This window comes from Lolium perenne, chromosome 7 (genome assembly GCF_019359855.2).
Source record: "Lolium perenne isolate Kyuss_39 chromosome 7, Kyuss_2.0, whole genome shotgun sequence".
Classification (NCBI taxonomy): Eukaryota; Viridiplantae; Streptophyta; class Magnoliopsida; order Poales; family Poaceae; genus Lolium; species Lolium perenne.
The window spans coordinates 125,095,456-125,167,544 of record NC_067250.2 but is presented as its reverse complement, the minus strand read 5'-3'; the positions used below and the strand labels follow the sequence as shown (position 1 = coordinate 125,167,544).

The 72,089-nt window shown below is 43.5% G+C and overlaps 1 protein-coding gene and 1 long non-coding RNA gene across 2 annotated transcripts; both read left to right on the top strand.

Moving 5' to 3' along the window:
• Positions 1-40,952: 40,952 nt before the first annotated feature.
• On the top strand, positions 40,953-49,348 carry LOC139833379 (uncharacterized). Its single transcript, XR_011749038.1, has 4 exons — positions 40,953-42,009; positions 42,193-42,233; positions 48,510-48,591; positions 49,024-49,348. It is a non-coding gene; the product is annotated as an uncharacterized lncRNA (long non-coding RNA).
• Positions 49,349-49,722: 374 nt separating this feature from the next.
• Positions 49,723-51,418, top strand: LOC127318411 (cytochrome P450 76M5). The gene has a single exon (XM_051348893.2). The coding sequence runs from the start codon at positions 49,724-49,726 to the stop codon at positions 51,206-51,208; it is 1,485 nt and encodes a 494-aa protein (XP_051204853.1). The 5' UTR covers position 49,723; the 3' UTR covers positions 51,209-51,418.
• The last annotated feature ends 20,671 nt before the right edge of the window (positions 51,419-72,089 follow it).

Here is a 72,089-nt window from a genome sequence, read left to right as displayed (position 1 = left end):
CTGCATCAGTTGCGCACCCGCAGACCAATGGTCAAGTCGAGAAAGCCAATGGTATCATCTGCAATGGTATCAAAAAGCGCCTACTAGCACCATTGGAAAAAGCACGACATACTTGGCCAGAGGAGTTGCCCAGTGTGTTATGGAGTATTCGAACAACACAAAATACAGCGACACGGGAAACTCCGTTTTTCCTGGTCCATGGAGCTGAGGCAGTACTGCCGATAGAAATAGAGCATGATTCTCCGAGAGTAACAGAATATGACGAAGAAGCTTCAAGAAAAGCATTGGAGGATGATGTCAATGCACTCGACGAAGCTCGAGACGAAGTGTTATCACGGGTCAGCAAGTACCAGCAAGACCTGAAAAACTACCACAGTCGACGTTTGCGACCAAGATCCTTTCAGGTAGGCGACTTAGTTCTTCGGCTCAGACAAAAAAGCCATGAAAAACTCGAGCCGCCGTGGCTTGGCCCTTACATCATCACAGAAGTAATCGAAGGAGGAGCATACAGGATAAAGGACAAGAAGACAGAGGTTGCCGAGACAAATCCTTGGAATGTGGCGCAGCTCAGGCGTTTTTTACGCTTGAAGTCGAAATATAGTCCTCTTTGTAAACACACAATGTACTAAAACGCCCGCGAGTTTTCAGACGCACTCTTTTCCTTTCAGGGCACGGAGTGGGGCTGAAAGGTTTTTAATGAGGCGGGCTCGCGGTGCTGCAATATAGTAAAAGATATTGGTGATATACATCTTTTTCGTCGACAGGCTCGGGGGCTCATAACCCGCGGCAACAAAATATATATGAACTCCCGCAAAATAGTAAATTCACCATGGCGTAAAAATAGCTCGAGCACCGGCCAACAAAAGGCTCGGGGGCTTTGCAATATAGATTATATTTACAATACACATAACCTCATCATCAAGAGAAATTCGACAAAGAAAAATAAACTTTCAGTTGCTACCTAGTATATCATCTATGTTTACACTTTCGTTGTGTGCAGCACCAGTTCTATGTTCAGAATAGCTACCTTTCACTAAGAATTCAGCATCCATCCGAAGCAGTTCGTCCATCATCTCTTCTGCTATTGGGGTCACAGTGTCGTTGATTTTATCAATGTTCCTTTTCCTCTTCGACTGCGCCTGGCCAGACACTTGGTGACAATTTGAGTCAGGTCTAACTTTGGGTAGCAGATTTGTATCATAATCATGGCAAATCTCGCCCCAGCAGATAGTTGAGCTTGAACAAATTCATGAATTCGAGGGGCATCTCCGAATTTCTCCATCAAAGCAGGAAGAGTTTCTGGTGTTTTGTTGCGTGGGAACATGGTGCTATAAACTAAGGATAATGTCCTTGTGCAGAAGTCGAGAAAATCGCGGACCTGACTCGCGCGATCTTGAAATCTGACGATTTGGCGGGTACGCTCAGGTGTAACCCAGAAATTGGAACCATGCTCCAGGGAAAGCTTGAGAAGCACATTGGTTCGGGCTTCAACACGCTGATCTTCGGCAGCGGTATCCAAAAAAGAGCCTGTTTCATCGGAAGCATCAGCAAGGAAGAAAAAAACCAGTAAGAATTAAATAAAGTATGATCAAATCTACGAAGCATACTGATACGTCTCAAACGTATCTATAATTTCATATGTTCCATGCTACTTTATTGATGATATTCACATGTTGTATACACACTTTATGTCATTATTATGCATTTTCCGGCACTAACCTATTGACAAGATGCCGAAGAGCCAGTTGCTGTTTTCTGCTGTTTTTGGTTTCAGAAATCCTACAAAGGAAATATTGAATCGGACGAAATCAACGAAGCTTCCAGAAGACCGGAGGAGATACGAAGTGGGGCCACGAGGTGGCGACACAGCAGGGCCGCGCGGCCAGGGCTGGGGCCGCGCCGCCCTGGTGTGTGGGCCCCTCGTGACGCCCCCTGACCTACCCTTCCGCCTATAAGAAGCCTTCGTCGAGAAAACCCCAGTACCGAGAGCCACGATATGGAAAACCTTCCAGAGACGCCGCCGCCAATCCCATCTTGGGGGATTCAGGAGATCGCCTCCGGCACCCTGCCGGAGAGGGGAATCATCTCCCGGAGGACTCTTCATCGCCATGATCGCCTCCGGATTGATGTGTGAGTAGTTCACCCCTGGACTATGGGTCCATAGCAGTAGATAGATGGTCATCTTCTCCTCATTGTGCTATCATTGTTGGATCTTGTGAGCTGCCTAACATGATCAAGATCATCTATTTGTAATGGTACATGTTGCGTTTCTTGGGATCCGATGAATATGGAATACTATGTTATGTTGATTATCAATCTATCATATATGTGTTGTTTAAGATCTTGCATGCTCTCTGTTGCTAGTAGAGGCTCTGGCCAAGTTGATACTTGTAACTCCAAGAGGGAGTATTTATGCTCGATAGTGGGTTCATGCCTCCATTAAATCTGGGATAGTGACAGAAGGTTCTAAGGTTGTGGATGTGCTGTTGCTACTAGGGATAAACCATCAATGCTTTGTCTAAGGATATTTGTATTGATTACATTACGCACCATACTTAATGCAATTGTCTGTTGTTTGCAACTTAATACTGGAAAGGGTGCGGATGCTAACCTGAAGGTGGACTTTTTAGGCATAGATGCATGCTGGATAGCGGTCTATGTACTTTGTCGTAATGCCCAATTGAATTTCACACTACTCATCATGATATGTATGTGCATGGTCATGCCCTCCTTATTTGTCAATTGCCCAACTGTAATTTGTTCACCCAACATGCTATTTCTTATCGGAGAGACACCACTAGTGAACTGTGGACCCCGGTCCATTCTTTTACATCGAATACAATCTACTGCAATACTTGTTCTTACTGTTCTTTGCAAACATCATCTTCCACACTATACATCTAATCCTTTGTTACAGCAAGCCGGTGAGATTGACAACCTCACTGTTAAGTTGGGGCAAAGTACTTGGATTGTGTTGTGCAGGTTCCACGTTGCCGCCGGAATCCCTGGTGTTGCACCGCACTACACTCCGCCACCAACAACCTTCAACGTGCTTCTTGACTCCTACTGGATTCGATAACTGATACGTCTCCAACGTATCGATAATTTCTTATGTTCCATGACACTTTATTGATGATACCTACATGTTTTATGCATACTTTGTGTCATATTTATGCATTTTCCGGCACTAACCTATTAACGAGATGCCGAAGAGCCAGTTGCTGTTTTCTGCTGTTTTTGGTTTCAGAAATCCTAGTAAGGAATATTCTCGGAATTGGACGAAATCAACGCCCAGGATCTTATTTTTCCACGAAGCTACCAGAAGATCGGGGAGGAAACGAAGTGGGGCGACGAGGCGCCCACACGCTAGGGTGGCGCGACCCAAGCCCTGGCCGCGCCGGCCTGTTGTGTGGGGCCCTCGTGGCGCCCCCTGACCTATCTCCTCCACCTACTTAAGCCTTCGTCGATAATAACTCCAGTACCGAGAGCCACGATACGGAAAACCTTCCAGAGACGTCGCCGCCGCCAATCCCATCTCGGGGGATTCAGGAGATTGCCTCCGGCACCCTGCCGGAGAGGGGAATCATCTCCCGGAGGACTCTTCACCGCCATGGTCGCCTCCGGAGTGATGTGTGAGTAGTTCACCCCTGGACTATGGGTCCATAGCAGTAGCTAGATGGTCGTCTTCTCCTAATTGTGCTTCATTGTTGGATCTTGTGAGCTGCCTAACATGATCAAGATCATCTATCTGTAATGCTATATGCTGTGTTTGTTGGGATCCGATGAATATGGAATACTATGCTATGTTGATTATCAATCTATTATCTATGTGTTGTTTATGATCTTGCATGCTCTCCGTTACTAGTAGAGGCTCTGGCCAAGTTTTTGCTTGTAACTCCAAGAGGGAGTATTTATGCTCGATAGTGAGTTCATGCCTCCATTAAATCTGGGACAGTGACAGAAAGTTCTAAGGTTGTGGATGTGCTGTTGCCACTAGGGATAAAACATCGATGCTATGTCTAAGGATGTAGTTGTTGATTACATTACGCACCATACTTAATGCAATTGTCTATTGTTTGCAACTTAATACTGGAAGGGGTTCGGATGATAACCTGAAGGTGGACTTTTTAGGCATAGATGCATGCTGGATAGCGGTCTATGTACTTTGTCGTAATACCCAATTAAATCTCACACTACTCATCATATCATGTATGTGCATGGTCATGCCCTCTTTATTTGTCAATTGCCCAACTGTAATTTGTTCACCCAACATGCTATTTATCTTATGGGAGAGACACCACTAGTGAACTGTGGACCCCGGTCCATTCTTTTAATCGAATACAATCTACTGCAATACTTGTTCTACTGTTTTCTGCAAACAATCATCATCCACACTATACATCTAATCCTTTGTTACAGCAAGCCGGTGAGATTGACAATCTCACTATCACGTTGGGGCAAAGTAATTTGGTTGTGTTGTGCAGGTTCCACGTTGGCGCCGGAATCCCTGGTGTTGCGCCGCACTACACTCCGCCACCATCAACCTTCAACGTGCTTCTTGGCTCCTACTGGTTCGATAAACCTTGGTTTCTTACTGAGGGAAAACTTGCCACTGTACGCATCACACCTTCCTCTTGGGGTTCCCAACGGACGCGTGCTGTACGCGTATCAAGCTCTTTTTCTGGCGCCGTTGCCGGGGAGATCAAGACACACTGCAAGGGGAGTCTCCACCTCCAATCTCTTTACTTTGTTTTTGTCTTGCTTTATTTTATTTACTACTTTGTTTGCTGCACTAAATCAAAATAAAAAAAAATTAGTTGCTAGCTTTACTTTATTTGCTATCTTGTTTGCTATATCAAAAACACAAAAAAATTAGTTACTTGCATTTACTTTATCTAGTTTGTTTTATTTACTATTGCTAAAATGGGTACTCCTGAAAATACTAAGTTGTGTGACTTCACAACCACAAATAATAATGATTTCTTATGCACACCTATTGCTCCACCAGTTACTACAGCGGAATTCTTTGAAATTAAACCTGCTTTACTGAATCTTGTTATGAGAGAGCAATTTTCTGGTGTTAGTTCTGATGATGCTGCTGCCCATCTTAATAATTTTGTTGAATTATGTGAAATGCAAAAGTATAAGGATGTAGATGGTGACATTATAAAATTAAAATTGTTTCCTTTCTCATTAAGAGGAAGAGCTAAAGATTGGTTGCTATCTCTGCCTAATAATAGTATTGATTCATGGACTAAATGAAAGGATGATTTTATTGGTAGATATTATCCTCCTGCTAAAATTATATCTTTGAGAAGTAGCATAATGAATTTTAAACAATTGGATAATGAGCATGTTGCACAAGCTTGGGAAAGAATGAAATCTTTGGTTAAAAACTGCCCAACCCATGGACTGACTACTTGGATGATCATCCAAACCTTTTATGCAGGACTGAATTTTTTTTTTCGCGGAACCTATTGGATTCACTCTAGGCGACGCAACAAAGCTTCTTGATAATATGATGATTAATTACTCTGAATGGCACACGGAAAGAGCTCCACAAGGTAAGAAGGTAAATTCTGTCGAAGAAACCTCTTCCTTGAGTGATAAGATTGATGCTATTATGTCTATGCTTGTGAATGGTACAAAAAATGTTGATCCTAATAAGGTTCCGTTAGCTTCATTGGTTGCTCAAGAAGAACATGTTTATGTGAACTTCGTTAAAAATAATAATTTCAACAACAATGCTTACCGGAACAATTCTAGTAACAACTATAGGCCATATCCTTATAATAATGGCAACGGCTATGGTAATTCTTATGGGAATTCTTACAACAATAATAGGAATACATCCCCTGGACTTGAAGCTATGCTAAAAGAATTTATTAGTACACAAACTGCTTTTAACAAATCTGTTGAAGAAAAGCTTGGGAAAATTGATATACTTGCTTCTAAAGTCGATAGTCTTGCTGCTGATGTTGATCTTTTGAAATCGAAAGTTATGCCTAATGAAAATAATAATAATAAAATTGTTACTACAACAAATGCCATCCAAGTTAGAATTAATGAGAATATAAGATTGATGGCCGAATTGCGTGCTAGGTGGGAAAGAGAAGAAAATGCTAAAGAAGATAATATAGCTAAAGTTTGGACTATTACCACCACTAGTAACGCTAATGCTCCACATGTTGCTGCACCTCCTACTATTAATGGTAAAAGAATTGGTGTTGGCAATGTTTCCACTTCTAATGCAAAGCGTGAAAAACTGCCTGAAACTGCTAAAACTGCTGAAACTGCCTGTGATAAAACTGCTGAAATTTTTTCCAACATTGGGGACAATGATCCCATTGCTTTAGATTATAATGGTTTGGATTTTGATGATTGCCACATCTCTGAAGTTATAAAGTTCTTACAAAAACTTGCTAAGAGTCCTAATGCTAGTGCTATAAATTTGGCTTTCACGAAACATATTACAAATGCTCTCATAAAAGCTAGAGAAGAGAAACTAGAACGCGAAGCTTCTATTCCTAGGAAGCTAGAGGATGGTTGGGAGCCCATAATTAAGATGAAGGTCAATGACTTTGATTGTAATGCTTTATGTGATCTTGGTGCAAGTATTTCCGTTATGCCTAGAAAGATCTATAATATGCTTGACTTGCCACCATTGAAAAATTGTTATTTGGATGTTAATCTTGCTGATAATTCTACAAAGAAAACTTTGGGGAGAGTTGATAATGTTCGCATTACCGTTAACAATAACCTTGTCCCCGTTGATTTTGTTGTCTTGGATATTGAATGCAATGCATCTTGTCCCATTATATTGGGAAAACCTTTTCTTCGAACTGTTGGTGCTATCATTGATATGAAGGAAGGTAATATTAAATATCAATTTCCTCTCAAGAAAGGTATGGAACACTTCCCTAGAAAGAGAATGAAGTTACCTTTTGATTCTATCATTAGAACAAATTATGATGTTGATGCTTCGTCTCTTGATAATACTTGATATACACTTTCTGCGCCTAGCTGAAAGACGTTAAAGAAAAGCGCTTATGGGAGACAACCCATGATTTTACTACTGCACTTTTGTTTTATATTTGAGTCTTGGAAGTTGTTACTACTGTCGCAACCTTTCCTTATCTTAGTTTTGTTGCATTGTTGTGCCAAGTAAAGTCTTTGATAGTAAGGTTCATACTAGATCTGGATTACTGCGCAGAAACAGATTTCTTTGCTGTCACGAATCTGGGACTAATTCTCTTTAGGTAACTCAGAAAATTATGCCAATTTACGTGAGTGATCCTCAGATATGTATGCAACTTTCATTCAATTTGGGAATTTTCATTTGAGCAAGTCTGGTGCCTCTTAGAAATTCGTCTTTACAGACTGTTCTGTTTTTGACAGATTCTGCCTTTTATTTCGCATTGCCTGTTTTGCTATGCTTGATGGATTTTTCTATTCCATTAACTTTCAGTAGCTTTGTGCAATGTCCAGAAGTGTTAAGAATGATTATGTCACCTCTGAACATGTGAATATTGATTGTGCACTAACCCTCTAATGAGTTGTTTTGAGTTTGGTGTGGAGGAAGTTTTCAAGGATCAAGAGAGGGAGATGATACAATATGATCAAGGAGAGTGAAAGCTCTAAGCTTGGGGATGCCCCGGTGGTTCACCCCTTCATATTTCAAGAAGACTCAAGCGTCTAAGCTTGGGGATGCCCAAAGCATCCCCTTCTTCATCGACAACATTATCAGGTTCCTCTAGTGAAACTATATTTTTATTCCGTCACATCTTATGCACTTTGCTTGGAGCGTCAGTTTGTTTTTGTTTTTGTTTTGTTTGAATAAAATGGATCCTAGCATTCATTGTGTGGGAGAGAGACACGCTCCGCTGTTGCATATGGACAAATATGTCCTTAGGCTTTACTCATAGTGTTCATGGCGAAGGTTGAATCTTCTTCGTTAATTTGTTATATGGTTGGAAACGGGAAATGCTACATGTAGTAATTGGTAAAATGTCTTGAATAATGTGATACTTGGCAATTGTTGTGCTCATATTTAAGCTCTTGCATCATATACTTTGCACCTATTAATGAAGAAATACATAGAGCTTGCTAAAATTTGGTTTACATAATTGGTCTCTCTAAGGTCTAGATAATTTCTAGTAAGGGTCGAACAACAAGGAAGACGGTATAGAGTCTTATAATGTTTACAATATGTATTTTATGTGAGTTTTGTTGTACCGCTTCATACTTGTGTTTGTTTCAAATAACCTTGCTAGCCTAAACCTTGTATCGAGAGGGAATACTTCTCATGCATCCAAAATCCTTGAGCCAACCACTATGCCATTTGTGTCCACCATACTTACCTACTACATGGTATTTCTCCGCCATTCCAAAGTAAATTGCTTGAGTGCTACCTTTAAATTTCTATCCTCTACCTTTGCAATATATAGCTCATGGGACAAATAGCCTAAAAACTATTGTGGTATTGAATATGTACTTATGCACTTTATCTCTTATTAAGTTGCTTGTTGTGCGATAACCATGTTCCTGGGGACGCCATCAACTACTCTTTGTTGAATATCATGTGAGTTGCTATGCATGTCCGTCTTGTCTGAAGTAAGGGCGATTTACCATGAGTTGAATGGTTTGAGCATGCATACTGTTAGAGAAGAACATTGGGCCGCTAACTAAAGCCATGATCCATGGTGGAAGTTTCAGTTTTGGACAAATGTCCTCAATCTCATATGAGAAAATTAATTGTTGTCAAATGCTTAAGCATTAAAGAGGAGTCCATTATCTGTTGTCTATGTTGTCCCGGTATGGATGTCTAAGTTGAGAATAATCAAAAGCGGGAAATCCAATGCGAGCTTTCTCCTTAGACCTTTGTACAGGCGGCATAGAGGTACCCCTTTGTGACACTTGGTTAAAACATATGTATTGCGGTGATAATCCAGGTAATCCGAGCTAATTAGGACAAGGTGCATGCACTATTAGTATACTATGCATTAGGCTTGCAACTTGTAGGATATAATTTACATGATACATATGCTTTATTACTACCGTTGACAAAATTGTTTCTTGTTTTCAAAACCAAAGCTCTCGCACAAATATAGCAATCGATGCTTCCCTCGTCGAAGGGCCTTTCTTTTACTTTCATGTTGAGTCAGTTCACCTATTTCTCTCCATCTCAAGAAGCAAACACTTGTGTGAACTGTGCATTGATTCCTACATACTTGCATATTGCACTTGTTATATTACTTTATGTTGACAATATCCATGAGATATACATGTTACAAGTTGAAAGCAACCGCTGAAACTTAATCTTCCTTTGTGTTGCTTCAATGCCTTTACTTTGAATTATTGCTTTATGAGTTAACTCTTATGCAAGACTTATTGATGCTTGTCTTGAAAGTACTATTCATGAAAAGTCTTTGCTATATGATTCAATTGTTTACTCATTGCATTTACCATTGCTTTGATCGCTGCATTCATTACATGTGCTTACAAATAGTATGATCGAGATTATGATGGCATGTCACTCCAGAAATTATCTTTGTTATCGTTTACCTACTCGGGACGAGCATGAACTAAGCTTGGGGATGCTTATACGTCTCCAACGTATCGATAATTTCTTATGTTCCATGCCACTTTATTGATGATACCTACATGTTTTATGCATACTTTATGTCATATTTATGCATTTTCCGGCACTAACCTATTAACGAGATGCCGAAGAGCCAGTTGTTGTTTTCTGCTGTTTTTGGTTTCAGAAATCCTAGTAAGGAAATATTCTCGGAATTGGACGAAATCAACGCCCAGGATCTTATTCTTCCACGAAGCTTCCAGAAGACCGGGGAGGAAACGAAGTGGGGCGACGAGGCGCCCACATGCTAGGGCGGCGCGGCCCAAGCCCTGGCCGCGCCGGCCTGTTGTGTGGGGCCCTCGTGGCGCCCCCTGACCTATCTCCTCCGCCTACTTAAGCCTTCGTCAATAATAACTCCAGTACCGAGAGCCACGATAGGGAAAACCTTCCAGAGACGCTGCCGCCGCCAATCCCATCTCGGGGGATTCAGGAGATCGCCTCCGGCACCCTGCCGGAGAGGGGAATCATCTCCCGGAGGACTCTTCACCGCCATGGTCGCCTCCGGAGTGATGTGTGAGTAGTTCACCCCTGGACTATGGGTCCATAGCAGTAGCTAGATGGTCGTCTTCTCCTAATTGTGCTTCATTGTTGGATCTTGTGAGCTGCCTAACATGATCAAGATCATCTATCTGTAATGCTATATGTTGTGTTTGTTGGGATCCGATGAATATGGAATACTATGCTATGTTGATTATCAATCTATTATCTATGTGTTGTTTATGATCTTGCATGCTCTCCGTTACTAGTAGAGGCTCTGGCCAAGTTTTTGCTTGTAACTCCAAGAGGGAGTATTTATGCTCGATAGTGGGTTCATGCCTCCATTAAATCTGGGACAGTGACAGAAAGTTCTAAGGTTGTGGATGTGCTGTTGCCACTAGGGATAAAACATCGATGCTATGTCTAAGGATGTAGTTGTTGATTACATTACGCACCATACTTAATGCAATTGTCTGTTGTTTGCAACTTAATACTGGAAGGGGTTCGGATGATAACCTGAAGGTGGACTTTTTAGGCATAGATGCATGTTGGATAGCGGTCTATGTACTTTGTCGTAATGCCCAATTAAATCTCACACTACTCATCATATCATGTATGTGCATGGTCATGCCCTCTTTATTTGTCAATTGCCCAACTGTAATTTGTTCACCCAACATGCTATTTATCTTATGGGAGAGACACCACTAGTAAACTGTGGACCCCGGTCCATTCTTTTCATCGAATACAATCTACTGCAATACTTGTTCTACTGTTTTCTGCAAACAATCATCATCCACACTATACATCTAATCCTTTGTTACAGCAAGCCGGTGAGATTGACAACCTCACTGTCACGTTGGGGCAAAGTAATTTGGTTGTGTTGTGCAGGTTCCACGTTGGCGCCGGAATCCCTGGTGTTGCGCCGCACTACACTCAGCCACCATCAACCTTCAACATGCTTCTTGGCTCCTACTGGTTCGATAAACCTTGGTTTCTTACTGAGGGAAAACTTGCCGCTGTACGCATCACACCTTCCTCTTGGGGTTCCCAACGGACGCGTGCTGTACGCGTATCAATAACCTTGGTTTCTTACTGAGGGAAAACTCGCCGCTGTACGCATCACACCTTCCTCTTGGGGTTCCCAACGGACGTGTGCAGTACCATCACAAGCAACGTTTTTTCTGGCGCCGTTGCCGGGGAGATCAAGACACGCTGCAAGGGAAGTCTCCTACTTCCAATCTCTTACTTTGTTTTTGTATTTCTTCACTTTATTTTATTTAATGCTTTGTTTGCTTTCTTATATCAAAATACAAAAAAATTAGTTACTTGTTTTACTTTATTTACTATCTTGTTTGCGTTCTCCATATTAAAAACACACAAAAATTAGTTACTTGCATTTACTTTATCTAGTTTGCTTTATTTACTATTGCTAAAATGGGTACTCCTGAAAATACTAAGTTGTGTGACTTCACTAGCACAAATAATAATGATCTCTTATGCACACCTATTGCTCCACCTGCTACTACAGCAGAATTTTTTGAAATTAAACCTGCTTTACTGAATCTTGTCATGAGAGAGCAATTTTCTGGTGTTAGTTCTGATGATGCTGCTGCCCATCTTAATAATTTTGTTGAACTATGTGAAATGCAAAAGTATAAGGATGTAGATGGTGACATTATAAAATTAAAATTGTTTCCTTTCTCCTTAAGAGGAAGAGCTAAAGATTGGTTGCTGTCTTTGCCTAAGAATAGTATTGATTCATGGACTAAATGTAAGGATGCTTTCATTGGTAGATATTATCCTCCTGCTAAAATTATATCTTTGAGAAGTAGCATAATGAATTTTAAGCAATTGGATAATGAGCATGTTGCCCAAGCATGGGAAAGAATGAAATCTTTGGTTAAAAATTGCCCTACCCATGGACTGACTACTTGGATGATCATCCAAACCTTTTATGCAGGATTGAATTTTTCTTTGCGGAACTTATTGGATTCAGCTGCTGGAGGTACTTTTATGTCCATCACTCTAGGCGCCGCAACAAAGCTTCTTGATGATATGATGATTAATTACTCTGAATGGCACACGGAAAGAGCTCCACAAGGTAAGAAGGTAAATTCTGTCGAAGAAACCTCCTCCTTGAGTGATAAGATTGATGCTATTATGTCTATGCTTGTGAATGGTAGATCTAATGTTGATCCTAGTAATGTTCCGTTAGCTTCATTGGTTGCTCAAGAAGAACATGTTGATGTGAACTACATTAAAAATAATAATTTCAACAATAATGCTTATCGGAACAATTCTAGTAACAACTATAGGCCATATCCTTCTCATAATAGTAATGGTTATGGTAATTCTTATGGGAATTCTTACAACAATAATAGAAATGTACCCTCTGGTCTTGAAGCCATGCTTAAAGAATTTATTAGTACACAAACTGCTTTCAATAAATCTGTTGAAGAAAAGCTTGGTAAAATTGATATTCTTGCTTCTAAGGTTGATAGTCTTGCTGCTGATGTTGATCTTTTGAAATCGAAAGTTGTGCCTAATGAAAATAAAGATATTAAGTCATTTGCTACAGCAAACGCCATCCAAGTTCGAATTAATGAGAATATTAGATTGATGGCTGAATTGCGTGCTAGGTGGGAAAGAGAAGAAAATGCTAAAGAGAATAATGTAGCTAAAGTTTGGACTATTACCACCTCTAGTAATGATAATGCTTCACATGTTGCTACACCTCCTACTATCAATGGTAAAATAATTGGTGTTGGCAATGTTTCTACTCCTAATGCAAAGCGAGAAAAACTGCCCGAAACTGTTAAAACTGCTGAAATTACTTGTGATAAAACTGCTGAAATTTTTCAAGACATTGGGGACAATGATCCCATTGCTTTAGATCATAATGGTTTAGATTTTTATGATTGTCACATCTCTGAAGTTATAAAGTTCTTACAAAAACTTGCTAGAAGTCCCAATGCTAGTGCTATAAATTTGGCCTTTATAAAACATATTACAAATGCTCTCATAAAAGCTAGAGAAGAGAAATTAAATCGCGAGACTTCTATTCCTAGGAAGTTAGAAGATGGTTGGGAACCCATCATTAAGATGAAGTTCAATGATTTTGATTGTAATGCTTTATGTGATCTTGGTGCAAGTATTTCTGTTATGCCTAAGAAAATCTATAATATGCTTGACTTGCCACCATTGAAAAATTGTTATTTGGATGTTAATCTTGCTGATAATTCTACAAAGAAACCTTTGGGGAGGATTGATAATGTTCGCATTACGGTTAACAATAACCTTGTCCCCGTTGATTTTGTTGTCTTGGATATTGAATGCAATGCATCTTGTCCCATTATTTTGGGAAGACCTTTTCTTCGAACTGTTGGTGCTATTATTGATATGAAGGAAGGTAATATTAAATATCAATTTCCTCTCAAGAAAGGTATGGAACACTTCCCTAGAAAGAGAATGAAGTTACCTTTTGATTCTATCATTAGAACAAATTATGATGTTGATGCTTCATCTCTTGATAATACTTGATACACACTTTCTGCGCCTAGCTGAAAGGCGTTAAAGAAAAGCGCTTATGGGAGACAACCCATCATTTTACTTCTGCACTTTTGTTTTATATTTGAGTCTTGGAAGTTGTTAATACTGTAGCAACCTCTCCTTATCTTTATTTTGTTGCATTGTTGTGCCAAGTAAAGTCTTTGATAGTAAGGTTCATACTAGCTTTGGATTACTGTGCAGAAACAGATTTCTTGCTGTCACGAATTTGAGTAGTGTTCTCTGTAGGTAACTCAGAAAAATCTGCCAATTTACGTGAGTGATCCTCAGATATGTACGCAATTTTCATTAAATTTGAGCATTTTCATCTGAGCAAGTTAAGTGCCCCAGAAAAATTCGTCTTTACAGACTGTTCTGTTTTGACAGATTCTGCCTTTTATTTTCGCATTGCCTGTTTTGCTATGTTTGATGGATTTCTTTATTCCATTAACTTTCAGTAGCTTTGTGCAATATCCAGAAGTGTTAAGAATGATTATGTCACCTCTGAACATATGAATTTTTGATTATGCACTAACCCTCTAATGAGTTTGTTTTGAGTTTGGTGTGGAGGAAGTTTTCAAGGATCAAGAGAGGAGGATGATACAATATGATCAAGGAGAGTGAAAGCTCTAAGCTTGGGGATGCCCCCGTGTTTCATCCCTGCATATTTCAAGAAGACTCAAGCATCTAAGCTTGGGGATTCCCAAGGCATCCCCTTCTTCATCGACAAATTATCAGGTCACCTCTAGTGAAACTATATTTTTATTCCGTCACATCGCATGTGCTTTACTTGGAGCGTCTTTATGTTCTTGTTTTTGTTTTGTTTGAATAAATTGGATCCTAGCATTCATTGTGTGGGAGAGAGACACGCTCCGCTGTTGCATATGAACACATATGTTCTTAGCTTTATTCTTAATGTTCATGGCGAAGGTTGAAACTTCTTTGTTAATTGTTATATGGTTGGAAACAGAAAATGCTACATGTGGTAATTGGTATAATGTCTTGAATAATTTGATACTTGGAAATTGTTGTGCTCATGTTTAAGCTCTTGCATCATATACTTTGCACCTATTAGTGAAGAAATACTGTAGAGCTTGTTGACATTCGGTTTGCATGATTGGTCTCTCTAAAGTCTAGATATTTTCTGGTGAGTGTTTGAACAACAAGGAAGACAGTGTAGAGTCTTATAATGCTTGCAATATGTTCTTATGTAAGTTTTGCTGTACCGGTTCATACTTGTGTTTGCTTCAAATAACCTTGCTAGCCTAAGCCTTGTATTGAGAGGGATTACTTCTCGTGCATCCAAATCCTTGAGCCAAAAACTATGCCATTTGTGTCCACCATACCTACCTACTACATAGTATTTCTCTGCCATTCCAAAGTAAATTGCTTGAGTGCTACCTTTAAAATTCCATTCTTTGTCTTTGCAATATATAGCTCATGGGAAAAATAGCTTAAAAACTATTGTGGTATTGAATATGTACTTATGTATCTTATTTCTTAATAAGTTGCTTGTTGAGCGATAACCATGTTCCTGGGGACGCCATCAACTATACCTTTGTTGAATATCATGTGAGCTGCTATGCATGTTCGTCTTGTCTGAAGTAAGGGTGATTTATCATGAGTTGAATGGTTTGAGCATGCATATTGTTAGAGAAGAACATTGGGCCGCTAACTAAAGCCATGATCCATGGTGGAAGTTTCAGTTTGGACAATAATCCTCAATCTCTTATGAGAATATTATCTGTTGTTGAATGCTTATGCATTAAAGAGGAGTCCATTATCTGTTGTCTATGTTGTCCCGGTATGGATGTCTAAGTTGAGAATAATCAAAAGCGAGAAATCCAATGCGAGCTTTCTCCTTAGACCTTTGTACAGGCGGCATAGAGGTACCCCTTTGTGACACTTGGTTAAAACATATGTTATGCAATGATAATCCATGTAAATCCAAGCTAATTAGGACAAGGTGCGGGCACTATTGGTATACTATGCATGAGGCTTGCAACTTATAAGATATTTTATACATAACATATGCTTTATTACTACCATTGTCAAAATTGTTTCTTGTTTTCAAAATAAAAGCTCTAGCACAAATATAGCAATCCATGCTTCCCTCTTCGAAGGGCCAATCTTTTACTTTTATGTTGAGTCAGTTTACCCATTTCCTTCCACCTTAGAAGCAAACACTTGTGTTAACTGTGCATTGATTCTTACACGTTTGCATATTTGCATTCATCATATTACTTTATATTGACAATTATCCATGAGATATACATGTTACAAGTTGAAAGCAACCGCTGAAACTTAAATCTTCCTTTGTGTTGCTTCAATACCTTTTACTTTGAACCTATTGCTTTATGAGTTAACTCTTATGCAAGTCTTATTGATGCTTGTCTTGAAAGTACTATTCATGAAAAGTCTTTGCTATATGATTCAATTGTTTAATCATTGTCTTTACCATTGCTTCGAATCACTTCATTCATTACATATGCTTACAATAGTATTGATAAAGATTATGATAGCATGTCACTTAAGAAATTATCTTTGTTATCGTTTACCTACTCGAGGACGAGCAGGAACTAAGATTGGGGATGCTTGATACGTCTCAAACGTATCTATAATTTCTTATGTTCCATGCTACTTTATTGATGATACTCACATGTTTTATACACACTTTATGTCATTATTATTCATTTTCCAGCACTAACCTATTGACAGGATGCCGAAGAGCCAGTTGCTGTTTTCTGCTGTTTTTGGTTTCAGAAATCCTACAAAGGAAATATTCTCGGAATTGGACGAAATCAACGCCCAGAGTCTTATTTTTCCACGAAGCTTCCAGGAGACCGGAGGAGATACGAAGTGGGGCCACGAGGTGGCGACACAGCAGGGCCGCGCGGCCAGGGCTGGGGCCGCGCCGCCCTGGTGTGTGGGCCCCTCGTGACGCCCTCTGACCTACCCTTCCGCCTATAAGAAGCCTTCGTCGAGAAAACCCCAGTACCGAGAGCCACGATACGGAAAACCTTCCAGAGATGCCGCTGCCGCCAATCCCATCTCGGGGGATTCAGGAGATCGCCTCCAGCACCCTGCCGGAGAGGGGAATCATCTCCCGAAGGACTCTTCATCGCCATGATTGCCTCCGGATTGATGTGTGAGTAGTTCACCCTTGGACTATGGGTCCATAGCAGTAGCTAGATGGTCGTCTTCTCCTCATTGTGCTATCATTGTTGGATCTTGTGAGCTTCCTAACATGATCAAGATCATCTATTTGTAATGCTACATGTTGCGTTTGTTGGGATCCGATGAATATGGAATACTATGTTATGTTGATTATCAATCTATCATATATGTGTTGTTTAAGATCTTGCATGCTCTCCGTTGCTAGTAGAGGCTCTAGCCAAGTTGACACTTGTAACTCCAAGAGGGAGTATTTATGCTCGATAGTGGGTTCATGCCTCCATTAAATCTGGGACAGTGACAGAAGGTTCTAAGGTTGTGGATGTGCTGTTGCTACTAGGGATAAAACATCAATGCTTTGTCTAAGGATATTTGTGTTGATTACATTACGCACCATACTTAATGCAATTGTCTGTTGTTTGCAACTTAATACTGGAAGGGGTGCGGATGCTAACCTGAAGGTGGACTTTTTAGGCATAGATGCATGCTGGATAGCGGTCTATGTACTTTGTCGTAATGCCCAATTGAATTTCACACTACTCATCATGATATGTATGTGCATGGTCATGCCCTCCTTATTTGTCAATTGCCCAACTGTAATTTGTTCACCCAACATGCTATTTCTTATCGGAGAGACACCACTAGTGAACTGTGGACCCCGGTCCATTCTTTTACATCAAATACAATCTACTGCAATACTTGTTCTTACTGTTCTTTGCAAACATCATCTTCCACACCATACATCTAATCCTTTGTTACAGCAAGCCGGTGAGATTGACAACCTCACTGTTAAGTTGGGGCAAAGTACTTGGATTGTGTTGTGCAGGTTCCACGTTGGCGCCGGAATCCCTGGTGTTGCGCCGCACTATACTCTGCCACCAACAACCTTCAACGTGCTTCTTGACTCCTACTGGATTCGATAACCTTGATTTCTTACTGAGGGAAAACTCGCCGTTGTACGCATCACACCTTCCTCTTGGGGTTCCCAACGGACGCCTGCTGTACCGTCACAAGCACATACCCGTCATATCTAAGCTGGAGTCGTTCATCAGTTGAAGCATAAAATTTTCTCGGGAAGCAGCTTCAGTAGGCTCAGCAACCGCAGTCTCCTTCAACGCTACGGCTTCTCGAGCTTGTTGAATAGCAAGCTTTTCCCTGTCTGATGATCTTAGAGATTGTTCCATCATCACGAGAGCTTCTTTTTTCATCAACTGCAGTTGTTGATGGAGCTCGTCCAAGTCATCATTCTGTGCAGCACTCGAAGAACCTCCAATAAACTCGACAGCGGAGGACCTTTTTGAGCAAGACGTAGCGGGCAAAGCATCCGAGGAATGAGGCACCACGGTATATTTGTCAAAAATCAACAGGAGAGAAATATTTCGATATCAATAAATTGGCAACATAGATTTTCATTAATGAGGTCAGATATTTACATTGCTATTACAAAGGAGGGTTCCTAATGAACTAATGGGGCAGTTGTTGCCAAAGCTACTATGGCGACATCATCTAAAGAGAAACAAAACAAAAGAAGAGACAGGGTGGTCTACTTGACCTCCGGCTTCGATGAACTAGGAGCGGGAGTTGGTTTGCATCCGAGGAAGGCGAGGATTTTCTTTGAGTTGGGCTTAGCAGCCTTAATCAAAGACTACCACCTCTTCGTCTCCATCTTCTTCACATCACTAACTTTCACCCAGTCAATATCTTGTTGGCTGTCAGCAACCAAGGCAATGGTGCCTTCAACACCAATCTTCAAGCCTTCTTGTCGAAGACCGAGCCCAAGATCTTCTTGGGAATTGAAGCACCTGGCTAGAGCAGTAAAAGTCTCGGGTTCTTTCTTCGCGAAGAAGTAGGGAAAAAGCCGCGACAGACCTGCTCTAGCGTCAGCAAGGCCTTGGCGTGCCTCATCTCCATGAATCTCAAGGAGGGATAGCGCGTCGAGAAGGCGATCACCTTCAGGATTTTCTAGATCATAATCTTGTTGCCTTTTCCCTAAATGAGCAAAAGGAAGCTTGTCAAAAAAGCGCGCCAGGTAAAATATGATGACCCGAAGAAATTGCAATGATCTGAGTACTTACTAACAAAACGTCGACTCTGCGACTCCAAGCGAGTGAGGATTTCTTTTTCACGATCAGACCGCTGAGCTATGTTTTCTCTTAAAGAAGTTTCCGCGTCGTGAAGTATTTTTCGAAGATCTTCGACAGCGGCAGCATCTGATTCAGCTTTCTTGCGAGCTTTTTCGCTTTGCTCCAACTTAAGAGCAAGAGCATCAACACGTTTGTTAGCTTCCGCAAGAGTGTCTGGCAAAATAAACGACAGTAAAATTTCATGACGAAATAATGAAGGAGAGTCTATTCAGCAGAAGAGGCAGGAAAATAGTACCTTCAAGCTTCTTAGCATGGTCATGGTACCCTATGAATTGGGTACCGAGACGGATAAGTTCCTTCATCAAAGGCTGAAAAGAAAACCAAAGAAATAGAAATCAATATAGGAAGCGAAAGTTCGACAGCAACAAGTAAAAACCAAAGGGGAGTCGAAAGCTCTGAAATGTTCGGAACATAAAAGAAGAGGGAAAAACTTACATCATCCATTGAAGGAGTCGTCGAACCACCAATTAATAGGGTAGGCTCCTTGACTGGCTCGACCCTAGCTCTCTTTGGTGAAGAGGCACGGGGGCTCGCAACTGGAGTTGGGTGCTCTATACCTTGCTGAGGAGGCGAGGTTTCATCCCCATCAGGTTGAGCTTCGAAGACAACTAAAGTACGAGACGTACTCGTTCGAGCAGTCGCGTCAATAGGTGGGTTTTCATCCTCGTCACCACTACAACAAATAAGGCGACAATATAAGAAACAACATAGACAAAATATCGAGAGCAAGCAACAAAAAGCAACAAGAACTTACGAGCTGACAAGGGCATCTTCATAAGGGTTGAAAGTTGTCCATTCTTCATCGGGAACAACTTCTTCGGCAGGAGGTGCGCCGGATTTGGAGGTGCCGGAATCGGCAACTTCGTCCCTTTTTCTCTTGTTCCTCGGAGAAATAGCTGAGGGGAGGGAGTGTGTCGATGCGGTAGCCTCGGATTCAACTTCTTTTTCAGAGGAGGCCGCGGATTTTTGAGAACCCGCGATTTCACTCTCAGGGCGAGAAGTACCTTGGTTGACGTCGGTGACAACAGCCCGTTCTTCGACTTCTCCACCTTCAGGAAGAGGAGGAAGAGAAGCTAAAACTGGATGATTCTACAAGGACAAGGTATGTCGACAAGAAGTTACGCAAGGGATGTCAGCAAAATAGTAGTCGACAAATATTAAAAAAGTCGAGAGGACAAAATAATAGTCGAAACAATTACCTCGGGGAGGGCGTTGGTGCCACTATATGGCTCGACGCGGCAAGAGGATGGAATAGCATCTTTCTTGCTGAGCGACGAAATTCTTCGGATAAGCTTCTCCAAGTCCTTTACAGAAAGGTCTTTGGAGAGCCTGTCAGCATCTTCTTCGCCAGCATACATCCAAAGGGGATTTTTGCGAGCTTGTAAAGGCTGCACTCTAATCCTAAGGAAGTACGCTGTAATCTGGATACCCGATAATTCCTTGCCACGGGTGTTTTGAAGCTCGTGGATACGGGACATCAATGCCTTAATTTGTCGTCGTTTTTTCTTCTTCCGGGGCTTCAGCGTCCCAGGATCGGCGGCGAAGAATCTTGGCACCTCCATCAAAAGGAGCTATGTTATACTCCACCGAGTCGGAGCTTTCTTCGTGTACGTAAAGCCACCTTTTGCGCCGCCCTTGGATGGAGTCGGGGAATGTGACGTCAAAATACTCGACGTCAGGGCGAACGCAAATAACGACACCGCCTATGTTGTAGGCGATGTTGTGGGAGCCATTGCGGCGGAGGCAGAAGATACGCTTCCACAAAGCCCAATTAGGATGGACTCCGAGGAAGCACTCGCATAGAGTAATGAAAATAGAGACATGGAGGATGGAATTGGGAGTCAGCTGATGCAGCTGCAACCCGTAAACAAAGAGAAGACCGCGGAGAAAATCGTGAATGGGGGTACGTAGAGAGGCCGCGGATAAGATGGTCAACAAAACTGACCCGATAATCGATAGGAGGCGATGGATAGCTTTCTTCGTTGGGGAAGCGCAGCGCAGCGCGTCCTTCTTCTTCATTAACCCGAGCTTTTTCGTCAGGTTGAGGTCTTGATTCAAAATCTTGGATCTCTCCCACTCCAGATCTTCCGCCGCCATCTCTAACTCAGGAATGCTGTGCCTGGTGAGCCGTGCGCATGGTGGCATCAACAATGGCGTAGGCGTGAGTGCGAGTGTGGTTGAGCTCAGGAAGTGTTGGGCGCAATGGGGGATTTTTGGAGAGGAAAGCAGAGGTGCGGCGCAAGCGAAAGGATTAACGGAGGAAGAAGAAGACCTTATATAGAGAATTGACGAATCGACGCACCGTTGGATGGAATAATTTTGAGATGGATGTTGTACACGTGGCTAAGGGGTAAAAGTGTATTTTGACTGTGAAGGAACGGAACAGGCGCTACAGTGCGTGCACCAGAAAAAGCGGAGGATGTGTGTCCCCCACTTGCACGACGTGTCAAATTGATGATGGTTTTGGGCCCGCAAGACATAGAAAGAGCAGTGCTCGCGTCTTCCCGATACAGTGATCGTGGCTATCGTCAGTAATGATGTCACCTTGCCAAGAGAAAATCTCGGCTGTGAAGATTAATGAAATTGGCGGCAGTAAAAGACTATTGACTATCTCGAGAGCCTTTGATCAAATACAAGTTTTTGATCAAATGCTCGGGGGCTACTCTGGAAAAAGGAAAAACTCGAGTATGACAAAATAGAAATGGCGAGAGGCTATGATCAAAAGCAAGCATTTGTTCATAGCCTCGGGGGCTACTCCCATCGGGAGCGCTGGTCGCGCACCCGATAGAAATAAAAAGCTCGAGAAAGAATGACAATATAGCGACATAAGGCGTTAAAGTGTTGAGCCTACAACCAAGCACAAGTCCTTGGCTGTAGCCTCGGGGGCTACTCCCATCGGGAACGCTGTTCGCGTGCCCGGTGAAATTATAAAAAGTATAGTGAGCATATTTCGAGTTATACAAATAACTCTACATATACTCCCATCGGGAGGACAATATAAGTCATCCGTTGACTCAATAAAATGTGCTATTCCAGCAGCCGAAAAAGCACTCGACAATATATTCTCAGAGCGCCAAAGCTGCGAATAATCTCTGAATGCCGCAAAACTCTGCGAAGGTAAGACACCAGATCTCTGACGTCGGTTTGCTACTTTTTTCCGTATCAACAGATACGAAGAAAAATCCTAACGAACGCGTTAGGTACCCGATAAAACATGACTGGGACTCGACAGATGGTAAGACCTTAAGCGGCACCTGTCGAGTTAACACCAGTATCCCGAGATCATGTCCAGGGACGTGATCTTGAAGTAGGTTTTTGTGGATTGCCACTAGAGCAGTTAACTAGTACCTGGTCCGTCAGATGAACTAGCCCCAACTACCATTATCCATGTACAATATATAATTGCGTATCCAAAGATATGTGATAAGCTTGGCAGAGTTATTGGATTATTATAAAGTTGGAGATTTTCCCTGATTCTTCGATTCAGGAAAAATCTCGGGGGCTACTGACATAGGCATCCCCAATGGGCCTGCCAAAGATGGTACCCGGGGTTTACCAAAGGCCCACGAGTCGAAGAATATGAAGTTTGAAAGCCCAAGTTAGTACCAAAAAAGTTAGAAGTTGTATTAGGAAATATAGACTTGTAATTTTATGGGACGGGTTAGAAACCCTCCCGGACTCTGTAACTTGTGTATTTATGAATCCCTCGGCTCCGCCTCCTATATAAGGGGGAGTCGAGGGACAAAGAAAGGATCGACTCATTGTTTCACGCAACCCTAGTTTTCATAATCGTCGAGTACTTTTCGGCTGAAACCTTCGAGATCTACTTGCCCTCTACTTCCAACTAAACCCTAGTCTACAATACGTAGGCATTGATAAGTTAATCCCTTCACCGAGCCTGATGGATGGTTCTTGATGGCGGAGGATTTGGCCGGTGGGTGGTCGCTCAGCTTGGAGCCTAGAAGGTATGTACATCCTCGTAAAAAAGTTTGTGTCCAGTACATGTCTTCTGCTTTTGAGAAATCCGTACCGGCAATATTGCAGGGTGTGCTGAGGTATATAGAGTATTAGTACCGAGAAATTTGTACTTCGAATGTTGCAGGGTGTGGTGCAGTTTTTAGAGTTAGAGTCCTCAGGAATTTGTAGCTGCAATATTGCAGGGGGTGGTGCAGTATATTGAGTTTCAGTTTGAGTGTGTTCTAATCGATTTGTGTCCTTATTGATGTATTGATGCATTGCAGGGTGCACTACCGGGCGATGGCACGGCAGCGAGGCCATGCCCGAGAAAGATATGTCCACTGCCGTGCACACTCCAGTCCTGCAGATTCAGGAAGAGATGATATTTACAGGTAGGATTTAGATGTCTAGCAGATTCACTAACAGCGAGCAACCACAATTGTTTTTGTGAACTGCAGGTATGCTCATCCTATTTCTTTCCCTTGCAGATTTCCCTATCTCCATATGCAAACAGATTGAAATGAGAGTCTTGCGATTGAGCACAGACATTTTGAAATACCGGAGTGTTGTTGCAATTTTCTGCTATTTTATGATATACTGATTTCAGTACTCAAATGTTCAAGCTTGCAACAACATTAATGCTAATTAATGGTAACTTTTATAGGCTAAACCTTGCAGTCACTAATGATCGCCTTCAACTTAGCAGATATTTGTATTTGTTGACAGAGAGAAGTTCTGTGAATGATTTCAGTGTGCGTTCTCTTCCACAATAGAGTTTGCTCTAGCTCTTGAATAGCTTGTTTGCATTTTTTTTAGTTTCAGTAGGTACTACAGAAATGATAAAATTTTATGTTTTTTAAAGTTTTTTATTTCTAAATGGACGTATGGAAGGAATCTGTAATATTGTTTTTGTCCTTCATGGCGGATGTGTCATTGTTTCATTTGTTATAGGACGAGGAAGAGGGCGGCATCAGGCAAAAACCAGGAAGGCAACATTTGAAATCCTTTGTGCCCTCCTCTCTGGTGGCTGGTGATTTTCTACCTTCGTTAGGTGTTCCGGATTCCTAGCATCCATGAACATTGCAGCCCATAGGTATCCTCATGCATGGTCCCCAATCTATTTCCCTTTTTTTAATTCCCCATGCTTTCTCGATTATTCGATGCGCTTGGGCATCCTCACAACGGTCATAATTTGCACATTATATATGCTCACACCAGTCATTCAGGCTGGCCATAGTGGGTAGTATCATATGGTAGTATTATGTATATGATACTTTTGTATGATACTAGATCCATAATGTATGGTATCATAGACTAGTATCATAGTTTTGCTATATTAATTGATTTGTACACTAGTAGAAAATCTCTCATCAGTACCGGTTCCAGAGGGGCTTTAGTACCGGTTGAGCAACCGGTATTAATTATCTGGCACTAAAGGCCCCCCCCCCTTTCGTACCGGTTGCTTACGAACCGGTATAAAAGGCCCTCCACGTGGGCCACCAGGAGAGCTCAGGGCCAAGGAGCTTTGGTACCGGTTGGTAATACGAACCGGTACCAAAGGTTCCCACCCGCGGCAGGGAATTTGCCCAAATCTCTGCCGCGGCAGAGAATTGGTTTTTTAGGGTTTTTGGAGGGGTTTAGGGATATCGGTTTGTTTCATATCGCGTCGATGCACCAGAAACGCGTTTGGGTTTAGGTAGTACATGAAGATCAAGATGATGCATAGCAAGTTGGTGCATATAATATAACACACATGTTATTGCATAAGATCGCAAATTAAGTAGCACTATGCATGAAGATCGATCTTCATGCATAGTGGTACTCTCCGAGGCGTACTCTATATATGTCTATTACATGTAGCATAGTGGTACTCTTCGAGTCAACTATATATGTAACATGTACATCTTCATTCATAGTGGTACTCTGCGAGTGGTGGTATGACGTCCCGAAGGAAAAATCCCGCCAATTCCTCGCCTATTGCTACGAAGCGGTCATCGATTGAGAGCTTGTTCCGCTTTCTTGCCAACTATAAAAGAGTAAGATACAAATGAATACATGAAATAACTATTACTGAAACTCAGCACAACTTATGATAACAAAACAAATTTGTGAAGATTGTTTTTGTACCTCTTTATTTCTTTCATTATTCGTTCTCTCGCTGACAATTCTGCGGATGCACTCGCAAACGAAGAATCCACAGAGATCGGTCCCGGAGGTTGTTGCGGGCATTTCTTTACAAGAATATAATTCAATCAAACAATAGTCAAGTATGATAATTAAAAGGTGTGTGGACCTAGGTAGTACTACTTACTTTCGCACGCCATCGCAGCTTCGGTGTCCATTCACGGGACGTATCTTCCTTGATGAAAGTTTGCCATACGCTGCTCGACAAAAGAAAATGCATAAAAGAGTCATCAATTAGTTCAAAGCAGGAAATTAACGAAACAAACCGATAAGAATTAAAATTACCTTCTGAGCATTAAAAAACAAGACACGTATAGTTCCGATTTTTTGCTTAGTGAGTCCAAGACTTCAACTTCTCCAATTTCCAAATTGATGACGAGAAGAATAAAGTGAAACCTACGCACGTTTCAATATGTAGTGTCATATATATAAGTCATTAGTTAAAATTTTGACATACGGTGAGCAAAATATAATGTGTTATAAGACAGTAAGACTCACTCGAAGTTGTATGGCCAAATTATTAGCTTTTTGTCACGTTGTCGCTTCAAAAACCTTAGCAAAGTCTGCGGTGTATCCTTGTTATAGAGGGGATTCTCTATGGTTTTAACATGCATTGTGTGCGGGTCAATGAACCCAATGTCTGTGATATCGTCCCTTTTGCATTCGAGCATCTTCGATCTGCATAATATAGCGCACAAAAGATTATAATCTGCAGACAATGAACGACTTCTCAAATTAAATAAATAAATCACTTACAGACAATAGCAACTGATGATTAATTTGTCGAGGGCCCGGAGATTGTATAACCGAAAGAGTTCGGCGAAGTCAACGTTCACACAAGTACTCCGGAAGTAGTGCTCTTCCCTAACTCGCACCATGATAGTCTCGATCCCTTCCTTTGAGGCCTTAAGGTACCACGAATGCAAGTTACGCATACATGTTGGTACCTTCCTGAGATTCTCGACCAAATCTTTCCCTTGAACAAACTGATATGCTCGTTCAGCGAAGGCGTAATCAGTTGCGTCTTGTCGAGAACTTTGAACGGTCTTCCCGTCAAACACCTTGAGAGGGGCGACCGATTGAACGGGTTGTTGTCCGAGCTGGTAGACACTGTGTATCCCTTTTATCTCCCTGATACCCGATTGAACGGGTTTTGTCGCCTCGATCATCTTGTCATACGACCTTTCAATAGAACGCGCATAGTCAGATGGCGGCGATGGTACATGGTCATATAGATTGTCAACGGTACGCACAACTTTCACCGGATCTAGTGTCTTCTCGAAAGGTATCTCTGGCACTTTCGGTGCAAACCATTTCTTCAACTCGGCCTGAACGGCCTCCGCGTTTTCCTCTGGAGTTTTTTCCCAAGGTAACTTCTCGCAGGGCGGCGATTGTTTCTCCTTTCTAGCTTTCTTCCTAGGCGGCGTACCGTTCCGCTTAACGGACGCTGTCTTACGTCGCGGAGGATCTCGAGATGGTGGACTCATGCTGGGGTCCCTCTCAGGTAGGTGTGGACTTGGCTGCTCACCAGGACTGCCACCAGGAGGAGTCGATGGCATTTGCTGCTCATGTGTAGGAGTCGGTGGCCTTTGCAAAAGGACGACGTACTTCTTCGGCCATAGGGCGAAACCGTGCTTGACATCGGCCAGTGTCCTCTCATCTTCACCTCTAGGAATATCAAGCTCCACTTTTTCAAAACCCGAAACAACTTCATCCACCCCGACATGAACACAACCAGGTGGAATGGGCATATGATGGTGCATTGCTCCATCTTCACTTGGGTACACATAGCCGACCGCCACCTTAACAGACGCGGTCCTGATTAACATATGTAGCTCGCAATCTGTCTTCTCCGTGACATAATCCACGGGGTAGCTTCCTCCACATCCGTCAAGATGCGAGGAACCGACACTACTTCTTCGCTGAGATGGGGCAGCATCGGCTTGTGGATCCTGTAGAAACAGCAGCTGATCAGGTGCCCTCTGATTTCTCTCAAGAGCCTCCACCCTAGTTAACAATTCCGTTACAATGTCGGCGTCCTTCTTCTTCTTTCGCGAACGGCTTCTATAAGTGTCAGCGCTGTCCGGCCACGCTTCCTTCATGGTGAGACCTGGGCGAGCTCGTACCCGTCCAACATGTTCGGGGTTCCCCGCAGCGAGTGTCAGCTCGTCATTCTCTCGATCGGGAATGTACTCTCCCTTTCTGACCTTTTCAATTGCATCTACAAGCTTCGGTACAATTGCCTCAATTTTTTCCTTCCATTTTCCCTTCGCAACGATCAGCCCTGTCTTTGGGTCCAACCCTGCCCCATGAGCGAACAACCAGAACTTGGACCGTTCGGGCCAGTCCCATGTCTGTGGAGTGATTCCATGATCAATCAGTTTATTCTCAAATGCTGTCCACTTCGGAATGGCACTCTTGTAGCCACCTGACCCCAAATGATGCGGAAGTTTCTTCTTTGCAGCATTTTCGGTATTTTTCTTCGATCGGGACACAAAAGTAGACGATTTCTTATAATCCTTAAATGCGGCCCTGTGATCTTTTATCTTCACTAGATTATCATCGAATACTGGATCTTCATTCTTATATTTGTCCCATAAATTTTTCTTGAAGCTCTGGAATTGTATGGCCATCTTCTTCAATGTCCATTCCTTGACTTTATTCTTCTGGCCTTCCGTCATGTCTTCCGGTAGGCTGAACTTTGTCAGTAGCGTGTCCCAAAGAAATTTTTTCATCGTGTCGTTGACATAACTAGCACCACTCTCCGGGTTCTTCGGCTTATGCCACTCTTGAATGCTGATCGGTACATGGTCCCTAACAATAACTCCGGATTGACTTGTAAATTTGCGGCAAAACTCCTTGGGCTGCACTGGTTCACCATTATCCTTGAATGCCGTGAGGGCTAACCTGCCCTCGCCCTTTAGCACCCGCGTCGGGCCTCGTTTTGTTCTAACAGACTTGCTCGATGATCCAGAAGGCTAAAAGAAAAAATTATTCGTTAATAAGTGCAATACAAATAAATGAATGCATCTAGGGATGAACACAGACTAATTGATACATAGATATACACCTCGCCGGAGTTTGTGATGGACACTTCATTGTCTTTTCTAACTTGTTCAGACTCAAGTCCCTCGCCAAAATCATTCAGAAAGTCTTGGTACTCGTTGTCATCTCCATCGTCGGGTTCCGGACCACGGGCACTCTCATAGATCAATCTCTGCACCGCTTCTTCCCCCTCCTCATCTCGGACGAAGGTGCCGTCCTCCATACCTCAATGTCACTGCAAAATGAAGAAAGCAATTATATTTCATTCATCATGTAATGATCATATAACAGATTGCTAGATGGATAACAATTGAAATGAAGAAAGCAAAAAAACCCTAACGGACCGCCACGGCCACGGACACGGTGTTCCCCCTCCTCCTCTCGCTCTTCTCTCTTTTTCTCGACCTTAACCCTAACACTCGGCGCTCCTCCTCTCGCTCTTCTCTCTATGTCGCGGCGGCACCGCCACGGACTCGGCACCGCTACAGACCCTAACCCTAACACTCGGCGCTCCTCCTCTCGCTCTTCTCTCTATGTCGCGGCGGCACCGCCACGGACTCGGCACCGCCGTGCAAGCTCGACAGGGCAGTGGCAGCGGCATTGTAGCATCAATTGGTGGTCTTGGTTTGCAATTTGGAGTTGGTTTGTGAATATTCCAAAATTTGGGGCAATCTAAAATTTGTTTCAAAGTTGCCACTTTGCATGCTTATATTAAGAGTTTGACTTTGAATCAGCAAGGTTGACTTTGACCAAGTTGTTCACTTTTATGAGTACTATTGATCTGGGCAAAAGATTAGCAAGTTTAGTTTAGAAATAGTTGACCAAAGGGGCTCAAAGTAGGCATCATATTATTTTTGGCAGATTTGACCATTAGCATATGTCACTTAGGTTTTTTCACTTTCTTCCCTTTTTCTTTGATTTTCTTTGACCCAAATGGTGTTGTCTTGTGTTGAAATGGTATAGGGTTGTGTTTTAAGAATTCAAACCAAGAAAGTATGGCCTTTGCTCAAATTTGCAAATTGTCCATACACTCACATATACCCAAATGGTGTTGTCTTGTGTTGAAATGGTATAGAGCTAGCATGGCAGCGGCACGGCAGCGATAGGGCAGCGGCACGACAGGGCACGGCAGGGCAGCGGCACGGCGCACAGGCAGGGGCAGGGCAGCGGCACGGTAGCGGCAGGGGCAGGGAAGCGGCAGGGGCAGGGCAGCGGCACTGGGCATGGCACGACAAAGCGGGCAGCAGGGGCAAGGGCAAGGGCAGGGCAGCGGCAGGGGCAGGGGCAGGGCAGCGGCAGGGGGCAGGGCAGCGGCAGGGCAGGGCAGCGGCAGGGCCAGGGCAGCGGCACGGCAGCGGCGGGGGCAGGGCACCTGCGGCATGGGCGTGGGCATCTGCGGCATTTCGTCGAACACCCTAAGGGTGGTGTCGACGGCCGCAGAGTGCGGCTTGGCATCGTCGGCGTGGGCGTCTGCGAGCGTCGGGCACGGCGGGGCGTGGTGAGGCGACGTCGGGGCACGGCGGGCGTGGTGAGGCGACGTCGGCGGCGCGTCGGCGCCGGACACCGCGCGCGATGCGCGTGCGAGCGGGGAGGGAAGAAGGCCGGGAGGGAGCGGCGCGCGCGGACTTACCTGCGGAGCGCGGCGACGGCGTGGCTGCGGACGGCGGCGCGTCGTGGCTCGGATGGCGGCGCGGTGTGGCTCGGATGGCGGCGCGGCGTGGGTGCGGACGACGGTGCGGCGTGGGTGCGGACGGCGGCACGGCAGCGTCGAGCGGGGGATTCTGTGAAATTGGCGAAGTTTTCGTCACGCGCCTAAGGGAAAACGAGGGGAGGGACCTTTGGTACCGGTTGGTGCCACCAACCGGTACGAAATACCATTAGTACCGGTTGGTGGCACCAACCGGTACCAAATGTTTTTTTTTGTTTTGTTTTTCTTTTTATGTTATCTTTTCTTTTGCTGTTTCTTTTCTATTTATTTTTTTTCTTTTCTGTTTCTTTTTTACTTTTCTGTTTCTTTTTACTTTTCTGTTTCTGTTTCTTTTATTTTCTATTTCTTTTCTTTTTATTATTTTCTATTGCTTTTATATTTTTTTCTATTTCTTTTCTTTCCTTTTCTTTTCTATTTCTTTTTTTCTTTTCTGTTTCTTTTTTACTTTTCTGTTTCTTTTTACTTTTCTGTTTCTTTTTCTTTTATTTTCTATTTTTTTCTTTTTATTATTTTCTATTGCTTTTCCTTTTCTTTTCTATTTCTTTTCTTTTCTTTCCTTTTCTTTTCTATTTCTTTTTTCTTTTCTGTTTCTTTTTTACTTTTCTGTTTCTTTTTACTTTTCTGTTTCTTTTTCTTTTATTTTCTATTTCTTTACTCCCGCCACGACATCGTCCGCGCGGGAAAATTTCCCGCCACGACGCCGCGCGAGAAACTTTCCCGCCACGACGCTGCGCGCGGGATCCTTTTTTATATTTCTTTTCTATTTCTTTTCTATATCCTTTTTTCTATTTCTTTTCTATATATTATCTATTTCTATTCTTTACTCCCGCCACGACGCCGTCCGCGCGGGAAACTTTCCCGCCACGTACGACGGAAAAAGGCGGGAAAGAAAGGGCGGGAATAAAATTTTATTACGATTGAACTCGAATTAAAAGTACATAGCTTAACTGAAAATTAAAGATACATGGCCAAATTCTACTGTTGGAGTCATTCAGTCATACTCGTGCCTAGCCCTGTAGTAGTCGCCACTGTAGTCGTCGTAGTCGCCGTCATCATCGTCGCTGGCATCGGGGTCGCGGTACTCGAACGTCGGCGGGTGAGCACGCGTGGGCTAGGATTGAGGGTAGCGCAGGCGGGGGCCACGGTAGGCCATGACGCCCTGGAGAGTCCGGCCGCGCCACCACAGCCGACGGCCGGCCTCGTTGAAGTTCGAAGGAGGCGGACCGCCCTCCTCATGCCTGGAAAGCGCCCTCTCACGCCGATTGATGAAGAAGCTTTCCCATGTCGGGCTGTAGTCGGGATGCCACTGGGGATTCCTCCGCTGCTCTGGCGTGAGCTCGAAGTAGTAGTGGTTCGTGATGGCCATCTCGCGCGCCACACCTAGAGGGACTGGAGGGACCGGTACGCCTCCGACGCTTAGCAACCAGCCCGTCGGGACGCGGTAGCCCGGCGGGCAGGGGTAGTTCGAGGCGCAAAGCGCCTCCGCCTCCCGGGGGGTTAGAGATGCGATGGAAGCCATGGGAGAGAATGATGAGGTTTGCAGATATGAGTCTAGATGTGATATGTAAATGGTGGCCAAGCCTACATATATATAGTGAAAAAATGGCGGGAAGACAAAGGCGGGAACCGGTGGAAAGCGTGGGAAGAAAATAGGCGGGAAGACAGAGGCAAACCTTTAGTACCGGTTGGTGGGTGCAACCGGTACTAAAGCTGTCGGCAGGATAAGGACGCCCTGCTCGATGAGATAAAGTATGTAGCGCACGATGCCCTGTCGGTGGGATAAGGACGCGTGGGTAACCTTTAGTACCGGTTCGTGTCTGCAACCGGTACTAAAGTTGTCGGCAGGATAAGGACGCCCTGCTCGATGAGATAAAGTATGTAGCACACGACGCCCTGTCGGTGGGATAAGGACGCGTGGGTAACCTTTAGTACCGGTTGGTGGGTGCAACCGGTACTAAAGCTGTCGGCAGGATAAGCACGCTCTGCCTATAAAAGGAGCATCGATAAACCATGGGAAGCAGCTCAACAAGCCAACATGGATGGAGAGTTTCATGACCATGGATGGAGGAAAGGGTTGGGAAATCTCCCGTGGCGGAACTTGTCGAAGATGCCCTTGGTGCACACGCCCTATGGCATCTTCGGAAGTTCCGCCTCGGAAAAATTTCCCTGCAAGCCCGTGGAAGACTCCATCTCCTCTAACAATGTTGGGGAAAGGGTTGGGAAATCTCCCGTGGCGGAACTTGTCGAAGATGCCCTTGGTGCACACGCCATATGGCATCTTCGGAAGTTCCGCCTCGGAATTTTTTTCCTGCAAGCCCGTGGAAGACTCCATCTCCTCTAACAATGTTGCGGAAAGGGTTGGGAAATCTCCCGTGGCGGAACTTCTCGAATATGCCCTTGGTGCACATGCCCTATATATGGCATATTCGGAAGTTCCGCCTCGGAAAAATTTCCCTGCAAGCCCGTGACTTAACTAGTAAAACAAGCCAACCATCTCCATTGTTAATATCTTACATACAGTAACATCATTACACAAAAGTGATTTCCATATTGAGATACACAAGTTATGATCCCTATATGTAGCTAGCTAGTCTTCTGAGTTTTCTTCGCCCGTTTCCCTTTCTTCTTACTGCGATGCAACCATGGACAATCTTCATTGTTTAAGATGATGCTTGGGTCAATTTTTACCTTGAAGGGTGGAATATCGTCAAACTTATTATAATCTTCTGACATGTCTGTCTTGTCCTCTACTCCCACGATGTTTCTTTTTCCTGAAAGAACTATGTGCCGCTTTGGCTCATCGTATGATGTGTCCTCTTGCCTTTCTTTTCTTTTTTCCGGTTTGCTAGACATATCCTTCACATAAAAAACCTGAGCCACTTCACTGGCTAGGACGAATGGTTCGGTGTCGTACCCTAGATTCTTGAAATCCACTGTAGTCATTCCGTACTGCGGGTCTACCTGTACCCCGTCTTTCAGGTTGAACCATTTACACCGGAACAAAGGGACCTTGAAATTAGGTCCATAGTCAAGTTCCCATATCTCCTCTATGTACCCATAATATGTGACCTTGTTCCCATTGCCATCTTCTGCATCAAAGCGGACACCACTGTTTTGGTTGGTGCTCTTTTTGTCTTGGGCGAAAGTGTAAAATGTGTTCCCATTAATCTCGTACCCTTGAAAAGTCGATATAGTAGAAGATGGTTGCTTGGCCAACAAGTACAGCTGCTCGTCATCGGTGACATTCATGAGACGTGTTTGCAACCAACCGCCGAAAGTCTTCATGTGTTCTCCATCAATCCAATCTTCACGTTGCTCCGGGTATTTAGAGCGTAAGATCTCCTTGTGTTCCTCTTTGTACGGAGCCACCAAGATGGAATTATGTAGAACTGTGTAGTGTGCTTGAGTGAAAGAATGTCCGTCCATACACGTTGCTGATTTCTTTCCTAGCGTGCCTTTTCCACGCAGTCTCCCCTCATAGCGCGATTCAGGAACACCGATCGGCTTAAGGTTAGGAATAAAGTCAACATAAAACTCAATGACCTCCTCTGTTCCATAGCCCTTGGAGATGCTTCCTTCTGGCCTAGCACGGTTATGAACGTACTTCTTTAAGACTCCCATGAATCTCTCAAAGGGGAACATGTTGTGTAGAAATACAGGACCGAGAACGCCAATCTCTTCGACCAGGTGAACTAGGAGATGTGTCATAATATTGAAGAAGGATGGTGGGAACACCAACTCGAAGCTGACTAGACATTGGACCACATCCTTCTGTAAATTTTGTAGAGTAAGTGGATTGATCACCTTCTGAGAAATTGCATTGAGGAACGCACATAGCTTCACAATGGGTACTCGAACATTTTCCGGTAGAAGCCCCCTCAATGCAACCGGAAGTAATTGTGTCATAATCACGTGGCAGTCATGAGACTTTAGGTTTTGAAACTTTTCTCTGACATGTTTATTATTCCCTTTATATTCGACGAGAAGCCAGACGGGACCTTGATGCTACTCAGGACTTCAAAAAAGATCTCCTTCTCCTCTTTGGTAAGAGCATAGCTGGCAGGACCTTGATACTTCTCTGGATTCAGGCTGTTTCCTTCGTGGATACTTTGCTGGTCCTGCCGTGCATCCGGTGTATCTTTTGTCTTCCCATACACGCCCAAGAAGTTTAGTAGGTTCACGCAAAGATTTTTCGTCACGTGCATCACGTCGATTGCAGAGTGAACCTCTAAGAATTTCCAGTAGGGTAGCTCCCAAAATATCGACTTCTTCTTCCACATGGGTACGTGTCCGTCAACATCATGCGGAACAGATTGTCCGCCGGGACCCTTTCCAAAGATCACTTTTAAATCCTTGACCATATCATATATAACTTCCCCATTAGGGCGGGTAGGCTTCGTTCGGTTATCTGCCTCACCTCCGAAATGCTTTCCTCTCTTTCTTACGTGATGTTGTTTTGGAAGAAATCGACGATGCCCTGTACACATTCTTGTTTCCCAAATAATTACTATCAGTCTCACCTAAAAAGTGTGTGCATGCATTGTATCCCTTGTTTGACTGCCCTGAAATGTTACCAAGAGCAGGCCAATCATTGATGGTTACAAATAACAACGCTCGTAGGTTAAATTCCTTTTGTTCGTGCTCATCCCACATAGGTACACCTTCGTCACGCCACAACTCTAAAAGTTCTTCAACCAATGGCCTCGTGTACACATCAATGTCGTTGCCGGGTTGCTTCGGGCCCCTGGATGAGCACCGGCAACATAATGCCCTTCCGCTTCATGCACACCCACGGAGGAAGGTTATAGATACATAGAGTCACTGGCCAGGTGCTAGGACTGGAGCTCTGCTCCCCGAAAGGATTAAAGCCATCTGTACTTAGACCAAATCTTAAGTTCCTTGCGTCATCTGAAAATGACTTGAACTCTCTGTCGATTTTTCTCCACTGCGACCCGTCAGCGGGGTGTCTCAGTATCACATCTTTCTTACGGTCCTCTTTGTGCCATCGCAACAACTTGGCATGCTCTTTGTTCTGGAACAAACGTTTCAACCGTGGTATTATAGGAGCATACCACATCACCTTCGCAGGAACCCTCTGCCGGGCGGTGGACTCACCCTCACCAACGCCCGGGTCATCTCGCCTGATCTTATACCTCAATGCACTACATACCGGGCATGCATTCAAATTCTCGTACTCCCGCGGTAGAGGATGCAGTCATTGATGCATGCATGTATCTTCTCGCACCTCTAATCCTAGAGGGCGGACAACCTTCTTTGCTTCGTACGTGCTAGAGGGCAACACGTTCTCCCCGGAAGCATCTTCTTTATTATTTTCAGCAACTTTTCAAATCCCTTGTCGAAGTACCATTCTCTCGCCTTCCATCGCAGCAATTCCAGCGTGGTACCCAGCTTTTTCTGACCATTTTCGCAATTTGGGTACAACAGTTTGTTGTGATCCTCTAACATTTTCTCCAACTTCAACCTCTCCTTTTCATTTCCGCAGTTCATCTTCGCATCAAGAATGGCCCGACCCAAATCGTCATCCGGGTCATCAAAAATCGGCTCATCGAAAATGGGCTCTTCTTCAGCTTCGTCTTCCCCCATTCTACTACCACCGTCTTCAGTGAATAAGGGATAGTTGTCACTATCCTCTTCTTCTTCGTTGTCTTCCAATATAACCCCTCTTTCTCCGTGCTTGGTCCAACAATTATAGCTGGGCATGAAACCATTCTCCAGCAGGTGGACGTGAAGGGTCTTCGAGGTAGAGTAATCCTTCATATTCTTACAGGAACTACTTGGACAATACATGAAACCATTCGACCGCCTGTTTGCCTTAGCCACGTTGAGAAAATAATGCATGCCAGTAATGAACTCGGGATGGCACCGGTCACCGTACATCCATTGTCGACTCATCTGCATTTTATATGTATATCAAAAATCATTAAAATCACAACATCATGGATATATGAGTGACCAACTTAATTAATATTCAAGTTCATCACATAAAACTAATTGTTTTTTATAAAAGAAGAGGGGCTCACCGAGGTGGTACCGTGCCGGCTAGGGGACGACGCTGGCGATCGACAGCGGTAAGGACGGGGATGATACTAATTAAAACCTACAAAACATACCATAATTTCAGCTCAAATTGCATATAAAAAAATAAAATCACTAACTTAGGCGTTTCATCGAACACCTTGCTTGCACTACAAAAATAGTACGAGTTAAAACTACCAAAGAACTGAGCTAAATTAGGAACGCCGGAAGGAAGGATGATATTGCTAACCCTTGGATAGATGTATGCCGTTAATCTTGTTAAAATGGTGGAGAAAAATAAAGATTATTGGAGTGTGAGAGGTGGAGAAAAATTTAGAGTGTGAGGAAGAAGAGAAAAATGAGAGCCAGGGGGCTCGGGAAGGGATCTGGGCGATTTGATATAGCTGGGTACCCTTTGGTACCGGTTCGTGTTACGAACCGGTACCAAAGGTCCAGCCCGGGCCCCACCATGCGTCTGAATTTTGGCCGAAGACCTTTCGTACCGGTTCCTAACACGAACCGGTACGAAAGCTCCTCACGAACCGGTACCAAATCTCCTCGCCCGCCAGAGCCCTTGAACCGGTGCAGATGACCCCATTGGTACCGGTTCGTAAGGGAACTGGTACCAATGGCTTAGATGGATGAGAGGTTTTCTACTAGTGGTAGAATCTCAATACAAATTTGTGTACAAGATTTATTTGATACTAACTTTTCTCGTGATGTGCGCTATGATACAGTATCTACCTATGATACTCCAATCTTCTCTCTCATCCATAATTACCTGCCACATCAGCATTTTTGGTGGGGCTAAGATGCATGATACTAGCTATGATACTAGCATTATGGCCAGCCTCAATATAGCTCTGCAAGCCAGCAAAGACCCGAACTGGATTACATGTATGAATATATTCTTTTATTACCCCTAACCGTGACCAGTGACTATTTCTGTAGCCATAGCTCATCATGTGTTAACATGTGACGATTAAACTAATCTTTTTTATGTTAGTGAAGTTTGCTGCAAGTTTTACACCTCCTAGCTGTCAATAGTTCAAGCTGCAGTCGTGTAGAAAGTGTCAAAATGGTTTGCCAATCCACGCACAAATATGTTTCAAAGAAAGCTGTTAGTGAAGTATATTGTTTGGTCTTGTTTGCTAGCAAGATGGTCTTATTGCAATTATTCATTTTATATCTTGTGTTATTTGTTACTGTGTGTGCCTTTCCGAAGTAAAGGAAACAGTTGTGATAGTGCCATGTTCCACTACTGTTGCTTACATTTTATATTGACTTATTCAGAGTAGGAAGACTTTCCCACCCCCTCCCTACACGATGTTGTCTCTCTCATTTCTTCTCATAAATTAATTTTTATTTGCATCTAGGGTTTCGATGTCCAGAAGATTCTTACACGGTCGCCATTGGCGTTCATGGTGCTCATGGATGATGCAAGTATGCCCGTCCTTGACACCTTTTTTCCCTTTTATTTTCCCATATGATATGTCATTGAATTTATTCCATCCAACATTTGGTGTCATTTGATGTCACTGTAGCCCTGCTCCTCGTCATGCCTAGGAGAGGGTATTGACGAGTTGAGCCCTCAATTGTTGGATGTTACTACCAAAATTGATCCATCCAGGTAGAGCTCCTTTTTCCCTTCTTTGCTTCCCTCCATTCTTCCTCAAATTGTATCTAGATTTGTTGTTTTGGTGTATGTTTTGATTAATATCCGTTGTTTTGGAACAATACAGAGCACCACCTGCGGGAGTTTTCTTATATAATGACCCACAAGTACTTCTTAGGCAGTATGATCTATGAGCTGGATGGACAATCTGATGTAAGAGTACTATCAATTCGCATACCTGATTATTTCCATGCATACTGCACTTTCTACCCCTAAATGTCTTCAGTTCTTGTTTAAATTTATCTTCAGCTCTTCACATATATTGTTATATTTTCCTCTAAAAATGATTAGATTGTTTGGTCTAACTATTATGAAATTGCTTCCACGTATCAGATCTGTTGAGAAGTTGTGAGATTTCCAAGATGAGTGACGACTTGGATAAACGGGATATTTCAATTCTTTTTACTGAGAGAGACATAGGCTAATAATTTAGGTAAACTTGATTCTTCAGAACATGTGGGCAATAAACAGAGTTTTGACTTGCAACTAATACTTAGTACTTACCATGTTTTCTCGCAAACAGGACACACATTGTCTGAAATGAATGTAGAACAAGCTGACTGCCGGAATCATGAGGGTGTTGTGGTACTGACTTCTCCATTGTGGCTAGCTGGTTAGGAAAGGAATAAATAGTACTTAGATAATAAATAGTATGGTATTTCTTCCCGCTAATACAGTTTTAGATGATAACTAGACAATCGGTAAATCAAATGAATGATCATTCATGTACATGCTTCATGCCTTAGGTCTAGCTTGATAAGAGAGAAAGAACATGTTTATATCCGCATGACCATGATTATGATGTCAAACAAATGACTATGCTTTCCTTTTAGAGTTTTTTTCATTTACATGAGCTGTATTTTCTAATGGAACATATGCTAATAGTAAAACTCATGTGTGATTATATTTCCTGCCGGTGATTCTGGGCAAACATGTAGTGATAATCCATGATCCCCTACCCGTTTCTAGCCTGGCGCTGGGCTGATTGAACCAGAGTCCCCAGGCACACTGCAGGGCAGCGGCCACATTGGTTTTCATGTTGTGTATAGCAGCTGTAGTGTAATACTCCAAATTGATGAAATAAATGTTTGAGATTTTTTTGAAGTGCAAGTAATATTATGACGACCTAAGACAAATTGAGATATGAAACCATATCTTTGTAAAGCTTCGGTGTTGCTGGCTAAAACATAGAAACTATGGGGAAAAAACTAAAATAAAATTTGTGTCCTAGAGCTTGAACACTGGAGCTACAGTTAGTAGGTTTAAGCCATCGTCAGTTACTTTAAGCACTCTTGCATACATTATTGTTTTATATTCTGGTCTAAGAATAGCACATCTTCAATAACAATTCTCCATTTGCACATCTTCGCTAAGCCATTTTGCCGCTAAAGCTATGTGTGTGTTCAATTTTCATGACTATGAAACTCAGCTCATCCTTTCTTTGATTCTGCACTTTAATACTTGGTTTCTTTGATTCTGCACTTTGATAATTGGTTTCTTGATTTAAACTCAGTATGTTTTAAGCTATGCTTCCTCTGCTCATTACTTCTGATACTTGGATACTTTGGTTCTGCACTTTGATGCTTGGTTTGTTCGATTCATCCTTGCGTAGAATTGCCTTTATGGAGCTATTGGCTATCCGGTTCATTTGGCATATTTGAATCATTTTCCCAGTTTTTTTTATTTTCTTTTATTTCGGAGTGGCCAATTGACTAAAATAGCGCTTTACTTTCAGTTGACTGAAATCAATGACAACTTGAGAGATCAAGAATAACTTCAAAATCAAGCTAGGTCCAAGGATGGACAATTTCGTAGCTGATGGTTTAATTGTACAAATTGGTGTTTCTCCATGGATTTTTCTTGTTCATACTTTTTTAGATTTTTATTTGGCGGCCGATGTAGAATTACTGATGCAAAAGGAGAGAACCATTTGATTTTAGTGGCCGATACGGAATTACAGGAATAAAACGGCATATCTAAATGCAGATTTTCCAGTGTCTTCATGTAGACCATGCGTCTTTATAGTGTACCTTTAGTTCAATATAATGCCAGAAAACTTTAAGTCCCGCGGATTCAAATGGGACTCTACAAAATAGCCCAGAATCTTACATGCTGAGAATTTGATTCCCTTACTAATAAAATTTCGGTAAAGTTAGTATACTCAACCGTTATCGCTGAGCAAAGAATGCGCAATAGCCTAAACGATCTCACTACAAAAAACTGAAGTGACATACGCTTCCTATAACTGTTCTTATTTTGCAATTACACTATATCTGGTATTGATCAGCACCATTCCAGTGATTTAAACCCTTTTCATATGCACGGTAGGTCATATAGCCCAGTTATAATTTTTGCAGATTTTTTTGTCATTTTATTTTTCTATATATATATTCATCGAAAGATAACAAAGAGAAATACCAGCACAAAATAGATTTATTGTTTTGATGTGCATTGTGCAATTATACTCCGGTTACATAAAAGTTATACTCCTGTTGGTACAACTGGCTGGTGTTGCAGTTAGTTAGTGTACCTTAAATTTCAGCTCGATTTTATCAAATCTTATGGCTTGAGTCATATCCCAATTAAGCCAATTTCGCCGGTGGCTTAACGGCTAGGGAGAATACATATTTGAAAAAAAAAACTTATTTTCAGCTCAGGCTTGACACCAATTTTTGTTGGACATGTAAAAGAGCATACCTATTCTATAAGAAGTGAAGAAGATGTGTGGGCTTTATGCTTAGAATATGTTTGTTTGAAGCTTTGTAATTGCTGCAATCCCTGGGAAGTGGTAAATCTCCTTCTCTCCCTACTTGTAGGCCAGTCCATAAAAGGGGTGTCAATTCGGTGGTGCGTGTGGCAGGAACGAAACAAGGCTAACCATCAGGAAAAAAAAATGGAAGATACCATCAAGAAAAACACCTGAAGGTTGATGAGTTTCAGTTTCAGATGAATAGAAGAATCTTAGTAGCAATATGTTCGTAGGAAACCTCCTCCTGCTGACATAATGAAAATTAATATATATAGGGCATTTGACGATGAGTTGGAAATGGGAGGTTGGGTGCAAAATTGCCGAGGATGCAATTCCAGTTGCTGAATAAAATTGTATTAGTCAGGCTTTTTTTCTACAGACTGTGGTTCTCAAGCGGGTAGTGTAGACGATTAATTATGATCTCTCAAGGTTGGTTGTGCTCATCCTTCAAGCGTTCTTATTGAATTTCTCTATTATACATCATAGCTTTGAATATGTCTTACTAAACTGTCAGTTCATGCCATGACAGCATTACATGTGGGAGGTGGTCTTGATAATCATAATGTATATAGGTTGCAAATTTTCTGAGTGATGCATACTGTTTGGTTGCCCATGATCTGGCATTACCGTATTGGAATACATGTGTTTCATCTAAAAAAGTAAGATATAACTTAATACGAATTGAAGAGAGTAGTCTATTCGTCTGCAAACACAAATGCTACTGGTTTCATCTAAAAAAGTAAGGTATAACTTAATACGAATTGGAATACATGGTGGCTCATGGAGATCTGGGTGTTGAACTTCCAGTTGAGGAAGTACCTTTACTACAGGTGAGACTAAAAAACAACATATATAATTTCGGGGAGCAAGAAAATGCTCATCCCTTTTATACACCCCTTTCTTGTTAATATGCCTAAAATGTAACCAAGCATTTAGTATTGTTGGTAATCATATTTTTTGAAGATAGATTGTTGTAAAATAAAACACACAGGAGGCTGATTTTCTCACAGTTTTTCTTTTTGGCCAGTAACATTATGGTGATTAGATCTGATACTTCTTTGGCACATTAAATATATGTTTTCTCTCCATGATCTGTAAAATTGCTTACAGGTTCTTTCTTTGACTGCTTTATAAAAAAATATTGTTTTGTACACACCCTATGCAGTATGAAATGATTATTAGCTACCATTTTTCATTAATTGCTATGTCTACCAGTGGACTGCAAAGCAATAGCAAAGCATATTGGCCTTAAGTAGGTTTATCTAAACATACAATGCATGATGGTTATTTCTTTTACTGCAGGTTTTGCAAATATACGTGTGTATGGCATATTGGCCTTTCTTAGGAGTTGCTTTCTGGATTTGCTCGCTGCTCTATGGATCTATTATTTCAAGAAATGATGTTATAGAGTGACTTGCACCATCTTTGGCCTTTTAACCGCTTGATTTGAATTTTTAAATGGAGTCAAATAGTGTCCCTCCATCTTAACATGCCACCCATTTATCATGTGTGGCGTGTAATTTAAGAGGGCATGAGTGCATGACATGTGCATTCCTGATTACAGGGTGTTGTGAAAAATATCATCCCAGCCATGCAATTATTTCTGCTACTTGTGCATTGGAAGCTTTAAAGCTCATCTCTGGCTGCAGCAGAAGTGTGTCAAATTATCTCACGGTGAGTTTCGCTGCATCATGCCTTTGTAAATTACCCATGGTTATGTAAGTATTCTAAGTAAACAATGATATTTTCATTTATGTTTCAATAACAAATTGGGTTTAATCTTTAGTTATATACAACTCAACCTCTGTAGCTAATAGTAATGGGCACGTGTAAGTTGAACTCACCCTCTGATTACAGGGCGATGCAAGTATTTTCATATGGAGACTTCTCTTTCTTTTGTATGTCTTTATTCCTAATTCTTTTTTTTTTTTGAATAACAGCAGGAGAGCTGCTGTGTTCATTTCATTAGAAGGAGTCGGAAGTTACAGGAAGGAAGGCCAGAAGGTGGCACTTCTAAAAAAGAAAAGACATGAAAATCAGCCTGGGTCAAAGGGTGCCCCACTAGTCTGTGCTACAAGAGGTAGCGGTGCTCCTGCTAACCTCCAAACATCTATTTCGTCCATAATTTTAGAAATGAACACCTGAACCGGCAGCTCCTTTTTGTTGAAAATACGGCGGTTTCGCTCGTTCCAGATCTCCCAACAGATCATGTTAGCCAAGGGGAATGTGATTTTCCTAGTTTCTTTGGTTTGGATACCGACCACCTTCCTGTACCAAGATTTGATGTTGAGTTGCTCCATTTGCCAGGCCTCCGGAGACAGCACTTGTTGATTTAGGCGGGCAGCCACATGTGACCAGACCTTCAGGCTGAAGGGGCATTCAATTAGGAGATGATCAATTGTTTCAAGATTTCTGCGACACAGGGGGCAAAAATATTCGTTTTCGCAATGTCGTAGCAGCAACTTGTCAGCCGTGAGGACACTATCCAGCATTATGGTTCAAATGAAAAATTTGCATCTGGCCGGCGCCCATCCCTTCCAAACAATTTTCTGAAGGTCCGTTTGAACCGCGCCGATGAATTGCAATTGATAGGCAGATCTTGCGGTGTAGTAGTTCTTGCTCCCAAAGGACCATGCGATCTCATCTCTAACATCAGAGAGTTGAATATCATTGAGGAGTTCTTCAAGGCGGAGAAGTTCCGTGGAATGGCTTTCGTCAAGAGAGAAGCGCAAGTCCTGCAGCCATCTTCCGTTTGATAGGGCTTCCTTGACAGTCCTGTTTTTCCTGATAGCAATCTTGAAGAGTTGCGGGGCCAAATCCTGTGGTGACATGCCGTTGAGCCACCGATCAGTCCAGAATCTAGCCGTTTGGCCGTTTCCTATGGTTATCTTTGTTGCGGCCGCAAAAAGAGCCCGTTCTTTGGGCGTGGAGGATAATCTCATGTGTGCCCAAGGCTTGTTTTGGTGCTTCCATCTCTGCCACATCCATCTTAGGCGTAGTGCCGTACCGAAAGATTCGATACAGTGTACACCAAGACCTCCTAGGTGCTTGGGCCGACAGACCCTCTTCCAACTAACCTTACATTTGCCTCCAGCACAGTTGGCCTCTCCTGCCCAAAGCCATGCTCTGCGACGCTTATCGAACTCCTTCTTGACCCAAGCAGGCATGTTATTTATAGTCATCATGTAGACTGCCAAGGAGGTTAGAACCGTATTGAGCATCTCTAGTCTGCCAGCTTTGCTCATGAACCTTGCTTTCCAAGAGGCCAAGTGACGGTCCATCTTGTCCAGGAGGGCTTGCCAGTCAGCTTTGTTAAGGTTCTTTATGGACAGAGGCATTCCCAGGTACATGCAGGGGAAGGGTGCAAGGGCGATCCCGGTACCTGTGACGAGATCCTGAATATCGATGTGCTGACAGCTGATGGGAGAAATCGAGCTTTTTGTGAGGTTAGTAATTAGCCCCGTGGCTTGTCCAAAGGCTTTCAGGACCTCTCCAAGACCCGAGATATCCTGTTGCGTTGGGTTCAAGAAGAGTGCGACATCGTCGGCATAGAACGAGGCACGGAAGGTGCAGTGCTTGCCCTTGAGCTTGGAAAGGATCCCCACGCTTGTGGCGATCTCTAGGAGACGGTGTAGAGGGTCGATAGCAAGGTCGAAGAGGAAGGGGGAGAGGGCGTCCCCTTGCCTAAGGCCACGACGGTGTTGGATTTTCCTGCCCGGCACTCCATTGACGAGCACTCTTGAAGAGGCAGATCGAAAGAGAAGAGAGATCCAGTTCCTCCATCTCAACGGGAACCCTCGGGCCTCTAGCATATCAATGATGTAGGTCCATGAGACCGAGTCAAAAGCTTTGGCTATATCGAGCTTTAGAAGCAGGGTTGGCGTTTTGGACTTGTGTAGTTGTTTTGCTGCCGTTTGTACATAGAGAAAATTATCCTGAATATTCCTCCCAGCAATGAAAGCGCTTTGGCATGGCGAGATGAGATCGTCAAGGTGAGGTTGTAATCTCAGAGCCAGGATCTTGGATACCAACTTGCCAAAAGCATGAATCAGACTGATTGGTCGGAAGTGACCCATCTGGGAGGGTTGTTCTTTTTTTGGCAGCAGAATGATGAAGGCCGTGTTGAGGGTATCAAAGGAGAGGTCGTTAAGATCATAGAATTTGTTGATCGCCGCCAGCAGGTCGTCCTTGACGATATTCCACGAGGCTCGGAAGAAACCCCCTGAGAACCCGTCGGGTCCAGGTGATTTGTCCGGAGGAGAATCGAACACTGCAGTTTTGAGCTCCTCCATAGTGAACGGCCTATCCAGGTCCGAAAGGTCTGGCTTGGGCAGATCCAAAAGGGCCCAATCAAGACGTTCCGTGCAAGGCACCGAAGTCCCCAAGATAGCATGCAGGTGGTGGAAGGTTGTTTCTTCCAATTCAGCAGGTGAAGTGGCGATGCCGGCGTCAGAGTGGAGGAATTGAATTCTGTTTTTTGCCCGTCTGTGAGTTGCACGAGAGTGGAAGTACTTCGTATTGGCGTCGCCCAGCTTCAGCCATTTTATTCTGGCCCTTTGTTTGGCCTTGATCCTGTTGATGACCGCCAACCCCACCGCTCTGGATTTGAGTGCCGATCGCAGCTCCGTTTCTTCCTCGGACAGAAGCCTTGTTTCTTGGGCGGTGTCCAATCTCAGCATAATTTCTTGACCAAGTAACATTTGCTTCTTAATGTCCCCAACGTAATTTTTTGCCCAGCTCCTGAGGTCTTTGGCCAGCCGCCTTAGTTTGCAGTCAAGCACTGCGAAGTGGTTTGTTAGCCTGCAGGGGGCCTTCCACGACTGTTCGACTACAGTGTTGTATCCTTGCAGCAGCGGCCAAAAGCCCTCGAAGCGGAATCTGTGAGGTGTTTTAGCGATGATGTCTTGCACCAGCAGAAGGGGACAGTGATCAGACATGGATGAGGCCTGAGGCAGCAGTTTTGCTACTTGGAAAATGTCCTGCCATTCCTCGTTACAGAAGGCCCTATCAAGCCGTACTAAAGTTGGGTTGTTTTGCTCGTTGCTCCAGGTGTATTTCCTACCAATGAGCTTAATCTCTCTAAGGAAGCTGGAGTCAACCGCATGTTTAAAACGACGCATCCAAGATCTGTTGACTCTGCTCTTGTTTTTGTCCTGGTCGTGGAGGATCAAGTTGAAGTCCCCGATAACCATCCACGGCCCAGAGATACGACCATGGATCTGAACCAACTCATTTAGGAATGAGAGTTTGCGTTCATCATCAGCCGGTCCGTAGACCGTTGTCAGATGCCAAGAGACGTTGGAAGTACGTTCGGTGAATTTGGCAGTGATAGAGAAGGAGGCAGTGGTGACGTTTGTGACCGTGTAGATCTCCTTGTCCCAGAACAAAAGGACACCACCGCGGGTGCCTTCAGCAGGCAGCTGAGCGCAACCAGCCAGAGATGTACCAGCAATATCATGCCTATCTGCATCGGTCATGGTGGCAAGTTTGGACTCTTGGATGCACAAAATGGAGCAGCCCGAGCTTGTGGCAAGGTCACGAACAACAAAACGTCGGGCATGATCGTTAAGCCCTCTAACATTCCAGTTCAGCAACTTAAGTTGTGGTATCATAGAGGAACAAATGGCGACGGGTGGGCAAACATCTGGCGTTACACATGAAGAGGTTTGGCAGACGAATGCAACAAGTAACAGGCATGAGGTCACGGCGTCGCCGGCTACAGGTAAGGGCGATGCTGGAGGATCTCAACTCTAACACAGAGGAAGAAGGGAGGAGCTTGAGATGGCGGCTTCGCCTAAGACAGACAGCGGCGGCCAACCAGTCGAGCACTAACGGAGCGAATGCAGCAAAGGGAGGACGACAAGGGCTACGAGTACACTGCATAGTTGTTTCACAATCCATTGGGTGGTGTCGACGTGCAGGGGCTTCCGCGATCAGGACGCGTAGGGCGTCTCCTTGAGCAGGGCTGCCAGCTCCTTGTCCTGGAGGGTGAAGCCTGGCTGGCGCGAGATCTCCGCGAGCGAGGCCAGGCCCTGGATGTTGGGCGTCGAGAGAGGCTGCTGGTAGAGACTCAGGTACTGGGCCAGGATCTCGTCGTTGAATTCTTCCTCGTGCTGGATTAGGCCCAGCTGCTTGCAGACGCTGGCTTGAGCCCTGCGGTTGGTAAGCTGGGTGGAGGACTTGGTCGCCGGGCGCTCGCTGCGACGGGAAGAGGTAGGCATCTGGGCTGCCTTCTTCTGGTCCGGCTTCTTCTTCTTGGTGTTGTTAGTTGGGAACCCAAGCAAGGATGGTGACAGCATGCCCATCAGCTTGTTTATGATCCCTGTCTTGGGATCGACGTGCATCTCGGCGACCTTGGAAGTAACTTCCTCCATCAGAGCTGGCCCCTTGAGTTGGGATCTTTTCTTGGCCGAGCTGTTTAGCTCGCTATTTCCTGGTGCTTGTTCACATAGTTGTGCCTCCCGCAATGCCCGTAACGCGTTGGACTTCAGAGTAATCTCAAACAGACGGTCATCATCAACATCCGATGACGGCTCGGGCGGCGAAGGGGATTGCTGGGCAGCCATTGTTGGAGCTTGCTGGTCTTGTAGCGGAGTTGGGGTGGCGAAGATATCTTGCAGCTGCCAGCCCGCGGACGTCGGCTCAAGCAAGGCACAGAACTCATTGATTTCATAAACTGTCTTCTCGGTGATTGGCGTGCACACCCGGTGATCAACAAGGGCCTGTGAAGTCTGCTGATAGCCTGGACCGAAGAGACGCTCCGAGCGGGCTGGTGTAGCAGTCCTCTGCTCCCAGCCAATCTGTCCGTGCTCGTGCATCATGCCGTGTGATGGCTCGGCCTCCCATGCTCCTATCCAGTCTTGCATGGACTGTGTAGAGGGGATGTGCTCGCCGGAGCGCTCTAGCGGAAGCCCTTCCCAAGCACCGATGCTTGCCTGAGTGAACTGGCAAGGCGTTGTCCCTTCGACGGCGTTGGTGTCGACGATGTTCGCCGACCAGCAGTCCGTGAAGGCAATCGCGTCGTCAGACCCAGCTTCGGCATCAGGGATCGCAGCCCAGGGAATCTGCGGAGACGGTGGAGCAGGCACACCGTTGGTGGTGTCGTCGAAGTGGTCGGTGCGCGGAGAGATCAACATGAACGGGCTCTCGCAGTGTGGTGGTGAGGAGGAGATCATCATCGGGCTTCCGATGCACATCCTACGATCTGGCCCTGGCGGCGGTGATGGAGTGGAGCCGAAAGCTTCGCTGCCCATAGGCGTGCCTGATCTGCTCCTTCGGCTGCGTGGCGCGTGCTCGTGTACCGGAGGGAGGAGCACCGGCATCGGCTCGTGGCGGTCTTCTCTGGCCAAGCTCACGGTGTGGGTGACCGGCAGCGAGTCGGCCAGGGCAGCGGCGGCAGGGCTCCTTGAGCGGCGGCGCGACGTGTCACCACGGCGCCGATGGTCAGGAGACCTGGAGCCGCGGCGGTCGTGCCGATCGTGTCGTTGGTGAGAGTCGCGGCGCGCCGCGTCGCCGCTGCCTCCGCGATCACCGCCGTGGCGACTGCTGCGCCTCTCCCCGCGCCGCCCATCACGGTCACCGCGTCGATCCTCCCGATCGTTGTCATGGCGATGGTTGGAAGGGCCAAGACGATCGCGGCCGGGCCTCCTCCGAGCGCCGGCGGCATTGTCCTTAGTGCCAAACTCCCAGTCGAGGCGGGTCTTGTTCGGCCAGTTGTATCCGCGTTTGCGGCGGCTCTCGTCGATGGGCGTGTAGTCGATAATGGTGTCGAGGTGGATGAGGATGCGGTAGAGAGGCCCATCGCGGCCTTCCTCCGCCGGCGTGCCCTCCGGAAGGTCAGCACGGCCGACCACCGGCCTGTTGAGGATGGAGTGCGCCTTTACGCAAGGGATCAGGTCAGGATCGAGAGACCAGACCCAGGCGAAAAGAGCCGCCGTGTTGTCCTGCAGAACGGAGCGCTGCTCAATACGGTCGAGTTCGCAGCCCCCGCCGAGGACGGCCTTGACGGTGTCCTCATCTTCCCAAGCATTCAGGGGCAAGCTCTCCAGAGCGACGCGGCAAGCTCTCCGTGTTATTCCTAATTCTCCTTTTCTGTTTTTTTCACTAGTATACTCGGTTTGTTTTAGCCACCGTTAATTGATTCTAATTATGCTGGCCATTTTTGTGTGTACCAGCTGCCTCTGGGAGCCGCATACAGTCGGTTCGGGTGTATTTACCTGTAGTATGTATGGCAGTGCCAATTAGTAACCACCAAAGGTAATTTACTTCATCTTTGAGGTCCTACTGGTTGTCGCAAGGACCGACATTGTGAAATCGTTGTCTTGTGCCGAGGTTCAACTTCTTGTGCACCATGAAATTATGCAAGGTCCTCCATTCTAATGGGAAATTTATCGCAAGAGCCAATAATATTCGGAATTTGAGTGTTCTAGAATAGATCAATAGTAAGTCTCAAAAGAGTAAAATTGGTTACAAGTATAGTTGAAAATTAGATAAACCTGAAAAATAAAATGTAAATGTGAGTGTATCTGAAAACTGAAAAGCCAAGTTTTGGAAATAGATATACTAACATATAGGAAATAATATTACTGTGTTAGCTTTTGGCAAAGCCAAAAAAATTATATGGCGCTATCTTCTCTATACAGAGATGTTGACAACCAATAATGCGTAGTTCTACTTTTTCTTTTGCAGTTTTGGCGGTCCATCTTCTCCGAGCAAAGCATAGGCCATAGATCCGCTGCTTTGCTCTAATTTTGTAGCAGCCTGACAGTTGGCGAGAGAACAGTTCGGGACGGGGCTATCTTATCGGAAATCTTGACGGTTTGGAGTTAGAATGCCCAAATCCTAATTTTCTATTTAACCCCTTTGCCTTATTTATATGTATTTTATAGCTTAGACAACATCAGAGTAGAACTAAACATATTATTGGAACATGGGGTATTTACTATGCTGTGACTTTTTGATTCTATCATCCGTGTTGTATGACAGTGTACTGCTATTGGTGATTTTGTGATCAACTTCGTGTGCAACAAAAGTATCAGTTGTCTATTTACTGTTGATTCATTTGTGTTTTATTTCTTGCTGATTATCACCATGATTTCACTTACTGGTAAGGCATGGCTTCAATTCAGGCCCCGGTTCGGTCTTTGGGCTGGGGCACAACAGGTCATCCTATGTATTAGTCATCCATTAGCATATTATTAATATGCTTTCGTTTGCACTAATTTAGGCATTTCTATGATGTATTGATTCTGCAATCAACCGGTCATCTAGTATATTTAACAACAATTACATTTCTCGGTTAGCCGCCACTACTAGCAGCCATTAGCCCTGCTATATCTCAAGTATAAATATACCGACGCCGATGGCATCCGCTTGACCAACCGAACCAATGGAGATCGAGCTCTGGCTGCTATGTGCGACGCTCGCGATCGTCTTCCTATGGGCGACACGGCGTTCGGGCGCCGGGCGGATGCCGCCGGGCCCCACGCCACTGCCCGTCGTCGGCAACCTGCTCAGCCTCCGCCACGGCAACCTCCACCACACGCTCGCGCGCCTCGCTCGCGTCCACGGCCCCGTCATGACGCTCAAGCTCGGGCTCACCACCGCCGTGGTCGTCTCCTCGCGCAACGCGGCTGAGGAGGCATTCACCAAGCACGACCGGCATCTGGCCGCGCGCGCGATCCCGGACACCGCCCGCGCGCTCGGCTTCTCCGACCGGTCCATGATATGGCTTCCCAGCTCCGACCCGCTCTGGAAGAGCCTGCGCGGCGTCGTGGCCACCACCGTCTTCTCCCCGCGCGGCCTCGCCGCGGCGCGCAGCGTCCGCGAGCGTAAGGTGCGCGACCTCGTCGGCTACTTCCGCGACCGCGCCGGGAGGGAGGTGGACTTCGGCCAGGCCGTGTACGGCGGCGCGCTTAACCTCGTGTCGAGCGCGTTCTGCTCCGTTGACGTGGTCGACGTGGGTGGGGAGTCGGCGCAGGGGGTGCGTGAGCTTGTCCTGGACCTCGTCACGGCGATCGCGAAGCCCAACGTTTCCGACCTTGTACCTTTCCTCCGTCCGCTCGACTTGCAAGGATGGCGCCGCTGGACGGCCATACGCTTCGAGAAAATCTTCCTCATACTGGATGGCATAATCGATCGCCGTATGGCCGTTGCCAACGGCTCCACAGAGAAGCAAGGCGACTTCCTGGACTCCCTCCTCGAGCTCGTCTCCACGGGCAAGCTCGCTCGCGGCAGCCTGACGACCATACTCTCCGACGTCATCATGGCCGGGAGCGACACGGTGTCTCTCACCATAGAGTGGGCATTGGCCGAGCTTCTCCGGAACCAGAGCGTCATGGCCAAGGCCCGTGCCGAGATACAAAGTGCTCTCGGCGGCAAGGTAGCCGTCGACGAGACCGACGCGGTGAACCTGCCGTACCTCCTGGCCGTGGTGAAGGAGGTCATGCGGCTGCATCCCGTGGCGCCGATACTGCTGCCCCACCGGGCCGTCGAAGATGGCGTGGAGATTGGCAGCTACGACGTGCCCAAGGGCTCAACGGTCATCTTCAACGCGTGGGCGATTATGCGGGACCCGGCGGCGTGGGAGAGGCCCGACGAGTTCGTGCCGGAGAGGTTTCTGGACATGGCGAGGCAGGTGGACTTCCGGGGCAAGGCCTTCGAGTTCATCCCGTTCGGATCCGGCCGGAGGCGGTGCCCTGGTCTGCCCATGGCGGAGCGCGTCGTGCCGTTCATCCTGGCCTCGCTGCTGCATGCGTTCGAGTGGCGGCTACCGGACGGCGTTTCCGCCGAGGCGTTGGATGTCAGCGAGAGGTTTACCACCGCCAACGTGCTCAACGTCCCACTCAAGGTCGTGCCCGTTGTGATCGCTTAACTAATGCACGTCTAGTACACGTACTATCAGTCATGGTAGCTGTGTTATCTTTTTTTTTTGCGAATCTATCTTATTACTAGCTAAGTGCCCACGCTATGCAGCGGCTATCTTTCTCACCCTCTCTTTCCTCACCAAGGGCACGGGATCATCATTCCCTTTGCCATGTACCCTGCTTTGTAGTTGTATAGGTATTGGGGTCTCTTTCATTGTCTTCCGGAGTCCCCCCGACTACGATTAGAATGGTACTTGGTGGCCTTGAGCCTCTCGTTTTGTACCTCCCTTCGCAATGTTGCCTTTGCGTCGATGTCCTCGGCCGTTTTTAAATCTCACCACCCGAACCGGTGCTTGTATAAACCATCAAATTGACGAACTTTACATCTTTTGAAAATTGCGAAAACATTTTCTATCATTTTTTTTCAAAAATTCTTTTTAAAGTATTTTTCCTTTATTTTTCTTGGATTGCTATAATCTGTATCTCTGAATATTATTAGTCGAAGAAGTATCCATTTGTATTTGTATGGTCCAACTAAAACTGGATAATTCTAGATTACATGCATTAGGTTACCTAAATCGTGTTTTAGGATTTTTTCCTTTATTTTTCTTGGATTGCTATAATCTGTATCTCTGAATATTATTAGTTGAAGAAGTATCCATTTGTATTTGTATGGTCCAACTAAAACTGGATAATTCTAGATTACATGCATTAGGTTATCCTAAATCGTGTTTTTGCAAGATGAAATATTATAACTTGTTATTATGTCTTCTATACCGGATCTATACCTATATATCATCTCCTATTTTCCAAGTGAAGTTGTATAATACTGAAGCTAATTGCACCGCAGTCCTCACTTTTAGAAGAGGAAAAGAGCTCAGCTGGATTCACACTTCCAAGTGAAAACCAACATATTAAAAAATCACTTGATTCTTGCGTGATAACACTCAGAGCATCAGGACATGCCCATATTTACATAAAATAATATTGTTTGCGTGAGTCTGTAGTGCAACAGAACTGCGTCATTTAGCATTATACTTGGCTGAATGATTCAGGTACAACTTCAGAAATGAGGAGGTTACTTCAGAAATGAGGAGGTTACAGTTAAAGCGTATCAATGTATCATTCATTATGGGTCTGTTCGGTTCTGGAATAGACTGGAATGGAATGGAACTGTTCCATTTCTAGAACTCATTCTTGCGTTCGGTTTAGGGATGGAGTGGAATGGAACGGTTCCTCGGAATGACATATTCTCTCTAGATGCGGTACCAACCCGTCCGGCCGATTCGGCCGGACCAAGTTGAATGGGTGACTGTCACACGATTAATTAAGTTTAGCAATAATTAACCAAATTTAGCAATAATTAATCAAATTTAGCACTACTTAATCAAGTTTAGCAAATAATTAATCGAGTTTAGAATAATTAATCTGGTGACTATCTCACCTATTCCATTTCATTCTCATCCCATTCCAAAACCGAACACACAGATGGAACCGTTCCGTGGCAAAAAATTTATCCAAACCGAATACAAGGATGGAACGGTTCCGTAACAGTGAAATGTAATGATTCCATTCTATTCCACTCCATCCAAAAAACGAACACACCCTATGTCTCTCTCTGCCCCGCAGTACTTGAATGTTAGGCTTAGAGAAGAAGCGCTCCAAGACGCCATTGCGTGGGGGAGCATCGCGGCCAGCTCCTTCGTAAGTCTTCTCCTACCGGCAAGCCCTAGTAGTTCCGACTCCGGCAGACGCCAGCTCGTCCTTCGGCCGGCCGGTCGTGTCTTCCATGCGCTGCCTCCAACAGCCGGCAGTCGCCTCACCTCGCCATGCTCCTCCCTGACCGCTACCTCCCGTCCTTCTCCCGCCCAAGCACGATCGCCATCGGCCATCGCTCCTTCCCGATTGGATCCGGTAAGAAGCAGACTTTGGCCCGAACTCCTTTTCCCGATTGGATCCGATCCGGCAGGATCCTATTGGTGCGTATTCTTTTTGGAATTGCTCACAAGGCCGATATCCGGTTTTGGTTTTCTTACGGGCAAGGAGCGCCGCAACGGCCGGTTGCAGATTGGAAGGAACTCAGAGTTTCAGTTTTTTTTACGGACGAAATTTTGTTCCAGTTTTTTTAACCTACTAACTAAAGAGATACAGAGATTGGAAGTGAATGATTGCTTTCCATTGATGTGTACTACGGATATTTATATTACCTCAACAGTCGGGAGTACATGTCGGTTACAATACTTGTGTCTCTTTGGAAAGGACATACTGTTCGCTTTGCACAGCGATTGGACAAATCTCTAATATGCTAACTGCTATAGGGAATATTCTAAGAAATCTGCTAACTGCTTGATTAGCCTAAATCTAAAGCTAATTTATTCCTAAAACTCCCCCTTGGACAACGTTGTCTTCAAAATCTTATATGTCTTGTAATTATCCATTGCGTCTTGAATGTGAACGTCCTGAAAGTCCTAAGTCCTGTAAGAACTTGATTTTCTTCAATCCAAGTATGTCCTCCAAAAATCCTGTGGAAAAATAAAAGGAGAATATAGGAATCCGATATACCGTCGGTATAATAATTGTATCACTAAAACCTATATGAGAAATCCGTTGGAGAACTCATAAGGAAAAATACAATATATTGTTATCGGATCATAAATACTAAGTTCAGTCCTGGGAAATTTCCCCCCTGAACTTTGCAAATTTCTAAGTCGTCTCCTACCAATACCATAAATGCATTTTTGAAATGCAGCTGCTGGTAAAGACCTAGTGAACAAATCTACAAGATTGTCACATGATTTTGTTTGCAAAATATCAATTTCTTCATTTTTCTGTAATTCATGAGGAAAAAATAGTTTTGGAGCAATATGTTTTGTGATATTACTTTTAAATATATCCCATATGCATTTGAGCAACACATGCAGCATTATCTTCATAGATAATAGTTGGTGATTCTAACGAACCTATGCCGCAAGATGTCTGGATGTGATTAATCACTCTGCGAAGCCATACACACTCACGTGAAGCTTCATATAATGCAATTATTTCTGAGTGGTTAGTGGAAGTTGCTACTAAAGTCTGTTTAGTTGACTTCCATGAGATAGCAGTTCCACCGAATAAAAATACAAATCCGGTTTGTGATCTAGCATTATGGGGATCAGAAAGATAGCCGGCATCAGTATAGCCAGTCAAAGTCATATCTTGACTCTTCTTATAGAATAAACCAAGATCTTTGGTACCTTGTAAATACCTGAAGATATTCTTCACTCCAGCCCAATGACGTTTTGTTGGAGCTGCGCTGTGTCTAGCCAGTAAATTTACTGCGAAGGCAATATCTGGCCTAGTACAATTAGCAAGATACATTAGTGCCCCTATCGCACTAAGGTATGGAAACTCAGGTCCCAATACATCTTCGTTATCATCCCTAGGTCTAAAAGGATCCTTTTCCATATCAAGGTATCTAACGACCATGGGTGTTTTGGATGGATATGATTTATCCATATTGAATTTTTCCAAAACTTTCTGAATATATGCGGGCTGATAAACGAGTATTCCTGAGGGAAGATGCTCAAGTTGTAAATCTAAGCAGAATTTGGTTTTTCCTAAATCCTTCATCTCAAACTCCGTCATTAAATGATTGCGTGCTATAGATATATCTGCCGCGTTACCAATGATGTTGAGGTCATCAACATAAACTGAGATGATGCAAAATCCTTTTGAAGATTTCTTAATGAAAACACATGGGCAATCATCATTATTTGAGTATCCTTTCTGAAGAAGGAACTCACTAAGCCGGTTATACCACATTTTACCCGACTGCTTTAAGCCATAGAGTGACTTTTGTAATTTTACACAATACATGTTGCGATTTGTGTTTGGATTAGGGATTTTAAGTCCATCAGGGACTTTCATATAAATATCTGCATCGATTGACCCATATAGATATGCGGTCACTACATCCATTAACTGCATTGATAAATTCATTTGTACTGCCAATGATATTAAGTATCGAAACGTAATTCCACTCATTACAGGAGAATATGTATCGTCGTAGTCGATACCGGGTCTCTGCGTAAACCCTTGTGCTACTAGTCTCGCTTTATATCTCACCACCTCATTATTTTCGTTCCTTTTCCGAACGAAAACCCACTTAGCTCCCACAGGGAAGACTTTTTGAGGAGTAGGTATTACTTTAGAGAATACCTCTCTTTTATTAAGCGAGCGCAGTTCTGCCTCAATTGCCTCCTTCCATTTAGGCCAATCCGAGCGCTTCAGGCACTCTTTCATAGATTTTGGCTCTGGATCCAGTTGAAGGGTTTTAGCAATTTTAGAGGAGAAATATGTGTCGACAAGTGTAGTCTTTCTATTGTATGATTCTCCCGAATCGATATAGTTTATGGAAATTTCATTGATTTCTTCAGGCACCGTGTGATTTCCCATAACAACGGCGTCTGGTTGTTTCAATGTCCTAGCATTAGAATTTGTGTGCACATTTATGCTAGGTTCTTGATGTTGAACATCATCTTGGAGTCTATCAACTTCAAGTTGATTTGCATTTACCGTCATAGATTTCCTTTGTTTCCGCGGTGGCTTTTGAGAAGCATTTTCCCTTGAGACCAGATTTCTCCCCCTTTTATTTGTAATTGGGAGTTGAGTAGTTTTATTTGGTACCTCTACTCGTTCTGGTGCATTGACTGCAGGGATATATGATTTAGTGACACCTTTGTGATCAGTAAATGCGTCTGGCAAGTTATTTGCAAAGTGTTGCAAATCTATTATTCTCTGAACTTCAGATTCAGATTCTTTAGTACGTGGATCTAAGGATTGGATGCCTGTTACATTCCATTCTATTTCCTGGCATTCTTTGTGGTTTGTTTCTCCCCTAATGCCGGGAAATGATCCTTGATACGTCTCCGACGTATCGATAATTTCTTGTGTTCCATGCCACATTATTGATGTTATCTACATGTTTTATGCACACTTTATGTCATATTCGTGCATTTTCTGGAACTAACCTATTAACAAGATGCCGAAGAGCCAGTTGCTGTTTTCTGCTGTTTTTGGTTTCAGAAATCCTAGTAAAGAAATATTCTCGGAATTGGACGAAATCAACGCCCAGGTTCCTATTTTGCCCGGAAGCATCCAGAACACACGAGAACCGCCAGAGAGGGGGCACAGGCCCACCAAACCCTAGGCCGGCGCGGCCAGGGGGGGGGGCCGCGCCCCCCTATAGTGTGGCCACCCCTTCGACCTTCTGACGCTGCCTCTTCGCCTATTTAAGCCTCCTCGACCTAAAACCTCGATACGGAAAAAGCCACGGTACGAGAAACCTTCCAGAGCTGCCGCCATCGCGAAGCCAAGATCTGGGGGACGCCATCAACTATTCTTTGTTGAATATCATGTGAGTTGCTATGCATGTTCGTCTTGTCTGAAGTAGGAGAGATCTACCACCTTATGGTTAAGCATGCATATTGTTAGAGAAGAACATTGGGCCGCTAACTAAAGCCATGATCCATGGTGGAAGTTTCAGTTTTGGACATATATCCTCAATCTCATATGAGAAAATTATTAATTGTTGTTACATGCTTATGCATAAAAGAGGAGTCCATTATCTGTTGTCTATGTTGTCCCGGTATGGATGTCTAAGTTGAGAATAATCAATAGCGAGAAATCCGATGCGAGCTTTCTCCTTAGACCTTTGTACAGGCGGCATAGAGGTACCCCATTGTGACACTTGGTTAAAACATGTGCATTGCGATGATCCGGTAGTCCAAGCTAATTAGGACAAGGTGCGGGCACTATTAGTATAACTATGCATGAGGCTTGCAACTTGTAAGATATAATTTACATGATACATATGCTTTATTACTACCGTTGACAAAATTGTTTCTTGTTTTCAAAATCAAAGCTCTAGCACAAATATAGCAATCGATGCTTTTCCTCTATGGAGGACCATTCTTTTACTTTCATTGTTGAGTCAGTTCACCTATTTCTCTCCACCTCAAGAAGCAAACACTTGTGTGAACTGTGCATTGATTCCTACATACTTGCATATTGCACTTATTATATTACTCTATGTTGACAATATCCATGAGATATACATGTTACAAGTTGAAAGCAACCGCTGAAACTTAATCTTCCTTTGTGTTGTTTCAATGCTTTTACTTTGATTTATTGCTTTATGAGTTAACTCTTATGCAAGACTTATTGATGCTTGTCTTGAAGTACTATTCATGAAAAGTCTTTGCTTTATGATTCACTTGTTTACTCATGTCATATACATTGTTTTGATCGCTGCATTCACTACATATGCTTTACAAATAGCATGATCAAGGTTATGATGGCATGTCACTCCAGAAATTATCTTTGTTATCGTTTTACCTGCTCGGGACGAGCAGAACTAAGCTTGGGGATGCTGATACGTCTCCGACGTATCGATAATTTCTTGTGTTCCATGCCACATTATTGATGTTATCTACATGTTTTATGCACACTTTATGTCATATTCGTGCATTTTCTGGAACTAACCTATTAACAAGATGCCGAAGAGCCGATTCTTTGTTTCTGCTGTTTTTGGTTTTGAAATCCTAGTAAAGAAATATTCTCGGAATTGGACGAAATCAATGCCCAGGTTCCTATTTTGCCCGGAAGCATCCAGAACACACGAGAACCGCCAGAGAGGGGGCACAGGCCCACCAAACCCTAGGCCGGCGCGGCCAGGGGGGCCCGCGCCCCCCTATAGTGTGGCCACCCCTTCGACCTTCTGACGCCGCCTCTTCGCCTATTTAAGCCTCCTCGACATAAAACCTCGATACGGAAAAAGCCACGGTACGAGAAACCTTCCAGAGCCGCCGCTATCGCGAAGCCAAGATCTGGGGGACAGGAGTCTCTGTTCCGGCACGCCGCCGGGACGGGGAAGTGCCCCGGAAGGCTCCTCCATCGACACCGCTGCCATCTCCACCGCCATCTTCATCACCGCTGCTGCTCCCATGAGGAGGGAGTAGTTCTCCATCGAGGCTCGGGGCTGTACCGGTAGCTATGTGGTTCATCTCTCTCCTATGTACTTCAATACAATAATCTCATGAGCTGCCTTACATGATTGAGATTCATATGATGATACTTGTAATCTAGATGTCGTTATGCTAGTCAAGTGAATTTTACTTATGTGATCTCTGGAGACTCCTTGTCCCACGTGTGTAAAGGTGACAGTGTGTGCACCGTGTGGGTCTCTTAGGCTATATTTCACAGAATACTTATTCACTGTTATGAATGGCATAGTGAAGTGCTTATTTATATCTCTTTATGATTACAATGTGTTTTGTATCACAATTTATCTATGTGCTACTCTAGCAATGTTATTAAAGTAGTTTTATTCCTCCTGCACGGTGTAATGGTGACAGTGTGTGCATCCGTGTTAGTACTTGGCGTATGCTATGATTATGATCTCTTGTAGATTATGAAGTTAACTATTGCTATGATAGTATTGATGTGATCTATGCCTCCTTTCTTAGCATGAAGGTGACAGTGTGCATGCTACGTTGGTACTTGGTTTAGTCTTATTGATCTATCATGCACTCTAAGGTTATTTAAATATGAACATTGAATTGTGGAGCTTGTTAACTCCGGCATTGAGGGTTCGTGTAATCCTACGCAATGTGTTCATCATCCAACAAAAGAATGTAGAGTGTGCATTTATCTATTCTGTTATGTGATCAATGTTGAGAGTGTCCATTAGTGAAAGTGTAATCCCTAGGCCTTGTTCCTAAATACTGCTATTGCTGCTTGTTTACTGTTTTACTGCGTTACTACTGCTGCGTTACTACTACTTGTTTACTGTCCTGGGCAAAGCACTTTTCTGGTGCCGTTGCTACTGCTCATATATATTCATACCACCTGTATTTCACTATCTCTTCGCCGAACTAGTGCACCTATTAGGTGTGTTGGGGACACAAGAGACTTCTTGCTTTGTGGTTGCAGGGTTGCATGAGAGGGATATCTTTGACCTCTTCCTCCCTGAGTTCGATAAACCTTGGGTGATCCACTTAAGGGAAAACGTGCTGCTGTTCTACAAACCTCTGCTCTTGGAGGCCCAACACTGTCTACAGGAAAAGGAGGGGGCGTAGACATCAAGCTATTTTCTGGCGCCGTTGCCGGGGAGGAAAGGTAAAAGGTACTCACACTCCGGATCTCGGCTACTAAGCTATTTTCCGGTGCCGTTGTAAGTACTCAAAGCTATTTCCTTTAGATCCTGCAATTGCATCTTTTTGTTTCTTGTTTACACTAGTAAGGCATAATGGACAACAATGAGCTTTTTTACTCTATTTCCTGATTTAAGACATGGATGGTTTGATCCGAAAATTAAAAAACCCATGGAACATGTTAGTATGAACACTTTGAATACCATTGTTGCTAATGATATGGAAAATTCTAAGCTTGGGGAAGCTGGTTTTGATGAGCATGATCTTTTTAGTCCACCAAGCATTGAGGAGAAAATTTTCTTTGATGATACTTTGCCTCCTATATATGATGATTATAATGATAGTAGCCTTTTGGTGCCGCCTGTTATGGAGGATAAATTTGATTATGATTACAATATGCCTCCTATATTTGATGATGAGAATAATAATGATAGCTACTTTGTTGAATTTGCTCCCACTACAACTAATAAAATTGATTATGCTTATGTGGAGAGTAATAATTTTATGCATGAGACTCATGATAAGAATGCTTTATGTGATAGTTATATTGTTGAGTTTGCTCATGATGCTACTGAAAGTTATTATGAGAGAGGAAAATATGGTTGTGGAAATTTTCATGTTACTAAAACACCTCTCTATGTGCTGAATTTTTTTAAGTTACACTTGTTTTATCTTCCTATGCTTGTTACTTTGCTCTTCATGAACTTGTTTATTTACAAGATTCCTATGCATAGGAAGCATGTTAGACTTAAATGTGTTTTGTATTTGCCTCTTGATGCTCTCTTTTGCCTCAAATACTATTTCTTGCGAGTGCATCATTAAAACTGCTGAGCCCATCTTAATGGCTATAAAGAAAGAACTTCTTGGGAGATAACCCATGTGTTATTTTGCTACAGTACTTTGTTTTATATTTGTGTCTTGGAAGTTGTTTACTACTGTAGCAACCTCTCCTTATCTTAGTTTTGTGTTTTGTTGTGCCAAGTGAAGCCTCTAATCGAAGGTTGATACTAGATTTGGATTTCTGCGCAGAAACAGATTTCTATCTGTCACGAATCTGGGCTGTTTTCTCTGTAGGTAACTCAGAAAAATATGCCAATTTACGTGCGTGTTCCTCAGATATGTACGCAACTTTCATTAGTTTTGAGTTTTCTGATCTGAGCAACGGAAGTATTTATTAAAAATTCGTCTTTACGGACTGTTCTGTTTTGACAGATTCTGCCTTTTATTTCGCATTGCTTCTTTCGCTGTGTTGGGTGGATTTCTTTGTTCCATTACCTTCCAGTAGCTTTGAGCAATGTACAGAAGTGTTAAGAATGATTGTGTCACCTCTGAATATGTGAGTTTTTGATTATGTACTGACCCCTCTAATGAAGTTTATGAGAAGTTTGGTGTGAAGGAAGTTTTCAAGGGTCAAGAGAGGAGGATGATATACTATGATCAAGAAGAGTGAAAGCTCTAAGCTTGGGGATGCCCCGGTGGTTCACCCCTGCATATATCAAGAAGACTCAAGCGTCTAAGCTTGGGGATGCCCAAGGCATCCCCTTCTTCATCGACAAATTATCAGGTTCCTTCTCTTGAAACTATATTTTTATTCGGTCACATCTTATGTGCTTTACTTGGAGCGTCTGTATGCTTTTATTTTTGTTTGTGTTTGAATAAATTGGATTACATCATGCTTGTGTGGGAGAGAGACACGCTCCGCTGTTGCATATGAACACATGTGTTCTTAGCTTTTAGTATTCATGGCGAAGTTTCTTCTTCGTTAATTTGTTATATGGTTGGAATTGGAAAATGATACATGTAGTAATTGCTAAAATGTCTTGGATAATGTGATACTTGGCAATTGTTGTGCTCATGTTTAAGCTCTTGCATCATATACTTTGCACCTATTAATGAAGAAATACATAGAGCATGCTAAAATTTGGTTTGCATATTTGGTCTCTCTAAAGTCTAGATAATTTCTAGTATTGAGTTTGAACAACAAGGAAGACGGTGTAGAGTCTTATAATGTTTTCAATATGTCTTTTATGTGAGCTTTGCTGCACCGCTTCATCCTTGTGTTTGTTTCAAATAGCCTTGCTAGCCTAAACCTTGTATCAAGAGGGAATACCTCTCATGCATCCAAATACTTGAGCCAACCACTATGCCATTTGTGTCCACCATACCTACCTACTACATGGTATTTCTCCGCCATTCCAAAGTAAATTGCTTGAAGTGCTACCTTTAAATTTCTATCCTCTACCTTTGCAATATATAGCTCATGGGACAAATAGCTTAAAAACTATTGTGGTATTGAATATGTACTTATGCACTTTATCTCTTATTAAGTTGCTTGTTGTGCGATAACCATGTTTCTGGGGACGCCATCAACTATTCTTTGTTGAATATCATGTGAGTTGCTATGCATGTTCGTCTTGTCTGAAGTAGGAGAGATCTACCACCTTATGGTTAAGCATGCATATTGTTAGAGAAGAACATTGGGCCGCTAACTAAAGCCATGATCCATGGTGGAAGTTTCAGTTTTGGACATATATCCTCAATCTCATATGAGAAAATTATTAATTGTTGTTACATGCTTATGCATAAAAGAGGAGTCCATTATCTGTTGTCTATGTTGTCCCGGTATGGATGTCTAAGTTGAGAATAATCAATAGCGAGAAATCTGATGCGAGCTTTCTCCTTAGACCTTTGTACAGGCGGCATAGAGGTACCCCATTGTGACACTTGGTTAAAACATGTGCATTGCGATGATCCGGTAGTCCAAGCTAATTAGGACAAGGTGCGGGCACTATTAGTATAACTATGCATGAGGCTTGCAACTTGTAAGATATAATTTACATGATACATATGCTTTATTACTACCGTTGACAAAATTGTTTCTTGTTTTCAAAATCAAAGCTCTAGCACAAATATAGCAATCGATGCTTTTCCTCTATGGAGGACCATTCTTTTACTTTCATTGTTGAGTCAGTTCACCTATTTCTCTCCACCTCAAGAAGCAAACACTTGTGTGAACTGTGCATTGATTCCTACATACTTGCATATTGCACTTATTATATTACTCTATGTTGACAATATCCATGAGATATACATGTTACAAGTTGAAAGCAACCGCTGAAACTTAATCTTCCTTTGTGTTGTTTCAATGCTTTTACTTTGATTTATTGCTTTATGAGTTAACTCTTATGCAAGACTTATTGATGCTTGTCTTGAAGTACTATTCATGAAAAGTCTTTGCTTTATGATTCACTTGTTTACTCATGTCATATACATTGTTTTGATCGCTGCATTCACTACATATGCTTTACAAATAGCATGATCAAGGTTATGATGGCATGTCACTCCAGAAATTATCTTTGTTATCGTTTTACCTGCTCGGGACGAGCAGAACTAAGCTTGGGGATGCTGATACGTCTCCGACGTATCGATAATTTCTTGTGTTCCATGCCACATTATTGATGTTATCTACATGTTTTATGCACACTTTATGTCATATTCGTGCATTTTCTGGAACTAACCTATTAACAAGATGCCGAAGAGCCGATTCTTTGTCGCTGTTTTTGGTTTCAGAAATCCTAGTAAAGAAATATTCTCGGAATTGGACGAAATCAATGCCCAGGTTCCTATTTTGCCCGGAAGCATCCAGAACACACGAGAACCGCCAGAGAGGGGGCACAGGCCCACCAAACCCTAGGCCGGCGCGGCCAGGGGGGCCCGCGCCCCCCTATAGTGTGGCCACCCCTTCGACCTTCTGACGCCGCCTCTTCGCCTATTTAAGCCTCCTCGACATAAAACCTCGATACGGAAAAAGCCACGGTACGAGAAACCTTCCAGAGCCGCCGCTATCGCGAAGCCAAGATCTGGGGGACAGGAGTCTCTGTTCCGGCACGCCGCCGGAACGGGGAAGTGCCCCCGGAAGGCTCCTCCATCGACACCGCTGCCATCTCCACCGCCATCTTCATCACCGCTGCTGCTCCCATGAGGAGGGAGTAGTTCTCCATCGAGGCTCGGGGCTGTACCGGTAGCTATGTGGTTCATCTCTCTCCTATGTACTTCAATACAATAATCTCATGAGCTGCCTTACATGATTGAGATTCATATGATGATACTTGTAATCTAGATGTCGTTATGCTAGTCAAGTGAATTTTACTTATGTGATCTCTGGAGACTCCTTGTCCCACGTGTGTAAAGGTGACAGTGTGTGCACCGTGTGGGTCTCTTAGGCTATATTTCACAGAATACTTATTCACTATTATGAATGGCATAGTGAAGTGCTTATTTATATCTCTTTATGATTACAATGTGTTTTGTATCACAATTTATCTATGTGCTACTCTAGCAATGTTATTAAAGTAGTTTTATTCCTCCTGCACGGTGTAATGGTGACAGTGTGTGCATCCGTGTTAGTACTTGGCGTATGCTATGATTATGATCTCTTGTAGATTATGAAGTTAACTATTGCTATGATAGTATTGATGTGATCTATGCCTCCTTTCTTAGCATGAAGGTGACAGTGTGCATGCTACGTTGGTACTTGGTTTAGTCTTATTGATCTATCATGCACTCTAAGGTTATTTAAATATGAACATTGAATTGTGGAGCTTGTTAACTCCGGCATTGAGGGTTCGTGTAATCCTACGCAATGTGTTCATCATCCAACAAAAGAGTGTAGAGTGTGCATTTATCTATTCTGTTATGTGATCAATGTTGAGAGTGTCCACTAGTGAAAGTGTAATCCCTAGGCCTTGTTCCTAAATACTGCTATTGCTGCTTGTTTACTGTTTTACTGCGTTACTACTGCTGCGTTACTACTACTTGTTTACTGTCCTGGGCAAAGCACTTTTCTGGTGCCGTTGCTACTGCTCATATATATTCATACCACCTGTATTTCACTATCTCTTCGCCGAACTAGTGCACCTATTAGGTGTGTTGGGGACACAAGAGACTTCTTGCTTTGTGGTTGCAGGGTTTCATGAGAGGGATATCTTTGACCTCTTCCTCCCTGAGTTCGATAAACCTTGGGTGATCCACTTAAGGGAAAACTTGCTGCTGTTCTACAAACCTCTGCTCTTGGAGGCCCAACACTGTCTACAGGAAAAGGAGGGGGCGTAGACATCAATCCTCATCAAAAATTGAATCAGCGTACCGGGCTGTAAACAGGTCCCCTGTTAGGGGTTCTAAATATTTTATAATTGACGGAGATTTATATCCCACAGAGATTCCAATTTTTCTATGGGGGGCATGGAGGTACGTTGCGGTGGTGATATCGGTACGTATACAGTGCAACCGAATTTTCGCGGGTGGGAAATACTTGGCTGATTGCCTCATACTATTTGAAATGGGGAAGTTTCATGATATGCAGTTGGTCTGATTTGCATCAGATCTGCAGCGTGTAAAACCGCATGTCCACAACAAGAGGTTGGTAAATTGCAATTCTGCAATAATGGTCTAGCAATTAATTTTACTCTTTTGATTAAAGATTCAGCCAATCCATTTTGAGTATGAACATATGGTACAAAATGTTCTAGATGAATGCCTAAGGCCATACAATAATTATTGAATGCGCGTGAACTGAATTCAGCCGCATTATCCGTTCTTATTGTTTTAATCCTGTGTTCAGGATGATTTGCTCTTAATTTGATAATTTGAGATATTAATTTGGCAAAGGCATGGTTACGTGTTGATAATAAACACACATGTGACCATTGTTGGAGATATGCCCAAGAGGCAATAATAAAATGGTTATTATAATATATCTTTGTGTTTATGATAATGTTTACATACCATGCTAAAATTGTATTAACCGAAACATTGACACATGTGTGTTATGTGAACAACAAGGAGTCCCTAGTAAGCCTCTTGTATAACTAGCTTGTTGATTAATAGATGATCATGGTTTCGTGATCATGAACATTGGATCTTATTAATAACAAGGTTATGTCATTATATGAATGATGTAATGGACACACCCAATTAAGCGTAGCATAAGATCACGTCATTAAGTTATTTGCTATAAGCTTTCGATACATAGTTACCTAGTCCTTATGACCATGAGATCATGTAAATCACTTATACCGGAAAGGTACTTTGATTACATCAAACGCCACTACGTAAATGGGTGGTTATAAAGGTGGGGTTAAGTATCCGGAAAGTATGAGTTGAGGCATATGGATCAACAGTGGGATTTGTCCATCCCGATGACGGATAGATATACTCTGGGCCCTCTCGGTGGAATGTCGTCTAATGTCTTGCAAGCATATGAATAAGTTCATAAGAGACCACATACCACGGTACGAGTAAAGAGTACTTGTCAGGAGACGAGGTTGAACAAGGTATAGAGTGATACCGATGATCAAACCTCGGACAAGTAAAATATCGCGTGACAAAGAGAATTGGTATCGTATGTGAATGGTTCATTCGATCACTAAAGTCATCGTTGAATATGTGGGAGCCATTATGGATCTCCAGATCCCGCTATTGGTTATTGGTTGGAGAGAAGTCTCAAACATGTCTACATAGTTCACGAACCGTAGGGTGACACACTTAAGGTTTGATGTCGTTTAAGTAGATATGGAATATGGAATGGAGTTCGAAGTTTTGTTCGGAGTCTCGGATGGGATCCAGGACATCACGAGGAGTTCCGGAATGGTCCGGAGAATAAGATTCATATATAGGAAGTCATTTTCTAGGTTTGAAAATGATCCGGTATTTTCTCTGGAAGGTTCTAGAAGGTTCTAGAAGAGTCCGGAAGAAATAAGGATGGAAGGTGGAGTCCCAGAGGGACTCCACCCACCTTGGCCGGCCAGCCTAAGGGAGGAGGAGTCCCAAGTGGACTCCCCACCATGGTGGCCGGCCACCCCACCAAGGAAAGGGGGGAGTCCCACTCCCCCTAGGTTTGGTCACATGGAAGGTTTTTTGTTGGGGTCTTATTCGGACACTTTGACCTAAACCTTGGGGCTTCCACCTATATAAAGAGGGGAGGAGAGGGGCTGGCTGGCCACCACAACACCACCATGGCCGCACCCCTCAAAGCTGCCCTAGTCGGCGCCCCCTCTCCCAAACCCTAGCGGTTCCCTCCTACCTCTCTCTCCCACATAGCTTAGGCGAAGCTCTGTCGGAGATCTCCACCACCACCGCCACCACGCCGTCGTGCTGCCGGGATTCCGAGGAGGATCTACTACTTCCGCTGCCCGCTGGAACGGGGAGAAAGATGTCATCTTCATCAACACCGAACGTGTGACCGAGTACGGAGGTGTGATACGTCTCCGATGTATCGATAATTTCTTATGTTCCATGCCACATTATTGATGATATCTACATGTTTTATGCATACTTCATGTCATATTTATGCGTTTTCCGGAACTAACCTATTGACGAGATGCCGAAGTGCCAGTTGCTGTTTTCTGCTGTTTTTGGTTTCAGAAATCCTAGTAAGGAAATATTCTCGGAATCGGACGAAATCAACGCCCAGCATCTTAGAATCCCCGGAAGCATCCAGAACACTCGAGAGCCGCCAGAGAGGGGACACAGGCCCCCCAGGAGGTAGGCTGGCGCGGCCCAGGGGTGGCCCGCGCCCCCCTGTGGTGACACCGCCTCGTTGACCCTCCGACGCCGCCTCTTCGCCTATTTAAGCCCCCTCGACCTAAAACCTCGATATGGAAAAAAAGCCACGGTACGAGAAACCTTCCAGAGCCGCCGCCATCGCGAAGCCAAGATCTGGGGGATAGGAGTCTCTGTTCCGGCACGCCGCCGGGACGGGGAAGTGCCCCCGGAAGGCTTCTCCATCGACACCGCTGCCATCTCCACCGCCATCTTCATCACCGCTGCTGTCTCCCATGAGGAGGGAGTAGTTCTCCATCAAGGCTAAGGGCTGTACCGGTAGCTATGTGGTTCATCTCTCTTCCTATGTACTTCAATACAATAATCTCATGAGCTGCCTTACATGATTGAGATTCATATGATGATGCTTGTAATCTAGATGTCATTATGCTAGTCAAGTGGATTTTACTTATGTGATCTCTGGAGACTCCTTGTCCCACGTGTGTAAAGGTGACAGTGTGTGTACCGTGTGGGTCTCTTAGGCTATATTTCACAGAATACTTATTCACTGTTATGAATGGCATAGTGAAGTGCTTATTTATATCTCTTTATGATTGCAATGTGTTTTGTGTCACAATTTATCTGTGTGCTACTCTAGTGATGTTATTAAAGTAGTTTATTCCTCCTGCACGGTGTAATGGTGACAGTGTGTGCATCGTGTAGTACTTGGCGTAGGCTATGATTGTGATCTCTTGTAGATTATGAAGTTAACTATTGCTATGATAGTATTGATGTGATCTATGCCTCCTTTCGTAGCGTGAAGGTGACAGTGTGCATGCTATGTTAGTACTTGGTTTGGTTGTGTTGATCTGTCATGCACTCTAAGGTTATTTAAATATGAACATCGAATATTGTGGAGCTTGTTAACTCCGGCATTGAGGGTTCGTGTAATCCTACACAGTTAGTGGTGTTCATCATCCAACAAGAGAGTGTAGAGTCTAGCATCTATTTATTTATTCTGTTATGTGATCAATGTTGAGAGTGTCCACTAGTGAAAGTATGATCGCTAGGCCTTGTTACTAAATACTACTATCGCTGCTTGTTTACTATTTTACTGCATCTCGACTGCCCGCAATATTACCACCATCAACCACACGCCAGCAAGCACTTTTCTGGCACCGTTACTACTGCTCATACTTATTCATACCACCTGTATTTCACTATCTCTTCGCCGAACTAGTGCACCTATTAGGTGTGTTGGGGACACAAGAGACTTCTTGCTTTGTGGTTGCAGGGTTGCATGAGAGGGATATCTTTGACCTCTTCCTCCCTGAGATCGATAAACCTTGGGTGATCCACTTAAGGGAAACTTGCTGCTGTTCTACAAACCTCTGCTCTTGGAGGCCCAACACTGTCTACAAGAATAGAAGCTCCCGTAGACATCAAGCACTTTTCTGGCGCCGTTGCCGGGGAGGAAAGGTAAAAGGCAGTCATACTCCGGTTCCAGGTAACAGTACTTTTCTGGCGCCATTGTGTGTGTGTGCTCGAAGCTATTTCCTTTAGATCCTGCAATTGCATCTTTTTGTTTCTTGTTTACACTTGTAAGGCATAATGGACACCAATGAGCTTCTTATTCTATTTCCTGATTTAAGACATGGATGGTTTGATCCGAAAATTAAAAAACCCATGGAATATATTAGTATGAACACTTTGAACACCATTGTTGCTAATGATATGGAAAATTCTAAGCTTGGGGAAGCTGATTTTGATGAGCATGATCTTTTTAGTCCACCAAGCATTAAGGAGAAAATTTTCTTTGATGATACTTTGCCTCCTATTTATGATGATTATAATGATAGTAGTCTTTTGTTGCCGCCTGTTATGGAGGATAAATTTAATTATGATTACAATATGCCTCCTATATTTGATGATGAGAATAAAAATGATAGCTACTTTGTTGAATTTGCTCCCACTACAACTAATAAAATTGATTATGCTTATGTGGAGAGTAATAATTTTATGCATGAGACTCATGATAAGAATGCTTTATTTGATAGTTATATGGTTGAGTTTTCTCATGATGCTACTGAAAGTTATTATGAGAGAGGAAAATATGGTTGTATAAATTTTCATGTTACTAAAACACCTCTCTATGTGCTGAAATTTTTGAAGCTACACTTGTTTTATCTTCCTATGCTTGTCACTTTGCTATTCATGAACTTGTTTATTTACAAGATTCCTATGCATAGGAAGAATGTTAGACTTAAATGTGTTTTGAATTTGCCTCATGATGCCCTCTTTTGCTTCAACTATTATTTCTTGCGAGTGCATCATTAAAACTGCTGAGCCCATCTTAATGGCTATAAAGAAAGAACTTCTTGCGAGATAACCCATGTGTTTATTTTACTACAGTAATCTTTGTTTTATATTTGTGTCTTGGAAGTTGTTACTACTGTAGCAACCTCTCCTTATCTTATTTTGTTGCATTGTTGTGCCAAGTAAAGTCTTTGATGGTAAGGTTCATACTAGATTTGGATTACTGCGCAGAAACAGATTTCTTGCTGTCACGAATCTGGGCCTAATTCTCTGTAGGTAACTCAGAAAATTATGCCAATTTACATGAGTGATCCTCAGATATGTACGCAACTTTCATTAAATTTGATAATTTTCATTTGAGCAAGTCTGGTGCCTCAATAAAATTCGTCTTTACGAACTGTTCTGTTTTGACAGATTCTGCCTTTTATTTCGCATTGCCTGTTTTGGTATGCTTGATGCATTTTTCGATTCCATTGACTTTCAGTAGCTTTTTGCAATGTCCAGAAGTGTTAAGAATGATTGTGTCACCTCTGAACATGTGAATTTTGATTATGCACTAACCCTCTAATGAGTTTGTTTCGAGTTTGGTGTGGAGGAAGTTTTCAAGGGTCAAGAGAGGAGGATGATACAATATGATCAAGAAGAGTGAAAGCTCTAAGCTTGGGGATGCCCCGGTGGTTCATCCCTGCATATTTCAAGAAGACTCAAGCGTCTAAGCTTGGGGATGCCCAAGGCATCCCCTTCTTCATCGACAAATTATCAGGTTCCTTCTCTTGAAACTATATTTTTATTCGGCCACATCTTATGTACTTTGCTTGGAGCGTCTGTGTGCTTTTGTTTTTGTTTTTGTTTGAATAAATACTTGTGTGGGAGAGAGACACGCTCCGCTGGTTCGTATGAACACATGTGTTCTTAGCTTTTAATTTTCATGGCGAAGGTTGAAACTGCTTCGTTAATTGTTATATGGTTGGAAACGGGAAATGCTACATGTAGTAATTCTAAAATGTCTTGGATAACGTGATACTTGGCAATTGTTGTGCTCATGTTTAAGCTCTTGCATCATATACTTTGCACCCATTAATGAAGAAATACATAGAGCTTGCTAAAATTTGGTTTGCATAATTGATCTCTCTAAGGTCTAGATAATTTCTAGTATTGAGTTTGAACAACAGGGAAGACGGTGTAGAGTCTTATAATGTTTACAATATGTCTTTTATGTGAGTTTTGCTGCACCGGTTCATCCTTGTGTTTGTTTCAAACAACCTTGCTAGCCTAAACCTTGTATCGAGAGGGAATACTTCTCATGCATCCAAAATCCTTGAGTCAACCACTATGCCATTTGTGTCCACCATACCTACCTACTACATGGTATTTCACCGCCATTCCAAAGTAAATTGCTTGAGTGCTACCTTTAAATTTCTATCCTCTACCTTTGCAATATATAGCTCATGGGACAAATAGCCTAAAAAACTATTGTGGTATTGAATATGTACTTATGCACTTTATCTCTTATTAAGTTGCTTGTTGTGCGATAACCATGTTCCTGGGGACGCCATCAACTACTCTTTGTTGAATATCATGTGAGTTGCTATGCATGTCCGTATTGTCTGAAGTAAGGGAGATTTACCGCTAGAATGGTTAGAGCATGCATAATGTTAGAGAAGAACATTGGGCCGCTAACTAAAGCCATGATCCATGGTGGAAGTTTCAGTTTTGGACATATATCCTCAATCTCATATGAGAAAATTAACTGTTGTTGAATGCTTATGCATAAAAGAGGAGTCCATTATCTGTTGTCTATGTTGTCCCGGTATGGATGTCTAAGTTGAGAATAATCAATAGCGAGAAATCCGATGCGAGCTTTCTCCTTAGACCTTTGTACAGGCGGCATAGAGGTACCCCTTTGTGACACTTGGTTAAAACATATGCATTGCAATGATAATCCAGGTAATCCGAGCTAATTAGGACAAGGTGCGGGCACTATTAGTATACTATGAATGAGGCTTGCAACTTGTAGGATATAATTTACATAACACATATGCTCTATTACTACCGTTGACAAAATTGTTTCTTGCTTTCAAAACCAAAGCTCTAGCACAAATATAGCAATCAATGCTTCCCTCGTCGAAGGGCCATTCTTCTACTTTTATGTTGAGTCAGTTCACCTATCTCTCTCCACCTCAAGAAGCAAACACTTGTGTGAACTGTGCATTGATTCCTACATACTTGCATATTGCATTTGTTATATTACTCTATGTTGACAATATCCATGAGATATACATGTTATAAGTTGAAAGCAACCGCTGAAACTTCATCTTCCTTTGTGTTGCTTCAATGCCTCTACTTTGAATTATTGCTTTATGAGTTAACTCTTATGCAAGACTTATTGATGCTTGTCTTTAAGTACTATTCATGAAAAGTCTTTGCTATATGATTAATTTGTTTACTCATGTCATTTACATTGTTTTGATCGCTGCATTCATTACATATGCTTACAATAGTATGATCAAGGTTATGATGGCATGTCACTCCAGAAATTATCTTTGTTATCGTTTACCTGCTAGGGACGTGCAGAAACTAAGCTTGGGGATGCTGATACGTCTCCGACGTATCGATAATTTCTTATGTTCCATGCCACATTGTTGATGATATCTACATGTTTTATGCATACTTCATGTCATATTTATGCGTTTTCCGGAACTAACCTATTGACGAGATGCCGAAGTGCCGCTTCTTTGTTTTTCTGCTGTTTTTGGTTTCAGAAATCCTAGTAAGGAAATATTCTCGGAATCGGACGAAATCAACGCCCAGCATCTTAGAATCCCCGGAATTATCCAGA

Coding starts and splice junctions, on each gene's coding strand:
- LOC127318411 (XM_051348893.2), top strand. CDS start 49,724: ATGGAGATCGAGCTCTGGCTGCTATGTGCGACGCTCGCGATCGTCTTC.